Source organism: Netta rufina (genome assembly GCF_964035555.1).
Source record: "Netta rufina genome assembly, chromosome: 1".
Classification (NCBI taxonomy): domain Eukaryota; kingdom Metazoa; phylum Chordata; class Aves; order Anseriformes; family Anatidae; genus Netta; species Netta rufina.
Genome location: NC_140123.1, coordinates 167,662,740 through 167,734,828, shown reverse-complemented (window position 1 = coordinate 167,734,828; position 72,089 = coordinate 167,662,740).

Here is a 72,089-nt window from a genome sequence, read left to right as displayed (position 1 = left end):
TTATGGCCTATGATATTTTTGAAAAGCAGTTGTTTAGTCTGCTGAGCACTTAGCATTCTAGGTGTTGTGTTCATTGTGATTATCAAGAATTATCAAGAGAGACATGCTCAGAAATTACACCTCTATACTTGGGGTCCTGACAGTTTCTTTGGGAGTGTTTCTTTTTATCAAAAGCATGAATACTAGTACTAGAGTGGAAGAAAAGGCTACAGAGAAAACTGCCTTGCTTAGCAGAGTTAAAACAATGGTGAGTATCTTCCATAAGCCCTAGAAGTGTTATCAGATATGTAGATATAGTTTATTTGAAATTACAGCAAGCTCCTTTACCTAGGTGAGGTTACATCTAAGCTGGAACTGCTGAAATAAGCTACCCTGGGATAGATTTTGGATCTTTTTTCCTGCATGCCCCAAAAGAAATCAGTATGTTGATGCTGTTCCTTGGTGGTTGGAAGTAAATATGTCTTAAAATTATTTTAAGTAAACTTAAATCTGTGTTTCTCTGTTCATAATGACTTTTTTATTATTATTATTTTATTTTTTAGCCTTATTCAGATTTAAAAATTGTAGGTTTTTAAGTACATAATTTTCTTGAGAATGACAGAAAAAAAAAATTGTGTGGGGGTTAACTCTGATAACAAACCTTTTACCATGACATTGTAGTACAAGCTGACAAATGGGAAATGGGTATTTTATTTCATTTACTTATATAGAAAGGACTTTTTGTCAAAACATTCCCAGAAAGCTTTCCAAATGACATACTCAGTTACAAGTATTTGTATCCTTATGCATCTTGAATTCACATTGCTCCCTGTCTCTGTAATGGAGGTAAGAGAGGAGACAACCTTGTTCTCACTTGGGTTATTGTTTTGAACTGAAGTTCTCAACAAATTTTGCATCTCCTAGGGAAAGCTCTGTTTATTTTTTTTGCTATGCCCTGCATTAGGCATGAACTCTCACTTTCTCTAAAGAAAGTGTTGTGTAAGTAACTACATGTGTTATTTTAACAACTAATGTTGTTGCCAGGATCTGATCTGTTTTTGCAGAAGCAAATCTTTTTTAACGGCATGTGGACATTTCCACAAAGCTGGCTTGCAAAATTATTTTAATAAACTAATAATTGTCATTTTATTTTCCAAGATTAAGGACTTTCTCTCAATAAAATACAACTGAGTTTGTTGTGTTCCCTCAGTTCGTATTTTGTTTTAGTCACATCATTCTTTCACTTTCTGTTAATCAGAATAATTGCTCTTCTTTCAACCTGCAGTGGTCCCAGACATTATACTTGTATTGTCTTCTGCTGCCTGATTTTGTAGGTGTTTTGCTACTTTGCTTTTATAACTAGTACTTAACTGATTTATATTTTATACTTTACTTATAAAGTGTGACAGTCTGGCAATCTTTTAATTGAAATTGCATAGCAAAACAACTCAAAAACAATTTATACAGCCATACTATATAAAATAGGTATGACCTCTGAAGGTATATTAGAAAATAATGATGATATTAAATAAATTTTTGTATTGGATAGGTCTTTGTTAAGGTTTAAGACATGGAACAATCCCAGTTTTAATCAGCTTTTGTGTAGGACAAGCAGGAGGGTTTCCTATGGAGTTGGAGGAAATAGATAAAATTCATTATTATATATTAATTATACATATATTATTTAATTATAATATTATATAAAATTATAATTATCAGTATGCATTATTATTATTATTATTATTGTTATTGTTATTATTGTTATTATGTTGATTACTTTGTTATCTGCAATTGCTTTCCCCAGTAAATGAAGTTTCATGTAGTGCTTCTGTGATCTCTGTTTTATTGGAATACCATATATTTATCAGCATTATGAAAGATGAAAGCATTATGAGTTTGCACTTATTTATGCTTATACTCATAAACTTAGTCTGGGTTTGGGCATACATTCTTTTAGTGAGAGGAGTCATAGAAGAAATGGCAAGAAGGGGGACAGCTCCCTTCCCTGTCTGCAAAGAACTTCCTGAGGTCAGGCCTCCCCAGGGCCAGTGCAAAAAGCCTGCAGTTGTTCTCTAGACTAGGATCTTGTGTAAATGTTTCAGCCCATTTTCAATTTTCTTCTAGACATTAATTTCATACCAGCATGTCAACCCCCAAAAGCTCCCTTTTGCAACACAGCAAGGAACCCTTCGTGTGTCTTCCATGGAAATTAGATTATGAAGACTAGTAGACTGAATGGTGTGGTCTCCTTCCCATTTCAACCGTGCCATCTGCAAGGTTTACAGAATGCTTTGTAAATTATTCTTAAATATCTAGCTCTGGATTAAACCTTTATTATTATTATTATTATTAATTATTATTATTGTTATTATTGTTATTATTGTTGTTATTATTATTATTATTATTATTTCTATTTTTCCTCAATTTATATGACTTGACAGGATTTAATCATTTTCATGTTTTCAAAAGGTGTAGGTAATAAAGCTTCTGGAGTCATGGCTAGCTAAAATAATACATTGATAACTAATGATCAAGTACCTAAGATACAGTCTCTTTTGAAAAGAAAGAAACTTTGAGAGATGTTTATGTTTCAACCACCTACTGGTCTTTCACAATTCTTTTAATCATCCTGAATCTTTTTGTTTGTCTCTTGTTTGCTACATGCTATCTGTTCGCTAGGTGACATAGGGCTTTATTTAGTTGGTATAGTGTCTGTTTGCACCAGTACAGTCATCTCTGAAGGTGTTAAACCCATGGCAGGTCTGAGCCAGTAGCAGTAGGTATCAAGCTGCAACTGTTTTTTTCTCTCAACTTCTGAGAAGTGCATCCTGCTTAGTTCAAAATAATTGTTTTACTTATTTAACTAATACCCAGTTCAGTGACTGTATTCCCCTGTGTAAAATGTGCCCCCTTCCTTCTCACACCTTCAATTTCCTTCAGATGATGTTTCTTTAAATCAACTAGTCACTGGGATAGGTAGGAGACTGGTTTATTTTACTGAGAAAACTTTGCTTCTTTCTCACTCTGCATTTAGAAGTTACCTAGAAGTTCAGTCGCTGGTGGAAATTACTTAAGAAATTACACTGGTATCTTGTGACATGCAGTCCTGCGCAAATTAAAGGTACATCAGATTTCCACCAGAATGGTGGTGGAACAAGTCCCATGTGTGGTCACATTCTCTCCACCCTTTTTGGAGGCAGTCTTTTGACTCCAGGGATTGATGTCAGGCATTTCGACATTTCTTAACATGGTAATTTTTAAAAGATGGACAAATTGGTTAATGAATGTGTCCTAAGTGCCCAACAAAATGATATCCTTATAAAATGAAGAAGATGAAGAACAACAGAGGCATCTGCATCCTGTTCAGCAGCTTAAATATATATACATATATACATATGTATATATATTCCTCCTAGCATTTTTCTTTCAAACAAACAATGTTGTGCAACTCATTCCTCCTCACACAATCTGATTCAAGGAATCCACTTCTTGCAAACCTGATATGATTTCAATTCCACTGCCATGACCTGGCATGGAAGAGGAGAGGTGGGAGGAAAGTACCTGTGCAATATTCTTAGCAAAGTGGTGGAAAGATTGTACTGATACCCTAGGCATTTCTTAAAGTTGTTGTGCATTGAAGGAAGGCACATCACTGTACGGTAATAAAACAGTGAATCATTGGACAAAGTATTTAGAGTGGCTTCTAAGCCATTTTCACTTATTTCAGGGACTCCACTGATATCTGATATGCAAAACACTATGGAAAGCAGGAATGTATTAAACCATCCCTTCATCAAATCCATTCCTCTTCCATAGTGAAGATTGTAGGGAATGGTGTTAAAGGTAATATTTACTAAGTCATATTTGTATAGAAAGAATCTAAAAATCCATTAAGTATATCCAGTAAGTAAATACAGTATATGTATATATATATATATTTTTCCCTCTGCCATGTTGCCTTTAACAATCAACAGGCATGATAAAGTCTAGAATTTGAGGCACACAGCTAAATACAGGAAAGTTGCTCTTAAAGAAGAAAACAATTTTAAACATGTTCAAGAGTAAAGGTTATTGTTTTTTAAAAACCGAATTCCTAATTAGTGTCCTATTTTAAGTTTTTATGACAATTCTAAAAAAAATGTTTGTTTTTTTAAACTATGTACAAAAGAGGTTCTGCAAACAGACATTTTTGTTCTAATCTATGATTAACCTACTACTTCTGAGTAACTAAGTCATACACAATTCTTTAATTCTGTAGTATTTACATGCCTCTGACTTTCGTGGGAAAAAACAAACAAACAAAAAACACTATTTCTTGAGGCACGGTTATTTCAATTTTACAGTTAAGAAAGTCAAAAATTTAGAAAGAGGCAAATTCAAGATCTAAGAAGGAGTAATAGAGCATAAGCTACCTTATTTTCTACTGAGTACCTTTTCTGCAGTGTGAAACATCAAACTTTATTACCATTGACAGCAGTTATAGCTTAATTGAATTAAGGAAGAAGATTATTGATTAACAGAGGAGTCTTTTTTTAAAAAAAAAAATATTTATTTTTATTTATTTCAGATATGTTGGAATTCTTCTATGAAGGGAACACAGAGCAGAAACAATGAATAACTGTATTGAAGACACATCACCAGCTCTGTAAGTAACCTCTCTTAAATGAGGTTTTTAAGGCCAAACCACAATAGTAAATGTTGTTGGTAATGCTATGCAAACTACCTTAATTGGTAGGAGAACCTTTGACAAAGTGTTTTCAATACTGTTTTTTGTTGTTTTGTTTTTATGTATGTGTATGTGACATCTACAAAATGAGTTACTAAGATCATTATCAAAAACAAATCAGTACAAAGATAAGAAATTATCTCAAGGGGATTCTTGAGCATCTCAGGAAATGTCTTGTTTATATGCAGTAACTAACTAGAATATGGTACATAATCCAATAGGACTGTAAGGAAAACAATTAATCAGTCATTCCAATAAAATACTTTTTTACCATGTTAAGCACCTTCTAATTCTTTTCAAAGAGCATCTTGGAGTTTCCTCTGTTACTCCAGTTACTGTCCTATTCCAGCATTTTAGAAACCCAGATCATAAAGGTGCATAGTCGAGATTTCTGAAATAATTTCCAGTATAAACAGCTTCTAGGTATTAATTGTTCAGTAAGCATTGATTTTTTAGCAATTTCTATTACGTAAAAGTAGTGACCCCTTTAAAAATTACTGCACTTGGACTTGCACGAATGTAGATTAGATTGTTCTGATCTTATAACATCTACTGTTGCAGAATGTAGAATCCTTGGCATTTTAAAATAGTCATATACACAGCATAGTATATATTTGTATACTGTAGAGAGTGCAGCTGTTGTTAATGTGTTACAAAACTGTCCAGTCTCTGATGAATACTGAACTATTCTCCACCAGTCAGACTGCATGTTTACAATACTCAATACATCTGGCTGACTTTAATTGCATTAGCTTTGCTGCACCAGAGGTGGCATAACTTTCATGCGAGCTAATTAGATTTGCTCAATTTAAACAGACACATTAATGCAGCTCAGCAAGGCTCAATTAAATCTGTTTTCAAAGCAAAGACACAATGTGAAGCATTATGGGTAATGCTATGCAAATTGCCATATTGGCAGAGAAGTTGAGTGAGTTGTTTGCAATGCCTATTGGCACAAAGTAAGTTTCTCCAGTTAGATTGCAAAGTCTAAAACAGCAAGACATTTGTTCTACATCTTCTTTCTTGGGGCTCCTCAAAATGGTGCATCTGCCTTCCCAAGCAAAGGAAACTATTTGTGACTTTATTTAAATAACTTATGTCTTAGATTTCATGCTAACCTTTGTGCCCACTGATTTGTATTTTAAATGCTTTCCCTTGCTGAAGCAACAGCAGTACCTAATAATAATACATCTCCCTAATGGAATTTCAGAACTATTGTGTATTCCTGGTGTTTCAAAATTATTAGATATAACATCACTGTTACTCTCTGCCAATGCTCTCAAGTATAGATATCTCTCATTTTAAGTTTTCAGTTGTCTTATGACCCAAAATGCCTTGCAGGTTTTCTTCTGAGAAGTAAAACTTGCTGACCAAGACACTTGTGTTCTTGTTGTTGTTGTTAGTTTTTGTTGTTGTTGTTTTTTTTTTTTTTTCAGTGTGCAAGTTTTTTTTTTTAATATTTCCATACAACAGTGATACTACAGCACACAAATTCAAGTCTGTCTTTGTTATGGCCAGAAGAAATATCAGATTTATTTTTCTTCAGGAACAATGGAGTAGTCATACTGCAGGCACATCTACTGGGAATCAAAGGTAAGTATTTTGCAGCAAAGCAGTGATGCCATCATCCTAATACTGGAAACACTTTTCAGTTTGGCATACTTAAGATTATTTCAGCTCACAAAATACGGAAAAGTTCCCCATTTATGGGAACTCAAGCAAGTTATCTTTGCCTTCATTAATGATATATTTTCTTTTTCAAAATAATGCAAATTGATTGCAAAGTAAATAGTGTGAGATTGACCATGTATTTTGGAACTATTTTTTGTACAAAGCCCGATGTCTTCAGCTGCTCATATCTCCTCTACTTAGTTGGATACATCTGCATTTATACTTGCACGATCTACGTGCACTTATCCCAGTAGGAGAATGAGCTGATAAAGCCATTTGATGACATTGTTTCCAGCACAATGTTGTTGAAAGATATTGCAATTAATGGTATCATGGTAAAAGCAACTAATTTATTTTAGTGTAGTGGTGCTATTGTTTGGATATAAAAGACAAACCACAACTTCAAGCATTCTCAAAGTTATGTTATGGATTCCTTATGTGGTGTTCTGTGGTGACACTCCAGTGATTCCAGTCATTTGTGTCCTGTTGTGACTTTCATGGGGAGGCTGATTGACAAAAACAATCTCCAGAATAGGTTCTTCAGAATTTCCTAACAAATATGAAGACACTTAATATCTGTTAGTGAATATGGTATGATATTTAGGGGATGGTTGGACCAGATGATCTTGGAGGTCTTCTCCAGCCTCCATGATTCTATGATGTCTTTCACTACTTTCTGTTGGGGTTGGTGTCTCCTCCCCCCTCTTTTTTGACCCTGTATAGAGATCCCTATTTTTCAGGGGAAAAGATACTTGAATAATTAAGATTTAGCCTTGTGTGACTCCACAGGAAATTTAAAAGGAGAAGTATCCTCTACTGGCTCATGAAGATGAAATCAAACATTTGTGTAAATGAAGGATAGAATATAACATCTAAAATCAGAGCAACATAAAGGTAGCAGCCAATTATTGGATCTCATTGTCTCATATTTTAAACACACACATATATATCTTATACTAAGGTCTTTTCAGTGGAGTAGTAATCACAGTAAATTTAAAATACAGTGACACTAAGAGGTCCTTGAATGAGTGAAAACCAGCAACTGTATTGAGCAATATGAAGGAGTTATTGCTATATTGGTATCAGATGAACCAATATGAAGATCTTTATGATTAGCAAAATGTACAGCACAATTAAAACACATTGATTACAAATAGCAAAGAAAAATTTGTGTCTCTGCACTTCAGCAGATTGTGTGGTCCCACAACACACCCAGTTTGGCCTTGACTTTGTTGGTAGCTTTTACTTTTCATTCATATTCGCTGAGCTCATATATTTTGTTCTCAAACTGAAGGTTTTGCAGAAACAAATGATTTAAATAGAAATAGAATATTCTTCACAGGCTTCTGGTCAGAATTGCTAAAACTCATTCCCTTGACTGGATCGATTTTCAGAAAGTTGATTTCTTACTGAGCGTCTGCCACTGTGTTATGGCTGTGTCTTCTCAGACAGCTCTCTAACCATACATAGCCAGAAGTTTTGGGTTTACATGGCAAGGTTTTGATATTGAGGGGGTTGCAGGGTGAGAAGAGTCCAGCAGCTGCCTCATGTTAGATAAGGGTCAGTATCAGCAAGTTCCAAGAGGGACCCACTACTGGCCAGAGCCAAGCCAATAAGTGATGTTGTTTGCACCTCTGTGAGCACAGATTTAAGAGAGGGGAAAAAAATAATGCTGCAGAACAGGGAGAGCGAGGAGTGAGAAACAGCCCTGAAGATGCCAAAATCGTTACAGAAGGAGGGGGAGGAGGTGCTCCAGGAGCCACAGCAGAAGTTCCCCTGCAGCCTGTGGAGAGGCCCCTGGTGGAGTAGACTGTCCCCCTGCAGCCCATGGGTCCCACATGGAGCAGACCTCCATGCTGCAGCCTATGGAGAACCCCTAGAGAGCAGGTGGATGTGGCCTGGAGGAGGCTGCAGCCTGTGCAGGACCCCTGCTGGAGTAGATTCCAGGCTGGAGCTGTAGCCCTCGGAGAGGAGCCCACACAGGAGCAACTGATCTGGCAGGAGCTGCTGCCTGTAGGGGACTCATATTGGAGCAGTTTGCTCCTGAAGGATGGATCCTGTGGTACAGAGCCATCTTTGGAGTAGTTTTTGAAGAGCTGCTGCCTGTGGGCAGCCCCTGCAGGTTCAGTTCAGGAAGGATGGAATCCCATGGGAGGGGACCCCACGTGGAGCTGGGGCAGAGAGTGACCGAGAAGGAGTGGTGGAGACAAAGTGCTATCGACTGACCACAACCCCCATTCCCCTCTTCCCTTGTGCAACTTAGGGGGAGAAGGTGGAAGAGCATGTATGGGGGGAAGGTGTTTTTAGTTTGTTTTCTTTTTTTGTCACTGCTCTAGCTTGTTAGTAATGGGTACTAAATTTTATTATTCTCCCTATGCTGAGTCTGTTTTGCCCATGACGATAATTGTTGAGTGATATCCCTGTCCTTACCTCAACCCTTGAGCCCTTTTCATCATATTTTCTCCCCCTTTCCCTTTGGGGAGGGGGAGTGAGAGAGCGGTTGTGGTGGAGCTCAGCTGCTCAGCTGGATAAAACCACCACACCGGACTATAATATATTCAGAAATTTTGCTGTGACCCATCCACCTTCAGGCTTTTACCCTGGGTGATAAAGAAAGTTTTGAAAAAAGTAGAATGAATCCCTGTCAAAACTTTAAAAACTGTGATGCACTCATCTTGCTCTTGGCATTTCTTGTCGTTGTTGGTTTGTTGTTGGTGTTGTTTTTTAATTCCTATTATAAAACAATTTCAATTTATTGTAATTATAATAATTTGTGCATTTCAATTAAGTAATGAAAGTTGTTTGGATTTCCTTTCCCAGTCTGATGATTTATCTAGAGATTTAATCTTTTCTAAATTGCAATATAAATATGAAGGTAATCCAATTCTAGGCTAACACACCAGTTTAAAAAAAAATCTTTTGTCATTGTAGCTTATCTGTCACAGTTCTATATTTCCAGTGTGCAGGTTTCACATATAATGGCTACTGCTGCAGTGACAATTTCTGGATGATAGAATGCATTCTCTGGAAGCATAAAAGTTAGAAGTAAAACTTAATGGAAATAAAACTTAATAAATATGAAGGAGAAGAAGCTCAGGACTCAGATGTACCATTTCTGAATTTTGAGAGGCTTAAATTTATTTTTTTTTTATATATATAAATATATATATATATGTCTAAAATGTCATGTCACTAGGGAATAGTCTTTTACAAGACTTCAACACAGGTCACATGAAACCTAACTTTAAAAGGTGAGTTTTCTTATGCTTTTGACTGGGAGAATAGTTGAGGTAAAAATAAGTTTAATTACATTTTATCCTCTTAATTCTAAACTTGACAGTATATAAACTATACACCTTTTGAGAAAAACATGACCTTTAACTAAAGTAGTCCCAGCTGGCACCATTATAACTATAATGCTTATTTATTAATATGACTGATAATGCATAGAAATACAGTTGCAGTTATAGAAAAGTCAATTAGTGCAACACTCTAGAGGACACACTTTAAATGGATAAAATTCAATAATAATTACAATGACTTTCATCCAGAAGGATTCAAAATTAGATTATGAAGATAACATGGTGTCTCCATGATTAAAGGCTCAGTCTAACTCTGATGCCAGTATGAGTTTCACCCTTCATGCTCCAGGAAATATTTTCCACTTTAGCTTGAGTTTGTGTCTTCTCACTTTTAGAACTGTTCAAAAAAAACACAAGTACTTTCAGGTCAAAAAAGATTTAGAATTCATGCCTCTACCTTTTGAAAAATTGTTTTCACCTCATGCATTTGAAAGATTACCTAAAAGTTCTGTGTTGCACCTGATCCATAAATTCTGTCTTTTCTGTGATTCTATGAAATTAAAATGTCCATGAAATACTGCTTACCTAATCAAAGAATCAACTTAGTATGCTTTGCTTTCTCATTATTAGGAGAGAGATTTTTTTTAGAACATTCTTCATGTATTTTCTCTGTTGCTTCTCAAGTCCCCAGAATCTTCAGGTGTCTCTGTTTTTTCTTGATGTCTTTTCACTGGTGTCTATTTCAATTCCTGGCAAACATTCCTGTGTATCATAGAAATGAACCTTTTATGTTTTGATTTCTTTTCTTTTTTGGATCTTAGATTGCAACAAATTGATCTGCTCTCCTGATATCAACTTCTCTATTCATCTTATCACAAAGAAGTTAAAGAAATTACTTGGTACTTACACATGGAAAAAATGTGTAAGGAAAGTGTTTTTTTTTTTTTTTTCTTTTCAGTATATCAAAGGTATAACAAGATCCAATGACTGGATTCTGATCTTTGCCTTTGAAATAAGACATAATTTCCAAGCAGCAAGTGCAATTAAACATTGGAACAGACTTCCCAGGGGAGATGGCAATTCTGTTTTCAAATAAATGAATTATGTTTAAAGTTCTGGCATTGGTCCTTTTTCTGTGAGTATTTGCTGCTTGCAGTATGGAAGGTCAGACATGATGATCCCATCAGTTACTTCTGGTTTTCAAGTTTATTCAAATATAAATCCTAGAATTTGCCATGGCCCAAATGTGTTACATCATACCACAGTGTTTCAGAGTGTCACGTATAAAGTGTCTCAGAGATCAGCCCTTACAGTAACCAGACAGTTATTTATTCATCAAATATGAAATGCAGTGGAGCTTCTTTTCTTATTCTGTAGACCATCCTACATTTTTGTGCAATGCTTATTCAAATATAAAATTTAAACCTTTATTGTTTGGGACAACAGTATGTTAAAGTTAGGATTTAATGGAATTAAATTATTCAGAATGAACATAATTACTGTTAGGAGCTGTATCTTTGTGCAGTCATTTTAAAATATTTGCATTTTGATGTTATCCCACTATTATTCTTAGTGTGTTGTTTATAGCATAAAATTTAAGCTCTTTAATGCAAGTATAGCCTCATATTTCTACTCAGCTTTTAAATACACTTATTTTCTTTATTGAAGCTATGCTCTGGGTGCAGGTACATTCCGACACACAGAATCACAGAATTGTCTAGGTTGGAAGAGACCTCAAGATCATCGAGTCCAGCCTCTGACCTAACACTAACAAGTCCTCCACTAAACCATATCACTAAGTTCAACATCTAAACATCTTTTAAAGACCTCCAGGGATGGTGACTCCACCACTTCCCTGGGCAGCCTGTTCCAATGCCTCACAACCCTCTCAGTAAAGAAGTTCTTCCTAATATCCAACCTAAAACACCCCTGGTGACACTTTAGCCCGTTCCCCCTTGTCCTGTCACCAGGCACATGGGAGAGTAGACCAACACCCACCTCGCTACAGCCTCCTTTAATGTACTTATAAAGAGTGATAAGGTCGCCCCTGAGCCTCCTTTTCTCCAGGCTGAACAAACCCAGCTCCCTCAGCTGCTCCTCATAGGACTTTTTCTCTAGACCCCTCACCAGCTTTGTCGCCCTTCTCTGGACTCTTTCGAGCACCTCGATGTCCTTCTTGTAGCGAGGGGCCCAAAACTGAACACAGTACTCGAGGTGCGGCCTTACCAGAGCCACGTACAGGGGGACAATCACTTCCCTAGACCTGCTGGCCACATTGCTTCTTATGCAAGCCAGGATGCTGTTAGCCTTCTTGGCCACCTGAGCACACTGCTGGCTCATGTGTATGTGTGCAAACAAGTTCTAAGTTTGGAAGACCTTGAACCCAACTAACAAGAACACTTTTTCCAAGATTTCAACGAAAAATATAATACATCATAGTAGAATGAAGCATTCTCTAAGGATTCATTGTTGTGATGATTCACATTTGTTGCTTTCAGAGAAAACAGTTGTGCACATGCCAACATACAACGAATCTCAACTGTTAAATATACACTTGAGAATTCCTAAAGACAAAGCAAATAGTTCTAAGACAATCTACTGTGTATATGACTATGTAAAGAAAGTCTCATCTGCACAGACTCATTCCCTGATAAATGGATTAAAACAGTTATCTATTATGCTATTGGAGACATTTTTGTTTAATATTAATTGTGAGTTTGATATTCATAACATAGCAAATGTCTTCTGGCCTATATATGACCTAACTATTTTATAAAAACTATTTTAAATACAGCATAAATTGTAAAGTAATGTAGTTTCAGTAAATTGGATGCTGTGAAATTATTGTAATAAGCTATTGTATGACATCTTATAAAGCAAGTATAAAAGCAAGTCTCATCCTAGAAGTTTTACTGCTGTTTTTGAAAGCATGGTTACTGAAAATATTTAAACGATAAACAACCATGATTTTAAGGCCCAATGATAGAGACTTGACTTCCAAACTTCGGAAGACACTTTGCACCCATTTCAAGACTTTCCTTTTCTCATTCTTTTTTTTTTTTTTTTTTTCACTTTATCAGTGTTTTCAAATCTTGTTAAATTATGAGTCCTTGTAGTCTTCTCTTCCTAACTGTGGAAGGGAGCTGTTAGTCTGCTAGTCAATTCTCTGCACCTCTCTTTGCCAGGGAACATGTTCCTTTGCTTTGTAGCCTGCACTGACAAGGAGACATTACATCTTCAGGAGCAAATGAATGTGCTCCAAACAAAAGCTACAGAGACAGACTAGGGCATTATTTGAAGCCTTCACCTACAGTATTAAGAGATCACAGTCTCCAACTAATGAGACCCAGACCAAGAATGGAGACCATCCTTGCTGAGCTTCCAAGATCTCTGACTAGCAAATAGCTGTGGGACCACAGCATGACATGGCCAGCAGCTCATCCCTGCAGCTCCCGCTGACTTTATTGATGATGGTAGGCACAATATCAATATTCCAACATGACTGTTGATGTCTGGGGGAGGATGCTATAGCCTTATATCATGAAATCAATATTTTCCCAATTGGTTGTGGAAGTCATAATGCCCTTCAGCTGACAAGGATTCCCACTAAGGGCTACTGCACAGGCAGGGTGTACTCACTGCCCTAGTGCACTGCAGTGTTGGGCTTGATGCTGGCAGATGTTTGATTTGCTGTTAACACATGAGAAAAAATATGACATTTTAGTGAGAGTAATAAACTTCTCTTTGGGAGATGCTCCATTATCTCTGATGTAAGTGTCATCCCTGCCTGTTACTGTGCTTTCTCTGGAAAAAACATACACATGCACTCACATGCACACACACACATGCAAACATACACATTGGAGAAGACAGTGCCAAAGATTATTTACCAGCACAACCCATTCTTGTGTACAGTTTTATTGCAATACTGTATTTTAAATATATAAGTATGATTTTTTATTTTTTTTTTTTAATTCCCCTCCAGTTAGGTGGTTTAAGAGAGAATGGAACACAAACAGAAACTGCATTATTAATGATAACATATTCTAGTGAATGTGTCGTGTCTTCTAGTTCAAAATTCTACCATTCAGATACCCTAAAATTTAAAAACAAATACTTTCATGTTTTAGTTTCTTCTCTTTCTTCATAATGTCCAGTACACTTTCCTTACAACTAAGTTTCTGAAAACTTGTATTTAATTATTAAATGTAAGCTAAGAACTACTTCAGTTATTTCTGAAATCTCTATCTTTCAAGTATTCGCTGAAATTGGTCAATAAATTTTACAAATACAAAGACATGCACAGACTCAGGCACACACATTTTTTAGAAAGTCAGGCTAAAATGGTTCCCCAGCTATGGTGATTCACCACTATTTTGTAAAATTAGATCATACTTCTGCCTTTGAAAGAAACAATGAAAAGGTCGCATTAACTGAAATTTTCACTACCTATGCCTATCCAGAAACTGTTCTGGCTACCCAAATCTGGTATTTGAGCCATGGAATGTTTTAGGTCAAGGTTTGCAAATCCAGTCTCTAAGACCTATGCATTCAAAACTTTGCTCTAAAATATTTGTATTCAATTGTATTCAAATTTGCTCAAAATATAGTCTGCAATTTTGTCTTTAACAGTTTGCAATTCATAAAATGAGCAGATCTGTACCACCTTTTACCTCCTTAGAAGTATGTTATAAAGAAAAGTGTATTACATATGAGGGGAAACAAACAAAGACAATATCTACTTCTTACCCACAGTATCAAAACAGGACCAAATATCCACTTCATGAAAAAAATAGCTATTTTGAGGGAGGAAAAAAAAAAGATATAAGTCTAAGCAAGTGACATTCTAGATTTTTTTATGATAAAGAAAAGCTCAAAATCAACCAACAAAAAATGCTTCATTTTAGCAAGAACCACTGTGTTTTATAAAAAGTCTTTGAAATATGCTGGGTCCCAGGATCTGAAGACCACCAGCCTGCAATCCAAGCTGTTGCTGTTGGACAGCTAGCACTTGGAAGCTGGGAACTGGGAGACTTAGGATAAGGGCCTGAAGCTCTGTGGCTTTCTGCTCCACTGTTGAGAGCTTACAAGACAGAAGAGCCCAAATGTAGATTTTAAAGAGGAACGAAGTGTATTTCAGTATTTTTTTCTTAATGCTGCACATTGAGTTTCAGTCATAGAGTATCCCAAGTTGGAAGGGACTGACTAGGATCATTGAGTTCCACTCCTGGGTCCCCAAAGGACCACCCAAAAAATCAGACCACATGGTGTGTGTGATACATCTGTATATTTGGACATCTCCCATTTATACAGCAGAGTTTTAATTCTTTTATCTCAATTCCCAAACTCCTTTCCTTTGAGTCAAAGCTGATTGCCAGTCCCTGTGGCAAAGTGTGTGTGTTGCAATCTGGAGTTGTAGAGGGATGGAGTTACATCAGAGACAAAAGTGTGGAGTCTGACCTCTCCAGCAGCAGGTAGGCAATCAGTAGGATTTTATTGAAAAGCAGTCTTCTCTTCTGTTTTGTCAGAATAAACTCTGAAAATTTTAAATTTCTATAATTTAGGGTGCCTTTGTAGTTGTTGGATGGTTGGTTTTGTTCGTTTCAGTGAAAACAAGCTCCATCAGAGAATTCCAGTTGAATTTTGCCGCATTTTGGTATCTAAATCCAGAAGGAGTTGGATGTTATGGAGCTCTGACATATAAGTGTAAAAGGGAAAAAACTAAGAGATAACAAAACTGATAAAAAAACTACTAACCCTGCTGTTTTCTGTATGAAGATGTGAAATGCCACTGAGACATACGCACACTCTTGGAGGTGGTGGTTGTATTTCTATCAGGACTTCCTGCTGTATGGTGTGCCCAGTTCAGGATTTAAAATACACACTCTAATCCTGCTGGCACTTGAACTGTTGCAGTGCTGGGTGGAGCTCCCTGTTCATGAGGTTTTGGCTTTCAAAGTTGTGTCCCAGGAACAGGATCCTGTGAGCATCAGAAACAGGCTTTATATCTGCATCTTTCCATCCTAGGAACAGGCTAGACTCATTCTCGCCCATGAGGGGCCTCGTAAAATATCAGAGAATCACAGGATGGTTGAGGCTGGAAAGGACTTCCAGAGATCATCTAGTCCAATACCTCCCCCCTCAAGCAGGGTCATCTAGAGTAGATTACACAGGATCTGGGTGGGTTTTGAATATTGTCAAAGAAGGAGACTCACAACCTATCTGGGCATCCTGTTCCAGTGCTCTGTCACTCAAACTATAAAGAAGTTCTTTCTCATACGGTGATGAAAACTCCTGTGGTTCAATTCATACCCATTACCCCTTGTCCTATCACTGGCCACCACTGAGAAGAGTTTGGCCTCATCCTTTTTACATAGCCCTCTCAGGAATTTGTAGAGGTTGATAAGATCCCCTCTCAGTCTCCTCTTCTCTAGGCAAAACAGGCCCAGGTAACTTAGTCTTTCCTCATAAGACAGATTCTCCAATCTCTTAATCATCTTCATGGCTCTACACTGGACCCTCTCTAGAAGTTCTATGTCCCTCTTGTGCTGGGGAGCCCAGAACTGCACACAGAATACCAGGTGTGGCCTCACCAGAGCTGAGAAGACGGGGAGGATCATGTCTCTCGACCTGCTGTCCATATAGGACAGCAGGTCCTAGCTTCCTGATGCAGGCTAGGATCATATAGGCCTACCTGGCCACAGGGACACACTTCTGGTTCATGGTTAACTTGTTGTTCACCATGACCCCCAGGTCCCTCTCCCTGCAAAGCTGCTCTCCAGCAGGTCAGCCCCCAGTACTGGTGCCTGGGGTTATTCCTCCCAAGGTGAAGGACCCTGAACTTGCATTTGTTGAATATCATGAAGATGTTGAACATCATCTCCATCCAACTTTCCAGCCTGTCTAGGTCCCTCTGGATGGGTGCACAAGCCTCTGGTTTGTCAGCCGCTCCATCAAGATTTCTACCATCTGCAAACTTGCTGAGGGTGCACTCTGTCCCTTCATCCAGGTTATTGATAAATACATTGAATAGCACTGGACCCAGTACTCACCCCTGGAGGACACCATTAGCCACAGGCCTGCAACTAGACTCAGCACCACTGAGCACACCCCTCTGAGTTCTGCCATCAAGCCAGTTCTCAATCCACCCCACTGTCCACTCATGGATCCCACACTTCCAGAGCTTGCTCAGGAGGATGTTATGAGAGACAGTGTCAAAAGCCTCACTGAAGTCAAGGTAGACTACATCCACTGCTATCCCCTCATCCATCCAGCCAATCATCTCATTGCAGAAGGCTATCAGGTTGATTAAACGTGACTTACCCTTGACACAACTTCTCCCTAAATTACTTCTCTGCTTCTGAAGTATGAGTGGCATTTTCCACCTACGCTTTATAGCACCTTGTTCTCAGACTCAACCATACTCTTCTGCCCCTTTGCAATCTGTGAAATTACCAATAATTTCCCTGTTCACCAGTCAAAAGCCCTTCTTCTCTTGGTCTCTGGGTCTAAAGAGTCAACATACAGTCGTATTCTGTCAGCAATTACCAAACCTTTCTTTCTAATCATGAACATGCAGAATGACTTCGCTTTGAGCCTTTAATCTCTCTTAACACAGGTAATCTCAACTACAGAGTGAAGCATGCAAAGTTAGTTATATCAAAAGGAGGCCCAGATTTCAGTGACTTCTGGAGATGAGCCATCTGGAACAAGTGGCTGATGGAGGATCTGACTGATCCTTAATCCAAAGACCTCTGTTAAGTCCTGGCTTGAACCTTCTCCTAAATAACAGCATATAGCTGAGTAATGACTCTTTTCCACTGAAAAGTGGCACAAGGTAAGGACAGCCCCTTCATACACCCATCCATACAGCAATCAAAAATGTCACTACTGATGTAGGAGACAAAATCAGTCACTAAGGTGTTCTCTGTGGTGAATACCTTCGTATCTGGACTCGTTTCATGTTTAAAAAAGGAGTTAAGAATTCATTAGTAATTAAGAGACTTTCATTAGCCATGCCACACAGACACTGTTGAAGAAAAGGACATCTCCACTTCTTGGCAAACCTTGTTCATCACTACACTCTAAGCAGTACCCCGTTCAGTACTGTTTTCTAAGAAAATTTATTGAAGGTACTACCTGGGGAGAGGTGGGTGGAAGAACATCTTCATAGATATACATATGATTTTCATATTAAGAACGAAACATGTGAGTTTTATCAAGACTGAAGAGATTTGGGGTATTCACAGTTGATGGTGGGATAACTGTGAGTTCTTCACCAAAGTCCCTTCTTGAATCAAGGTTTAAGATGTTTTGACACCAAAGCAAACAGGAAGTGAGACCAGGCTTTCATTAACAGAGGAAAACCAACAACAACAAACTGTACATCAGCACACTCAAAGAGTAGCATAAAAATGACTCACCAGAGGAGGCAGTGTTTGTGTAGTGTTTGTGTATTACCAGGAAAGTTGCCTGTGTTATCATGTAAGTGAACAAAATAGATAAACAAAAAGGAGAAAACAAATTTAACTGTCTTAAATTGACGGTTCCTAACTTCTGAATGCTTGTATTTATTTATATTCTACAAAATCACATTTTCACTTGTGGGTTGATTTTTTGTTTTCTTTTTTGGTTGGTTGTATTATTATTTTTTAATTATTATTTATAAACAGCCAAATTCTGCCACATTTGCAGGAGTATCTAATAGCACAGCGGATTTGTATCACTGGGTTCCAAGAGATAATTCATTTTTTCAAAACATTGTGGAGTTGCATGTATTTACATAAAATTTTAGAAAAAGAGAAAATTATATTTACATTCAATCAAAGGCCTGGAAATTGATCAGGGAGGCAAACACTTTTTTTTTTTTTCTTATTCTGAGAATCTTATATTAAATTAGATTAACTTTTAAATTAAATAGTTAAAAGATTTAAAAAAGTGCATATTACATGCACACATTAATGTGAAATTGGTTTATTTTATTTTTCATGCAATCAGTATAAACATATAGCCCAGTGGTTATTTTATTAAAAGTACATTTAAAGTTATAAGTACAATACTAATCAACAACAACAAAAAAATCATTTATAAGTTAATTATAGCACAGCAATTATTTTGTGTAATTTTATTATTATTATTTGCAATACTGTGTTTGTATGAGGAAAAAAAAATAATAAAAGAAAACATTGCAAGAAGAAAAGCTGCCTGAGGTTTGACACTCAAATACTGTATGTAGGAGAATGGAAAATACATGGTCTGGAATAGATGGCAGTGTAGAATGGTACAGGTATCTCTGGCCTCCATTCTATAATCAATGTCTTGGCTTGAATAAATCTCTTGCACTGATCAGATCTCACTACAATGAGTGCTTTATATGTCCCACTATGGTGTATGCAAGTTGTTGAGCTTAATGGTCAACACAGTCACCATTCCTTATGCGATAAACCACTTTATTTTCATCTGTAACTTCTCTGAGAATTAATGCAAGCACAAAGGGTGTGTTCAACCTATATGAAATATAACACTATTAGAGGACCCAAACAAATTATATGAGCTCTGAAGCAGAAAAGCTGCCAGCTTTGTAAAATGACGGCTTCTATATTCTTGAATGAAATGAAATGATAAGGTTGTAGGTTTCACTCTAACAGGTTAAACCAAAAAATCCAGGGCTGCACAAAAAGGCCTCAATAAAATAGGAAGGTGACAAACATAGACTGTTAAAAGATTTCATGTGAGAAAATAGGTACCTGGCTTAATGCTGGACATTTCAGGACAAAAAACCTTTGGGAGGATAAAAAATCTAGGATAATTTCAATTGAATGCATTGAAGTTGAAGGCTGGATAAACATTAGTCTGTTTTTTGTTTGTTTGTTTGTTTGTTTTGTTTTGTTTTGTTTGTTTGCTTTGTTTTGTTTTGTTTTGTTGTTTTGTCTTGTTTTGTTTTAACTCTATCATTTAAAAGTAGGAATCTCTACCTCTCTTAAAAAAAAGAGGTACATGTATATCTACACCTCTCTTTAAATAAATAAAAAAAAATCAAAATAAATTATGCTGTGTGTTTACTTTATTCTTCCTATAAAAGACTTCTAAAAGTCCTAAAATATATTTATTTAAAACTATCTTATTTTTACTACCAGTCTGAGTAGGAGCCAAAATAGGTTTGCTTTCTTTCACTCTTGACTAGATATTTAGGTAACAAGCCTATTTCAGAGATTTTTCACATAGAGTTGTTAGAGAAAACAATTAGTTTGTCCAGATATTATTTATTGCATGAAAATGGGAGGAGAGTTTGCAGCAAAATCTATAAACTCTGTGAATGTGATTAATTTCTTTCTATTTTTTTCACATTATATTTTCATATCTTCTCTTTGGTTATTTATGATAGCCACTTGCTTGGTAATTTAAGCACTATGAAGATAAGGGAGGAGAGTATTAACATTATCCAGCTACTGACTCACAGTTTAATCAGTCTGTGTCAGTACTTAACCTGCTCAGTTCTTCGGCTTGTCTTCAGAGCACATAAATTAGGCTCATGCTATTGCTTGCTCCCTTAAGGTGCCTGTCTATGTGCAGACTACAAAGAGAGCCATGGGAGACCAGCTGCCGACTTAGTTGCCTGAATCTGCATGATGCAATTGAGCTCATCTTGAAGTCAAAGGAAAGACTGATTTCAATTTGTCCAACAATATGTTTGCTTACAAATGCTAACCTGCTCCACAGATGATATAAAAATTATTGACATAGATACAACAGCCACATAATTCTTCACAGAGGCAATCAGGAATTCTGGAGATTGAGGGTATGCATGTAACAAAAAGGCGGTAGCTACAATCTTGTTTACTAACTCTCAGAAACTATAAACTATAAAAATTATAGGAAAATAAGAACTGAAGGAGCTTCAAGAGCATCATTTAGACTTTCCTTCTGCCCCAGGGAAAAGTCAGATTGTGACAGACACCATTCCTATCAAGAACTATTCTTGACAAATGATTGCCTGACCTGTCCTAAAAACTGTTCAAAAGATGAAGACTCCACTATTTCCCCAGGCAAAATATTCCACTCCCTCATTATCCTTTCTACTCTTTCAAAACCTTTTTTACTCTGTAACCTGAATCCTTCCTGATGCAGTTAAAGCCTATTACTACTTGTCATACCCTCCATGATATGAAGAGAATAATAGATTATTCCTTTAAATTTTGCAATGGCCTTTTATTTGCTTGATCAATACCATCTATATTCATGTGATTTTTGTTCAGTGAAAGCAAATGCAAAATAGGTTGCTAAACACCATCAAACATCTCAGTATCAGACACCAACATCTTTCCAAATTATAGTTACCACAGACTAGCACCTCTGCTCTTTGTATTACCGATAGAGTGGAATGAACTCTCATAGTCTATGGTGTCTCTTGCTGTTCTCCTCTTTTTAAATTTTGCTGTGTCAATTTTCTGCCATCTCTTTTTTTCTACCCTTTTTATTATTGTGTAGTAAACTAACTTAGGTTCCATTTTCCATATGTCTAAAATATCATGTACTGAGGATTCAGACTAGATAAAAAACTTTGTTGATTTATACTTATCCAGTGTCAAAATGGGGTAAGAGAAAAATCTTACACTCTGTGTGAATGGACTTCATCCTGAAGGTTCTGGAGCCTTCAGTCTCTGAAGGCTCAGATCCACTTGACTGGCATTGAGGCATGGGGCTCCATCTGTACAGTCCCAAGAACCAGAAAGGATGATTAGCACATATCAAGACTCAAATCTGTTTTTATGTTGAATTATGACAGCAAGTGGGCTGGAGATTTTGAGCTCTGTTTTAGAGAAAAGCTCTGTTTTAACACTATTTTTTCCTCTTAGTACAGGTGATATCTGCCCATAATCAGACAGATTTCTTTATACTTTAACTGGCTAAAGTTGTGATTCAAATGGCATTTCACACTTTGCAGAAATTTGCACAATATATTTGTAAAGTCAGGACCTGACTTGGCTACTGTTAATTATTCAAAATTATTTCTAACATTTCTGCAGTGATTCTTAATTCTTTCAAATAGTTAAGGATTTTTAAATCCCTTTAAAACCCCATAGAGCAATATGCCCAACTAATCTGTTTTTTCACAAAATAAATGACATCTCAGTTTCTAGTATTCTTGTAGCTTGAGGATTTGATGAAAGTAAACAGACTGAAGTAAAATAGTACAGAAGAGAAAGGAGTTTAAGGTGTCATGGTCTCTTGCATGATTTAAAAGAACAAGGAATAAGACATTCATATAAGGTAAAAACAAAATAACTAAAAACCTGAAGCCGTAGACAAAGTTACCTAGGGTCATTGCAAAGGACTGCTGCAGTCATGGCTTGTCTCAGATCAACTTTTATTTAATTTCTATGGAGGGTGTTATTTTCAGGCCCTCCACTGTGACAAGCTAGATTACTGGAAGCTTCAGCTTGACTACCTCAGGTATTTCTATAAGCATCACTCCTCCGAAGGTGCAGAACAGTTATATGTAGCACCTTGCAGGAAAGGCTTCTGCAGCCACATTTGTCTTTTATCTTGATGAAGCAGGTAGCAAAATCGCATTTGTGAAAACTCTTCCACTCAGACTTTGATTAATAAATACCATTATTTTCAATTTATCAGCTTGAAATCAACCTTAGACATTAATAGGGAAGTGTCACTTGTTTTACATTTGGGGGCTATATGAATTGATTTCTGAATTATTACTATTTGTCAGCAGTGGGGGTGTATAGATACTTTAGAGAAACAGTCTTTCTAAGACTTAGTCTAAGATTTAGACTAAGATTTAGTCTTTCTAAGTTGATCGTATAGTGCTTGTAACCGGGATGCCTCTGTCAGAATTTATCTGAGCACGTTACTATTCAAAAACTGGCTATATTGAGTACTGACTCTAGCCTTGGACAGGAGCAGTGTTGGGCTTCTACCAGGCTGAGCTTTGTGAGAGTTTGTGTCTTCTTTTGCTCCAGCTGTGCAGGAAAAAGACATCCTTTAACTGTCACACCTTGAAATACACAGAACAAACATGATGATCAGATCTGTGTGACAAGTCCTTCCAGTTAACTGTGAATTTAAGCTCTGTACTGAGACCTTCAGATAAATATGATTTTATTGTAAATAAATAAGAGACTGCTGTCACTGAACAGTCTCAGCTACTTATCTTGCTAAAAGCCATCAGTTCCATGTTGAATTCATTTCAGGAAATAAGCTCTTTTCTTCTCGGCTTTTATTTTCCCATAGGGCCACCTTTTATTATAAGTTCTTATTACAAGAACTATAAGCTGGCAATGTGTCACATGTGAATGAAAACCGATGAGATCAGAATGAGAATGAACTGGGTGCCTCAATTAAAGTTTGATTTTAATAGCACTCTTCTGGTAACTTTTTCAAAAGTACTACGTTAGCATTATACAAACTGGCAGAGCCTATCAAAAAGCGGATTATTCATCTATCAGTATACATCACTGGGGCACAATAAAGACACATAAAATGGCAAAGATGATCAAATGCTTCTGGAATCTGTAGGTGTGCATGTTCAGAGAGGCTATCGAAATTCAGACTTATTATAAAATCAGCTCAACCAGTTAAAAAATGTTCTTGATCACTTATTTACACCTTTCATGAGAGAGCAGCTAGTGCTGTAACAAATAATGGACTTCTTATCGTCAGCTAAAGGATACATATTTCCATTCATAAGAAAAGATCCATGTCTTTATTCATTTCTTTTCCCATATTTTCCCCAAGTTTTATTAAATTCTCGGCTTTAAAAAAGACATTATTATCTGAACATATGAAAGCATAAGGTAAAGAGAATTGACTTTTAAATTCAAAAGCTGAGGAAGGGTTCATTTTATTTCTTTGGTACATACAGTCTGTGTAAGTTTAAGGCCAAGAATTTATAGGCAGATTTTCAAAATGGTGTAGGCATTTCCTTTACAAATGAAAGCCTAAAATTCTTTGTTGCTGTCTCCTATGTATGCATATATTAAATTTTAAAGTATGAATGTTTTCTTAGTGATATGGTTTAGTGGAGGACTTGTTAGTTGGACTAGAGGTTGGACTCGATGATCTTGAGGTCTCTTCCAACCTAGAAATTCTGTGATTCTGTGATATACTTCCACTTCTATCGTGATATTGAAATCATAATGGTTGGGAAGTGAGTTGAATTTACAGTATTAGAAGACATAAAAGCATACAAATGAAAGACAATAAGAGACTTGTGTCTATTTCACTGCAAATCATACTTTCTCTTTAAAACCAAGTATGCCACTAAAAATAGAAATGGGCTTCACAATTTCAGTTTAAAAAAATAGCAACTCCCCCATAACCAACAATACATCTAATCCCTAGATATCTCCTACCTTTGGCACTTCTAAACTTGTTCACAATCTTCATGTAAAACTTTATTGTTTCTCTTAGATAATTTGAAATATATATTAAAAAAACTAGAAGTAAATCAAGAACTCTGCCTTTAAACAACAGCTTTCAGACGTTTCAACTTCTAAAACAACCAGTGTCAAAATGTTAGTGATGTAGAATTTAAAATATTCAACGTAGAGAAAAGAGAAGAGAAAAGAGAAGAGAAGAGAAGAGAAGAGAAGAGAAGAGAAGAGAAGAGAAGAGAAGAGAAGAGAAGAGAAGAGAAGAGAAGAGAAGAGAAGAGAAGAGAAGAGAAGAGAAGAGAAGAGAAGAGAAGAGAAGAGAGAAGAGAGAAAAGAAAAGAAAAGAAAAGAAAAGAAAAGAAAAGAAAAGAAAAGAAAAGAAAAGAAAAGAAAAGAAAAGAAAAGAAAAGAAAAGAAAAGAAAAGAAAAGAAAAGAAAAGAAAAGAAAAGAAAGAAGGAAAAACTTACTTCAACCATCAGATAAAGTGATATTTCCTGACAACTCATTTAGAAATGTGTTGTTATCTACCCCACAGCTATTCACTCACTGAATTTTGTTTCTGATGATAAATCCAGTTAGAATTTTGTTTTTGTTATGTTTGTTCTGCATACATTAAAAATCTTTGTTTCTTACTAATTTAGAAAATGATGGAAATATTCAAATCAGAGTCCCAGCAGTTTGATTTGAAATAGATTTTTCATATGCAACATTTAACCTAAGTTTTTTGTTTGTCTTTAATAAAGTAATCTTAGAATTAAATGATTATAATTCAAATATCAGCACACATTTTTCATGTCAACCATTTGTCATTTGATAGACAGTATCAGTTTTCTTGATAACACTTAGTTTAAAAACTCAAATTTCACACAGAGAAGTTGTACATACTATGAAATAATTTAAGTGAAAATGCACTAACCAATCAGGTTCTGAACTCTCATTTTAAATGGTGACGGGAAACAGATTAACTACTAAATCAGCAAAACTTTCAAAAGAAAAGGGATTTGATAATATCCTGACCCTTCTCCTACATGTATATATCACAAATGTGTAAAATGTGTTGTATACACAAGTTGATTTTTTTTTTTCTGCATTCACACTGCCTTTAAAAAGTAATGTTTAAAGATGAACCTATTATTTTAAGGATTATCAATATCATGGTAAGTTAAAAAAAGCCAAGAGTAAGTTTTAGTCAGCTTTAGTTTAGTTAAAGTTTAGTTTAGATAGCTTTAGTCTAGTTAGCTTTAGTTTAATTACGTTCTGTGCTGTTTTTGCTGTATATACCATTTCCAATATTTCAAAGTTAGGTTTTGATAAGCATTTGTGGAATTGATATAAGAATTACCAAGATAGAATATGGCACAGCCCACCACAGCCTCTATCGAAAAGCTGTCAAACACCATCCTGCATTTTCCATATCCTGAAAACCCACTTAGACATGGACAGACCTTACCAATACCAAAGGCTATTTGTGTGGCACTATCATTAAAGGTAAACTCCTGTTTGAGCTTCACCAGCTGCTGTTTTCAAACATTCCTCAAACCCTTGCAGAATGGCTTAGTTCATTCATGTTCATTTGGCAGTTAAGAGAAAATAGACTGTTTTTTCTTATTGCACTACAGCTCAGCTTCAAATAAGCTCATAACTGTTCCTGGCATTACCTGTGAGCTTAGTGAGAGAGTATCCAGAAGATAATACACTTCATAAAACTACTGACTCTAGCTTGCTAAATTCAAAATCGCTTGTATTTAGAGAAAATGGTGTATTTTTTTCTCCAACAAATAATATTTGTAAGGTGTTAAAGTTCATTTTAAAGTACTGTTGATAGAGTTCACTGGAATTTGTGTTAATAGCTTTGTAATCCCTGGGTGAAAAAGCAGATAATTTGCTTTAGCAGATTATTTGTGTTTTTGTTGTTGTTTTCAAATAGGAAATGGTGGAAGGGATTTAGTTTACTGACAAAGCAGAAAAGTAATTTCATTAACTATGTTAATTTAGACTTCCCTAGGAAAAAAAAAAAAACAACAAACAAACAAACAAACAAACAAAAAAAAACAACACACAAACTATAGTTTATTACATCTTCATTTACAATTAATCTATTTTTGAAGTTCTAATTAAATGCCTGAGTGACAAAAACAGATTTATTTATTTATTTATTTATTTATTAAGAGGAAGAATATTTATTTTGTATGATGTGTGAAGCATATGTTTTATGCTTTCCAAATCTGAAGTTAGCAGATATTATCTCAGAATTACATTCCTTATACTGGGCTTGAAAGGTGGTTTCTATTACTTTCACTTGAGAGCATAATGATTTTAATATAAAGTCTTGCTTTTAGGGTTTTTGCATTTTCCTCTCCTGAGAGAGAGGAAAAGGAGTAGGAAAGACATCCTACTTGGTCATTTTAGCTTACTGTATTTCCCTCACAGTGCATCAAAAATCTGTAACTTCCTACTATTCAAATTTGAGTTTGGCCTTCTGAACTTTTATGGGCTTCCTGAAAATTACTAACCATAAGTGATCCATTAAGAGATAATCTCCCATTCCAGGTAACCATTCACCTGGACATGAGGCATGCAAAATTCTTGGCTCAATGTGAAAGGCATTGGAAAATTGACTCAGTATGTATGTTCTGTGATGGTACTGTTAATAATATCATTCTTGATTAAATATATGTGCTTCTTTAACTCCAATCTGCTGCTAAGGAACTCTTCTGGCAGAGGCATTAGATGTATAGAGCATTTTTACACACCATAATAAGATCTTTGGTCATTTCCACTCCAACACAGGGTGATTGCAAGGAGAAAGGATTATTCATACCTACAGTTCTTTTGTATTTAAGTTCTGAAGAGATTTCTATAAGAAAAGACAAAAAGCAAAAAAATAAAAATAAGGATTAGAGGGCAAATAGGCCTGATCTGAACTTAAGTCAGGCTAAAAGTTCAACAGCTTAATCTTGTGAACATGTCCTTAGGAATTTTGTCCTTATCAATTAGCAGTTGGAGTTAGACAAAATACTGACTCATAATTCTATAATAGAATATTTCCTACTCTTTAGAACTGCAGAAAATGTAAAATAAGAACATTCATTTAAAACCATCTTGACACCATATCCACCAAATAAAAAAATAAAAATAAAAAAGATATATCTATGGTAATAAGTGAATTTGGAGGAGAGTTCAAACAGTCATGACTTCGTTTCAGATGTATAATCCAGTGATCATGACTTCCTTTTATTGCCATTGATTCAAGAAATTTAAAGATTTCATTGGCATGTTAAAATTAATACATTATGCTGTTGTCATCAGCCTGCTGCTGAGCCTAAATGGAGTCACTTCACCTCTCAGAGTTTCCATGTTGCATTTTTCTTTGTTTTGATTGAAGATTGAGATCTTCTGAGCCTGCAGAGGCCAGTATATGCCCTCCTCATGTGTAGTAGTAGACCTACAATATCTGTCAGTTTCTCTGACACTATTGTGCTAAAATTATTAATAACAGGGATTGATTTTTTGATGTATCTTAAAGTTTCCTTGTAACAAGCAACAGCAATAATAACAACAACAACAACAAAAACTTTGGCCTTCTATCATTTTAAAATGCATTATTTGTTCTTGTAGCAAGGAATATACATGTAATGAAAATAAAATCTGTATAAGGCTTTTGAAAGCTATAACTGGCAAATGGAGGGAGGTGAGTCTTCTCTTTCTTGATGCAATGATACTTGAAAACCCATTTCTTTACACATCCTTTGTGTCTCCATGACCAGCTGTGTACTCATGGCTGCAAGAAAAGTCTTATTTGAGTACAGAGTATATTTCACCTGTGTCGAACTGTGTCCTTCTGTTCTTCAATTAAGTACAAATTCTTTGAGCATCTTGAAATTACTCCAGAATCTATGACAGCCAGTCTGTGGCATAGGGCAGAGTGGGCTTTCTTACTGCATTATCTAATGGACAGTTCTTCATCTTTGTACTGGGTCTGGCTGGAATGTTAACTTTCCCGGCAGCAGCCCATTCAGTGCCGTACTCTGTACTTGTAGCTGGAACAGCAGTGTTATCACACCAGTGTTGTGTCTACTGCTGAGCAGCAGTGGCACAGCATTGGGCCTTTCTCTAACCCTCCTAGGGGGTGGGCAAAAAGTGAGGAGAGAAACATCACTAGGGCAGCTGACCTAAACCAATCAAAGGGATATTCCATACCATGTGGTGTCACACTCAGCAATAAAAGGTGGAAACAGGAAGAAGAGGGGAGGGGTGGGCTCTCGTTGAGAAGACGTCGGTCCTCCTCTCGAACACCGGCTGCGTGCGTTGAGGCCTTGCTTCAAGGACGTGGTCAATCATCGCTCATTTGTGGGAAGTAGAGAGTAATTTCTTTCCTCTGCACTTCCATATCGCTTTCATTTATTTTGTTTGTTTGTTTTCCTCCCTTTTTCCCCTTTCCCTTTTATTTCCCCTTAGTTAAATTGTTTAGTTCATGGTAGTCTTTATTTAATTATTATAATTATTTCCCTTTAATTAAATTATCCTTATCTCAACCCGTGAGTTGTTCTTTGCTTTACTTCTCCCCCTCCTTATCTAAAGGAGGGGGAGTGAGAGAGCGGTTGTGGGGTTTAGCTGCCCAGCACGGTAAAACCACCACAGTCCTTTTTGGCGCCCAACGTGGGGCTCGAAGGGTTGAGATAACAATAGAATTGATTAAACGCATACAACTAACACACTTGCTTGCTAGTAACCATGTTCCTTGCCCTGTTAATAATAATGGCTTTGTTCATATGTCATGCAATTCGTGTCATATTCTCCTTTCTCCTATATATCCGATCCGACAAAGTGCTACAATCTGCGTTCACTTTTTTTAATTCGTTGTGCTGCCAAGCACTGACCTTGGTTTTACTCTGGAATTCAGGCTCTGCGCTGTTATCATTTGGGTCCCATGGAAACTATCTTTCAGAGAATATTCAGAACTACACTGCCTTCCTTTTCTCATCTGGACACCAGTTTATTAATAATATCAGGAATGGTACCTTTCCCTTCTTTCACAGTGGGCTAATTACAACAGTTTGGGAGTATTTTGAAGATCCATCTGTAACCCATGTATTGCTATTTCTAATTCTGAATAACAGGTTTCATTTTCTCTCTAAGATTAGTCGATTGTTTAGAAAACTTATTTGGGAATCTGTCCCGAAACAGTCTCGTGGTGAGTGGCACGGTGTGTGGGATGATGTTAGCAGATACCTGTCACGAGTGTCTCCTCCAATAGTTTTGAACTTCACCCCTGAGCAAGTGCTAAATCCTAAAAACTTGGTAGAATGTTTGAGAGTTGTATGTCCTGATCCTGATAATGCCGGAGAACAACAGCTTGCAGCATTGTGCTGGGTCCTGGTTTATTCCTATCAAACACTGTTTAACATCATCCAGCAACTTGAAGAGAGGGAGGAAGTCTCTGAATCTGATGACCAAGTAACACATGCTGTGGCTGACCCAGAGGACCAACCAACTATGGTATCAGTCGCCCCCATAGTCAAGTCAAAACAATGGAAACGGAGGTCAGCTCGTTTAGTAAGGGAAGAAGGCTCTCCTAAGAAGGAGGGAGAAGGGGAATTGGCAGGCACCTCTAAAGCAGAGCCATCACAAAAACAGCAGGAAGACGAGATGGAAATCATAAAGGAATCAGAAATCACTTGATCCTTATCCCTGAGTGAGATGCGAGAAATACGAAAGGATTATGGTCGACGCCCAGGTGAACACATCCTCACTTGGCTGCTCCGATGCTGGGATGCTGGGGCCAGTAGCCTACAATTAGAAGGCAATGAAGCCAAGCAGCTGGGATCCCTCTCTAGAGAAAGGGTAATCGACAAAGTAATCGGGAGAGGAGCACAGGCCCTCAGCCTCTGGAGACGACTCCTGGCAGCTATCAAAGAAAGATATCCCCATAAGGAAGATATTGTATATCACATAGGCAAGTGGACCACTGTGGATAAAGGTCTCCAACATCTGCAGGAATTAGCTGTGCGGGAGATGATTTATAGTGATTTGGACAATGCCCAGACACCTCAAGACCCCGATGAAGTCCAGTGCACAACATCCATGTGGCGTAAATTTGTGCGGAGTGCACCAGCAGCACATGCCAGTACCCTGGCAGCAATTCACTGGGATGAGGGGATGGGACCAACAATGTATGATGTCTCCTGCCAGCTTCAAAAATATGAAGACAATCTCTCTGCTCCACTACAGTCCTGTGTCTCAGCTGTGGAGAAATTGTCTAAAGGACTTGACAAGCTTGTGGAGAAAGTATATTCCCCCTCATCTAGACAGAGTGATACTTCAGCCACTAAGAATCAGCATTCGCCTGCTCAAGAGAGAGAGTACCCAAGACGTACACCACGTGGCACCTTGTGGTTTTATCTGCGTGACCATGGGGAAGATATGAGGAAATGGGATGGTGTACCTACTTCAACCCTAGCTGCTCGGGTACGTGAACTGAAAGGAAATACAGCAGCAAGAAGAGGGGCTCCTAAGAGAAATGCTGCTCCAGTTTCTATTGGGCAGTACCCCAGAGGCAGTAGAAGAGCTGATGTTATTCTTGACCACGATGAAGGGACCTCTACCTCTCATTTGCCAGAATTTGTGCATTTGCAAGAATTAAGTGGCAGACGCTCCAGCCAGGACTAGAGGGGCCCTGCCTCTGGCCAGGTAGAGGAGAGGGATAACCGGATTTATTGGACTGTGTGGATCCGATGGCCTGGAACATCAGAACCACAGGAATACAAAGCTTTAGTGGACACTGGCGCACAATGTACCATAATGCCATCAGGCTACCAAGGGACAGAACTCACTTGTATCTCTGGAGTGACAGGGGGATCCCAACAACTATCTGTACTGGAAGCTGAAGTGAGTCTAACTGGGAATGAGTGGCAAAAGCATCCCATTGTGACTGGCCCAGAGGCTCCGTGCATCCTTGGCATAGACTATCTCAAGAGAGGGTACTTCAAGGATCCAAAAGGATACCGGTGGGCTTTTGGCATAGCTGCTTTGAGCACAGAGAAGATTAGGCAGCTGTCTACCCTGCCTGGCCTTTCAGAAGACCCTTCTGTTGTAGGATTGCTGAAGGTTGAAGAACAACAGGTACCAATTGCTACCACAACGGTGCACCGACGGCAATATCGCACCAACCGAGACTCCCTGATTCCCATCCATGAGTTGGTTCACCGACTGGAGAGTCAGGGAGTAATCAGCAAGATTCGCTCACCCTTTAATAGTCCTATATGGCCAGTACGAAAGTCTAATGGCGAGTGGAGGCTAACAGTGGACTATCAAGGCCTGAATGAAGTCACGCCACCACTGAGTGCTGCAGTGCCAGACATGCTAGAACTTCAGTACGAACTAGAGTCAAAGGCAGCCAAGTGGTATGCCACAATTGATATTGCTAATGCATTTTTCTCCATCCCTTTAGCAGCAGCATGCAGGCCGCAGTTTGCTTTCACTTGGAGGGGCATCCAATACACCTGGAATCGGCTGCCCCAGGGGTGGAAACACAGCCCTACCATTTGCCATGGACTGATCCAGTCTGCACTGGAGCAAGGGGGAGCTCCTGAGCATCTTCAGTACATTGACGACATCCTCGTGTGGGGCAACACAGCAGAAGAAGTTTTTGAGAAAGGGAAGAAAATAATCCAAATTCTCCTGAAAGCTGGTTTTGCCATTAAAAAGAGCAAGGTCAAGGGGCCTACACAGGAAATCCAGTTCTTGGGGGTAAAATGGCAGGATGGACGTCGCCATATTCCAATGGATGTGATCAATAAAATAACAGCAATGTCTCCGCCAACTAGCAAAAAGGAAACGCAAGCTTTCCTAGGCCTCGTGGGATTCTGGAGAATGCATGTGCCAGGCTATAGTCAGCTTGTGAGTCCTCTATATCGAGTGACTCGAAAGAGAAACTATTTTGAGTGGGGCCCTGAACAACAACAGGCATTTGAACAAATCAAACAAGAAATAGCTCGTGCAGTAGCCCTTGGGCCTGTCCGTACTGGACCAGCTGTGCAAAATATACTGTACACTGCAGCTGGGGAGCATGGGCTCACCTGGAGCCTTTGGCAGAAAACCCCAGAAGAAACTCGAGGTCGACCTCTGGGCTTCTGGAGTCGGGGCTATCGAGGATCAGAAGCCAATTACACCCCAACTGAAAAGGAAATACTCACAGCATATGAGGGTGTTCGAGCTGCTTCAGAAGTTGTGGGTACAGAGGCACAGCTCCTCTTGGCACCGCGGCTACCTGTGTTACATTGGATGTTCAAAGAGAAAATTCCCACTACACACCATGCAACTGATGCTACATGGAGTAAGTGGATAGCGTTAATTACACAGCGGGCTCGAATGGGAAAACCCAATCGCCCAGGAATCCTGGAAGAGATTATGGACTGGCCGGAAGGCAGAGATTTCGGAGTGCCAACAGAAGAGGTAACCCGTGCTGAAGAGGCACCACCATACAATGAGTTGCCAGAAGACAGAAAGCAGTATGCGTTGTTTACTGACGGATCCTGCCGTGTGATAGGGAGCCATCGGAAATGGAAAGCTGCTGTGTGGAATCCCATACGACGAGTTGTGGAAGCCATGGAAGGGGAAGGTGAGTCGAGTCAGTATGCAGAAGTAAAAGCCATACAACTAGCCCTAGATATCGCCGAAAGAGAAAATTGGCCAGTATTGTATCTTTATACTGACTCATGGATGGTGGCAAATGCTCTGTGGGGGTGGCTGCAGCAATGGAAAGAGAGCAACTGGCAGCGCAGAGGTAAGCCTATCTGGGCTGCTACCCTGTGGCAAGATATTGCTGCCCGGGTAGAAAACCTGGATGTTAAAGTACGTCATGTAGATGCCCACATGCCCAAGAGTCGCACTACTGAAGAACATCAGAACAACAAAGAAGTGGATCGAGCTTTGAAAATTGAAGTGGCTCAGGTGGACCTAGACTGGGAACGTAAGGGTGAGCTGTTTGTAGCTCGATGGGCCCATGAAACATCAGGACATCTGGGGAGAGATGCCACTTACAGATGGGCTCGTGATCGAGGGGTGGACTTGACCATTGAGGCCATCACACAGGTTACCCATGAGTGTGAGACCTGTGCTGCAATCAAGAAAGCCATGAAGGTAAAATCTCCCTGGAACAGGGGGAGATGGTTAGGGTTTCAATATGGTGAGGCCTGGCAAATTGACTATATCGGACCACTCCCAAAAACTCGCCAAGGCAAACGGTACATACTCACCATGGTAGAAGCAACTACTGGGTGGCTGGAAACATACCCTGTAAACCATGCCACAGCCCGAAACACTATCTTGGGCCTGGAAAGACAAGTATTGTGGCGTCATGGTACACCAGAGAGAATTGAGTCTGACAATGGGAGTCATTTCCGAAACAATCTTGTTACCTCCTGGGCAAAGAGGCATGGTATTGAGTGGGTGTACCACATCCCTTACCACCCACAAGCCTCTGGGAAGGTTGAGAGGTACAATGGACTGTTAAAGACTATGTTACGAGCATTAGGTGCTGGGACGTGGAAACAATGGGACACAAATCTACCAGAAGCCACTTGGCTAGTTAACAATAGGGGGTCTGACAGCTGTGCTGGTCCTGCCGAAACAAAACCCCTACACACTGTGAAAGGAGCTAAGGTTCCCGTAGTGCATATAGGAAGGTGGATGGGGAAGGCAGTGTGGGTTGCTCCTGCCTCGGGAAAAGGCAAACCCACTCGTGGGATTGTCTTCGCCCAAGGACCAGGGTATACCTGGTGGGTCATGCAAAAGAATGGGGATATCAAGTGTGTGCCTCAAGGAGATTTGACATTGAGAGAAAACTAATCTATAATCTAAGTTATATGTTGTAGGAAGATGCTGTAGGATCAACGACAGGTCAACTTTGCAAGGAGCCGGGCAGTGCAACAAGGACTTGAGCTAAGCTGGTGCTGGTGTCCAGACATCCAACTCCGCCTGCCTTGAGTGGCCACTTTGGCAGATGAAGACCATATCATCAACAGTTCTTATGAACACTTTCCAAGAAAGACCTATGGAATGGAAAGATACATCTGCCTATTAATCCTGTCCTGTTAAATCCTTGTCCTGTTAAAGGACAAGGGATAATGATGAGAATGCTTGTATGCTAAAGTATGGGGATCTGAGTGTGACACAAATGTTATGGAATAACGGGTGGAGGTTGTACTGGGTCTGGCTGGAATGTTAACTTTCCCGGCAGCAGCCCATTCAGTGCCGTACTCTGTACTTGTAGCTGGAACAGCAGTGTTATCACACCAGTGTTGTGTCTACTGCTGAGCAGCAGTGGCACAGCATTGGGCCTTTCTCTAACCCTCCTAGGGGGTGGGCAAAAAGTGAGGAGAGAAACATCACTAGGGCAGCTGACCTAAACCAATCAAAGGGATATTCCATACCATGTGGTGTCACACTCAGCAATAAAAGGTGGAAACAGGAAGAAGAGGGGAGGGGTGGGCTCTCGTTGAGAAGACGTCGGTCCTCCTCTCGAACACCGGCTGCGTGCGTTGAGGCCTTGCTTCAAGGACGTGGTCAATCATCGCTCATTTGTGGGAAGTAGAGAGTAATTTCTTTCCTCTGCACTTCCATATCGCTTTCATTTATTTTGTTTGTTTGTTTTCCTCCCTTTTTCCCCTTTCCCTTTTATTTCCCCTTAGTTAAATTGTTTAGCTCATGGTAGTCTTTATTTAATTATTATAATTATTTCCCTTTAATTAAATTATCCTTATCTCAACCCGTGAGTTGTTCTTTGCTTTACTTCTCCCCCTCCTTATCTAAAGGAGGGGGAGTGAGAGAGCGGTTGTGGGGTTTAGCTGCCCAGCACGGTAAAACCACCACAATCTTCTGGTAACACTCCAAGACAATTTATAGATTTTAGGGAGCTGATGTAGGTTCTGAAGAACTTCCTGTCCCTATGCAAGACAGCAACGATTCACATGTTGTCCTGCTTCTTCCCATGGCCTCCAAGGATATCCAGTCTGTTCTGCCAATACAAACATGACTGGACCTCAGGTGCATGATTTTCTTCCTGGATTGTGCAGTCACTTGACAATATCACTGCATCTCTGTCCAGCATCATTTTCTGCAAAATCCTAGAAAATCTGAGATGCATTCTATTCAGAGAGATGTATTTGTTAATATCATTATTACTGAAATCAATATTACCGAGACAGAGCAATTTTGTGGAAGGATTGTTGTTTGTGTATAATGCTTGTTCTAAACCTAAAATGGGGTACAAGGGTATGTATTCATACTTATAGTCTAGCTTCTATTAAGCATGTGAGCAATTATACATTTTAAACATTTTAGTGTCACTTTTCAAGAGAACTATTGCTGTATTCATGTACTCTTGTAGGCTCCCCTGCTCAGAATGCATACCAATTTCAGTTTTGTAAGCCTATTCATATTTTAATTGATTTCATGAATTCCAATTTGCAAAAGAAAGTATTTTGACTCTGTCAGAATAGAAGTTTTATTTCAGTTCTTAAAGGGTTATCACAAAAATCCATTTTACAACTGCAAGTTGTAAAATGAGTAATTTTGACTGTCATTTACATTATAATAATTGTAGTTGCCACCTTTATGCAATGAATGATGAGGAAACCAAAACAAACAAACAAACAAACAAACAAACAAAAACCTTTAAGGCTACCTGGATTTAAAGGAAAAACCCTTATCAGAAATTAAACAGTAGGTAACTTCTTCCACTTGCTGAGGATTGATTCCTGTACTGAGGGTAAAGGCCTAATAAGTGATACATTGGTCCTGAAGATTTAGGATTAGTGTGTAAACACACTTTATTTATTTATTTATTTATTTTGGTCTTCTAAGTTGGTGTATTAATGTTATGTCGATATTTCCATTATCTTCACAGTTTTTCCTTAAGAATCCATTTGTTGATACAATGTCTTGCTCAGACAGAAGGAAGGAAAGATTAAGAAAGTGAAGTCAAGTTCATAATGATTGCTTACAGCTCCCCAGGAATACGGAAACTGTCAAACTGCTTTTTCCAGTTTTACAGATTACTTTGACTGCCCTTTTTGTTTATGTTGCACACAGACACCACGTTATTACAGCTTGTGGAAACAATCCAGTGCTCTTTTATGAGCTCTAACGTACATATTTTGTGTTCATTTTCTGTAGCACTTCATCAGCATTTTTTCTTGACCCAATGGAATAATTTTACACAAAAAGAACAATGTGCTACCTGTTAGCTACATGCTAGTTGGTCTACACATAGCTAGGGGAACTACTACTTGTTTTGGTTTTGAAACTGCTCTATGGAAATCAAATATTAGTGACAGACAACATTCCTTTAACTATTTTCAGATTTTGTGTAAACCTGCCAGACCTCCTGGAAAACAAAACAAAACAAAACAAAAAAATCCATTTCCTTTTTTATTTTGTAACATATTAATTTTTTTTTTTGGTCTTTTCAGACAATACAAAGTGTCATATAAAAATATAATTCATATAAGGTAAAATAGATAACTCTATATCATGTACCTATGAAAATAAGAAGCAACATAAAAATAAGTCCTCAGAAATATGAAACAGGTGAGATTGTTCACTGAAAAAGATGTAGCAGTGATTACCATCATAATTATATTCACAGTACAAGATGAATTTTAAAAGTAGAAAAATAGCAGAAGTGCATTCTAATGTAACAATTTATATATAAATGCTTTAAATAAAACAAATAATCATGCAATTAATACCTTAGGGAATACATGATCATAAATACTTTATTCAGATTACAGCAGAAATTGTCATGAACAGGCTACATATTTTTATTATCTCCCATGAAAAGAATGACAGAAATGTAGTCTATTTATTTGGTTCTTAAAGTTTTGGTTTCTTTTGGGAAAATTCTTATGGAATGTAATTGAAAATTAAATCAGGCATGTGTAATAATAGCATCCAGACATACTTGTAGCTTTCCATGGATAAGCGAAAACCACTAAATAATTATTGTTCTAAGATTCTTAAAAACTTAGCTGAAAATAGTTAATGTTTGAATGGAAATTTGACAATTCCCATTAAAGTTATGATCTTGGTAGATTGTTTCTCATGCTTAAAAAAATAAAAATGTTTACATTTCTTTGTATTCATTTCAGTGAATACATATTCTTTACATATACATCATACATAAATATTTGAATACATTTCAGATATTTATCAGAAACAAATAACCTTTTAATCACAGAAATGTAGACTCATTTTCAATATCTTGTAAGCTGTGGTTTCATAACCCATCACTTAACAGTTGTTTGGCAATAATATATGCATAACAGTCTTATAAACTTGGATGTTCTATAGAAAACATGACATAATTCTGAAGAAAATACAAACTTGTCAATCTATTCCAGTCACATCATCTGGAAATTTATCTGCAGGCATGTCTCAAATAAGGGTCTCCAGCGTTCAAGACGTTTAATTCTCTCACTGAAATTGTTCTAACCTGAGCAGTGATCTCTTCCCAAGTCTGACTTTAACAGACAATAAGTTGATGCAGGGAGAGACTAGGCATAATTAAACTCTGCATTTTTAACAGTTTTCCCCTTCATATCTTTACTTCCAAACCATTCTTTTTATTGTAGTGATTTTCCATTTCATTGCTGTCTGGCTGCAGTTTGAACATTATCTGAGATAAGAGTGAAAGGTTTTTCTTGTGATAGTTCCATGAAGCCAAACACTGACTCATTCCTTTTGTATATCAAAGTCTGAAATATATCAAAGAAAAACAGTCTGAGAAATATTTCACTCTCTCTTTTCTCTTCTTTTGGAGACACTGATGTACAACTCTTGGAAAAAAAAAAAAAAATAATAGCTCTTCTCTCCCATCCATGCAGAAGACACATTGGCCTTGTCATCTCACAGTAACTGAAAATAATAATGGTTCAAATCACTTTCAGATATACTTGTGACCAAATGTGGTCACAAAACAATGCGAAACAATGCTTGTACTGTGAATGTTGGAATGTTGGTGGAAAAATTGTCTTCATGGTTTCTGCTGTTCCCCCTTTTCTTTTTTTTTTTTTTTTTTTTTTTTCAGTTGTCTCTGTCTAAACCATATAATGGAGCCGTGACAAGACTATGTTTGTGACAATCATGTCAGAAAACTAGCACCTAGGGCAGATTTATTTTCTATTTTGCGATACTGAGGTTTATCTGCATATCTATAGATAACTGTACCTCTGTAAATAGTTGTATTTCAGATTGTTTCTCTAATTTTTATAAAATTATGCATGAGTTGAATCTTTATAAGGTCCCATGTTTCTTTTCTGAGTGACATCTACAAAACTCATATTTTATGAGTTTTATGCCTCTGATAATCACAGCCTCACTGAAGTGCTGATTATTCACACACATAGGGATTTTACAAAGGTATTAAGGTACATCCTCAGAAGTTGTGAGCAACAGACTACTGACCAAAACTTTGAGCAAAGCTACTGAGCAAAACTTTGTTTAGGATGGTCAGAGTATGATAGAGGTACACAGTCTTGTAGACTGTTAGGAGGAAAGGTCTCAAGACAACTGCTAGAAAACAGATTTTCAAGGTACTATTGGCAAAAATTGAGTCCTTTTTGACAACACCAGTGAAGTGACAAAGTCTGAAGAGACATGGGGCTGGAAGTGCCCCTTAGTCAGACTTAATACTACTGCCAGAATGTAAGGGTGCTGTTTCTCCTTTGAGTGGATGAAGATGCAGAAACTCGAGGTTCAAATCCTTCCAGGTATGTCTCACTTCAGAACATGATCTAATGGTGCCTTTCTAGCAGCAAAAGGAAGATAACAGTACTCAGTCTTTGACTTAAAACTGGAACTGGTGAACTGTCTCTTAAGTGGTGATTTGAAGAGCTTAGTTTATTCAGAATAGCAAAAGGAAGGCTGAAAGAGGAAGGCTGAAAGGAAGGATGACTGCTGTATTTTAGTAGTTTGCTGGGCTAAATGCCAGACTGAGAAATTAATGGCTTATATGAATATGTTTCACTGGTACAAGAGAACATGGGCATACACTGGAGTGAAACATTCAGGTCAGAAATTTTCTAGCCTTTATAGCAGGGAGCTTGTGGAACAATGTTCCTGTAGGAGAAGCAAATAAAAGATTTAATTAGCTTTTAGATGGAATTGCTTTGATTTATGAAAAAAGTATAGAACATATTTTTTCACCATGAAAAAGAAAAGGGATTTGCAAACCTTTCCATTTCTGTGCATATTGTCCAGCCAGAAAAGTGCAGAAAAGCACTCACTGAACACTCTAAGGAAGCTTTTTTTGTCACTCTCTGTGGTATAGCTGTTTTGGGGACAAACAAAAAGCTTCCATTTCTAGTGTTGTTAACCTGACATATTTTATAGATATTAAACCGTGCTTAAAATAAAGCAGCATATGCAGAGCTGAGATCAGCTGTTATTTCAATTTCTCATGAGATGAAGAGGTAACTGTAGTCTTGGAGACACAAATACCCGGGAAGCACAAGAAGCCATGGAGGTAAAGTTAAAAATAGCATGCCATTGAAGTGTGATGAAGTTGTAACACGTTTATGGCCGTTTATCCAATAGTCTACCTTTGCTTTATGAGCCTACATATGCCATTAAATTCACTATGAAAAGCAAGTTGGAAAAAAACACAGAAAAAACAAACAAACAAACAAACAAAAAACAACAAAAAAAAACCACCCATGTCAATAAATATGGGAAATTAAAATTGTTCTATGTGGGAACCAAAGGTTTTGGTTAATAGCAATATTCATCATTTTCTAATTCTGCTCTCTTCTTTTCCAAGGAACATATGGATGTGGTCTTCTTTGGATGAAACATTTGTTTCAGTAAAAAATTTCAAGAAAGCAGGTTAGCATTATGTACTGCAGAGACCATGCTTTTATACCTCAAAAATATCACTGAGGTAAAAATAAATCAGTCTAAATTCCCAGACCCAGATTCAGGAGAATCATTAAGTCAAAGCTTTTCTCTTAACTCAGACATACAAAATTAAATTTTGCCCAGACCAAGGCTAGCATATTTTTTTTTGCTGTTGTGACATACTAGTTTGTCTAATATGCATACAGAAGGACTGAGGAAAACAAGAAGGCACAGTCATGGTCCATAACAAGATGAATAGATGATAGGTTGTTTCTGGGTAGGAACAGAAGATGAATGGATAGGTGAGGGAAACAAACAAACAAACAAACAAAACAAACAAACAAAGAAAACCTGTAGTCTTCAGGTCAATTATTATGTTCTGTCACCCCAGTTTGTAACTGTCTAAGCATGAAAACTCCGGGACTATGGAGTTGCTGACAATTTTTCAGCTTGACTTAACTATTAGCTTAAATCACTGAAATAATTATTTTTAAGAAATTCTTCATACATTGTTTTTACTGTGAGGGATTTTAACAGACAGGTTTAGTTAAGCTTACCGAGCTTTTGTTTTCAAGATGAAAATGGCAGACTGCTAGCAAGGTTTTTCTGCATATCACAGACATTTTTCACTGGCTCTTGACAAATGAGAGTTGGACTGAAGGAGGTTTAAGAAAAAGAGAATTTTGAAGACATACTGCTAATTGATAATCCAATTTGCTCATTCTCAAGAGAGATTTTCATCAGCTAGTTACTTTTTTTTTTCTTTTTTCACAGAGCTTGTCATATTTTTAAGCCAAAAGATTCCCAAGAAAGATAACTCATTTATCTTATTTTATATTGCTTTATTGATTTTCTGCTGTGCCATATCAAATGACATGATTACAGTTTTGAAAAGTATCATACCTCTGTCTCTTGAAACAAAAACGAAAATAAAATTTTTGAATGTCTTCCAACAACAAGATAAAGTACGCTGGAGAAATTAGATCTGTTGTAAAAGATTTCTGACAGCAAGAAATTGTCAAAGTTACCAAGCTATTTAGCAAATTAGGGTAGAATTGGAGTGAGCATCCAGATGAAATTAGTGTGACATTCTGTATTATAACTGGGGTGTTGCAACTACTTTATGTCCTCAGATTTTTGACCCTTTGAATGATCACCTACTGTCATGAGAATACATTTAAGGCAATGTTGTGTCCTTGTGAGAGACCTACTCCAAAAGAGCAGAAAACTTACAGTTAGTGTTTTCACCTATTATTAATTTCTACATTACTACGAATTAAATGTTACAATTAACAAAGGTCTATGAGCTGATAGTCCACCATAGAAAAAATAAGATACAGTTAGTATCTTATTATACATATACTTATATACAGTTAGTATCATGCCTAGTGTATGACAGGACTTTGGCAACAGACCTTAACATTCTTATAAAATGAACACAGCTGGAAGTGGATATCATTAATTCATCACATGAATTAAGCAAAATTAATTAAGTGTGCTTTTTGATTATTTTTTTTTGAATGATGGTTATATAGGCAAGATAAATATTCATAGATAGACCATAATTTAAAATATGTAATATAATATTTGTCTCTGTATTACATTTCATTTCTGGTGGCAGTAAAAGAACTTTAGATACCTCCACAATAGAAAAAAAAAATAGACAAAAAGAAAAAAAAAAAAGAAAGAAAACTGCCCAGCATGACTGTTATTATTGTGCACCAGAAAATTATTTCAGATTAAAAAAAAAAAAAAAAGAAAAACAAAACAAAACAAACAAACAAAGAAGCAAACAAAACAAACAAACAACAACAAAAAAACAAACACTATGTTGGGGAGAATTAAAAGCCTGGTGTTCTCCTTATATAAATGACAGTTCCATCTTCCAGGGTGAAAGATGTAAATCCTTTTGCTGTTATTTTGAAACATTTAAAGCAGTCACATCTTCTCTTTACTGTGAGACAGGAGCCCAGATCAGGAGACAGCTGTGATATAACAGACTGCCTGGGCAGAGATAATTTAGTCATGTAGATTATGGATTTGTGTGATGTCATGATTCCCAGATGGAAAGAAAGCCATACAGAGCTTTTTGCTTATGGCATGCTATTGGTTGGCATTAGATTTAACAAAACCCTGCAATCTCCTTTTAAATTCAGTATATGCAGTTTCTTCATTGCCTGTTCTGAGGCATGGAAACTTTTTTTTTTTTTTTTTTTTTTTTTTTAATGCGGTATAGATACTCATTTAACATAAACGTAATGTTTTAGTTCATATAGTAAGCTATGTATTCCCACTAAATAACAACTAGACATCATATTTTGTCTTCCAGTATTTGCTAGGACTGTTAACTAATAATGAGGAATTAAAGTGCTATCTTTGTCCCCTTGCAAGATTGTGGTTTGTTACAACAGACACAGGGAGTGGAAGATAAATTTTAAAACATCTATCTGAACAGCAACAATAATTAAATAAATAATTTATTTGCAGTGGAAGAATCAATTCTGTAATGAACCCAAATTCTCTTGCGTTACTCATTGATCTTCTCAGGGTTTTTTTGTGCCAAAGATTAAAAAATAAAAAAGCTTTTGTTACAAATTTTCTTTTCTTTTTTTTCCTTTTTATTTATTTAATTATTTTTTATAATTAACATATAATATATACAATTAAATATATTATTTTTTACAATTATTTTTTATTATTTTTTATTAATAACTCCCGCACAGCGAGTTATTATCAGAAGCAGCCAGCATGGGTTTTTGAAGGGCAAATCCTGCCTGACTAACTTGATCTGCTTCTATGACAAGACAACATGCTTAGCAGATGAGGAAAAGGGTGTGGATTTTGTTTACCTGGATTTTAATAAAGCATTTTATATCATCTCCGTGGTATTCTCCTGGAAAAAAACTGTCTGCTCATGTCTTGGACAAGTGTAGAACTTGCTGGATGAAGAACTGGCTGGATGGTCAGGCTCAACAAGTCTTAAATGGAGTTCAATTCATTTGGTGGCCAGTCCCCAATGGCATCCCAGAGGGCTCAGTACTGGGGCCAGTTTTGTTTAATGTTTTTATCAATGATCTGGATGAGGGGATTGTGCACCCTCAGTAAGTCTGCAGTCAGTACCAAGTTATGCAGGACTTCTGATCTGCTTGAGGGTAGGAAGAATTGCAGACGGATCTAGATAGGCTGGATCAATGGGCCATGTCCAGTCATATGACATCCAACAAAGCTATGCACTGGTCCTACACTTGGGTCGTAACAATCCTGTGCAGCAGTATAGGCTTGGGGAAGGTAGGCCAGAAAGTTGCCTGACAGGAAAGAATGTGGGGATGCTCATTGACAGCTGGCTGAACATGAACCACCAGTGTCCAGGTGAACCACTTGTCCAGGTGGCCAAGAAGGCCAATGGCATTCTGACCTACATCAGAAATAGTGTGGCCAGCAGGACTAGCTAAGTGATTGTCCACTTGTATGTAGCACTAGTGAAACGGAACCTTAAATACTGTGTTCAGTTTTGGGCACCTCACTACAAGACAGATACAGAGTTTCTTGAGCTTGTGCAGAGAAGTCCAACAAAGTTGGTGAAGAGAATAGAAAACAAGAGTTATCAGAAACAACTGAGGGAACTGGGATTATTTAGTCTGGAGACGAGGAAGCTGAGGGGAGACTTCATTGCTCTCTGATAGAACATGAGGATATCATAGAATCATTAAGGTTGGAAAAGACCTCCAAAGTCATCTGGTCCAAACCCCCTATCACCAATATCACCCACTAAACCATGTCCCTAAGCACCATATCCAACCTTTCCTTAAACACCCCTAGGGAATGTGACTCCACCATCTCCCTGGGCAACCCATTCCAACATCTGACTACTCTTTCCAAGAAGAAATGTCTTCTAATTTCCAACCTGAACCTCCTCTGGTGCAACTTGAGGCCATTGCCGTTAGTCATATTGCTAGTTACCTATAAGACAAGTCTGACTGCCAGCTCCCCACAGCTTCCTTTCAGGTAGTTGTAGAGGGCAATAAAGTCTCTCCTGAGCCTACTGTTCTCCAGACTAAATAATCCTAGTGCTGGATGGTCAGCTTCTTCTCATAAAACTTGTGTTCCAGACCCTTCACCAGCTTTGTAGCCCTTCTCTGAACATGCTCCAAGACCACGATGTCTTTCTTGAAGTGAAGGGCCCAAAACTGAACACAGTACTTGAAGTGTGGCCTCACCAGAGCTGAGTACAGGAGGACAAACACCTCCCTGGTCCTGCTGGCTACACTATTCCTGATAAAAGTCAGGACACCATTGACCTTCTTGGCCACCTGGGCACGCTTGCTGGCTCATGTTCAAGTGAGCATCAACCAGCACCCTCAGATCCTTTTCCTCTGGACAGCTTTCAAGCCACTCTGCCCCAAGCCTGTAGCATTGCATGGGGTTGTTGTGATCAAAATGTAGGACCCAGCACTTAGCCCATTGGCCTCTGCCCATTGATCCAACATGTCTAGGTCCCTCTGCAGGGCCTTCCTACCCTCAGGCAGATTAACACTTTTCCCCAGTTTGGTGTCGTCTGCAGACTTACTGAGGATGTACTCACTTCCCTCATCCAAGTCATCAGTAAGGATATTATAGAGGGTGGGCCCCAACACTGACCCCTGGTGAACGCCACTGGTGACTGGTTGCCAGTTGGATTTCACTCCGTTCACCACCTCTCTTTGGACCTGGCAACCCAGCTAGTTTTTAACCCAGCAAAGTGTGTACCTGTCCAAGCCATGGGTTGCCAGCTTCTCCAGGAAAATACTGTGGGAGACCATGTCAAAGTCTTTACTGAAGTCTAAGTAGATTACATCAACAGCCTTTCCCTCATCCACCAGGCAGATTACTGGATCATAGAAGGAGATGAGGTCGGTCAAGCAGAACTTGCCTTTCATGAACCCATGCTGACTGGGCCTAATCCCCAGGTTGTCCCGCATATGCTGTGGGATTGCATTCAGGATGACCTACTCCATCACCTTTCCTGGCACAAAGGTCAGGCTGACAGGCTTGTAGTTCCCTGATTCCTCCTTATGACTCTTCTTATAGATGGGCATCACATTAGCAAGTCTTCAGTCATCTGGGACCTCTCTGGATGACCAGGACTGCTGACAGATCATGGAAGGAGGCCAGCAATCACACCCGCCAACTCCCCCAGCACCCTCGAGTGCATCCCATCAGGGCCCATAGATTTGTGAGTGTCTAGCTTGCCTAAATAACCTCTATCCCAATCCTCTTCAACCAGGGGAAAGTCTTCCTCTCTCCAGATTTTCTCTCTTGTTTCTGGGTTTGGTAGTGCATGGGGGCTAGCCTTAGCAGTGAAGACAGAAACAAAGAAGACATTCAGTAACTCTGCCTTCTCAGTATCTGCCATTACCAAGCACCCACCTCATTTAGCAGTGCACCCACATATTCCTTAATCTTCCTTTTTCTTCTGATGTATTTGAAGAAGCCCATCTTGTTATCTTTGATGTCTCTTGCTAAATTAATTCTAACCGGGCCTTGGCCTTCCTCACTGCATCCCTGCATTTTCTGACAGCATTCCTATATTCTACCCAAGTGCCTTCTTCCACATCATGTACACTTTCTTCTTCTAAAGAAATCATCTCGAGTTGCACAAGGCAAGGTTTAGATTGGACAGGAGGAAGACTTTCTTCATGGAGAGGGTAGTCAAGTGTTGGGATGGGCTGCCTGTGGAAGTGGTAGAGTTCTTGGAAATATTTAGGAAACAGGTGAATGTGGCAATAAAACACATGATTTAGTCATGAGACTCAGTATGCAAGGTTGACGGCTGGACTTGAACATCTTTTCCAACCTAGATGATTCTTTATGATTCTATGACTTAAAAGGAAGTGTTTGAAGCTAAGTACAATCTTACACTAGTGGTGCCTTCAACTTTTTTCTGCCCAGGATTTTTACAGTGATGATGCTGACTTAATTATAACTAAATTTATCTTGAGATGCCAAGTTTCAAACAACAGAATGCAAGATAGATATTAGGCAAAACTCCTTGCTTATTGACCTGTAAATATGTCTTTTAGAAAAAAAAAAAAAAAAAAAAAAAAAGGAAAATCAAGCTCAGAAAATACTTAGTTCTCAGGTTTTTATTCTCTCTTTTATATGTACAAAATACTGTAGTATATAAAATTGCAATTTTACTATCAAAATTTTTAAACAATTCTGTATTATTTGCTAAGTAGTTCCAAATGACTGGAAAATATAAAAAAATGCTGACAAGGTAAAAAAAGAGTGATCTAAGCAGCAGTAGGTCTACTAGGTTGACTTCACAACTTTGCAAAGTCTTAAAATACATTTTGAAACAAAGAACAGTCAAGGGCAGAGGTAATTGGGAAGTGGTAAATTGAGATAAATTGCAATATTGATCATCAAAGGTGAATTGTGTCAGACATCTTATGTCTTTTCTGTTAAAATTATTAATTTCTTAGATCATATTGTTTGAGTACACCCTTTTCATCTGTCAATATTTAAGTAATTCTTTTGCTAACACTCTCTATATGAAATTATTATTTAAGGTGAAAATTACAGGGACTCATAAAAGTACTAAGAACTGTATGAGAAACAGTATAAGATTGTCATGGGTTGTGTCAAAGGCCATATAAGGAAAAATATGCCTCAAAAGTCTGTTCTGGGACTGTTTCATACATAGTAACTTCAGGATATGAACAAATTATGTGTGCCTATCAATTTGTTGAGTTGGGAGTCCTTGACACTGCAAGGCAAGAACAGATCTTCATACAAGAGTGAAATGTTCTTTCCAACTCAAGGGCTAGAAAATTAATGGGATAAAGTGAAAAAAAAAAAAAAATCATAGGGCAAGCACTTCTATTCTGAATTAACTAGCTAGAAATAAAGAAGAAAAGCGACCTACTTGCCTTAACTGGTCATAGAACAGCTATGAACTATTCATATGATACAACTTTGAAAAATGAAATTCAAGGCTGAACTAGTTGAAATACCTTTAGGATCAGAGGTATGAGCACTGTATGATCAGGGATGAGCACTGTACATGATGTTGTTAGAACTCCATCTAGAGTGTCGTGCTACTATGTTCATGAGTAATTTTTAACAAATTCTAAGAGATGTTAGTAAAATGATCAAAACACTGAAATAGTTTTGTTCAGGGAAAAAAATAAATAAAAAAGTTTTTGTTTGTTTGTTTGTTTTTATTATTTTATTTTATTTTATTTTATTTTATTTTATTTTATTTTATTTTATTTTATTTTATTTTATTTTATTTTATTTTATTTTATTCAGTTCAGTTTGTCTTTAATAAGTTTAGTAAGTCATTTAATGATATTTGGGGTAAATATCAGGGAAACAAAACAATTAGTTTAGTTCAGTTAAATTTAGTTCATAAGCTCATCGAAAAGAGTGTGTACCTAAATGGTATACTTAACTACAGTTATTAGATTCAGGAAATTCATTTTCTTACTCAACACTAGGGGTTTTTATGTCTTGATATCTTCAAGGGGATCTGAAAGGACACTATTTTACTCTTTTCATGCAAATAACAGTTCCAAGTTTCAGAGCTGCTGATAGTCACCTGTGGGGAGGGATCAGCCAGGCCCACCATCCCCTGGAGCATCACTTTGCCATTCAGCTTCATTGGTTGTGCTTTGTTTTCCTGGGAAACACAGGAAAGAGGCTACAGCTAAGAGCAGAAAGTGAAAAGAGAAAAATGATTCTACTATGAGAGATCTCCTCAGCTATCTGATATTTAACATGTCATATGCTCATGGCTAGACCAAACAAAAAAAATATATATGTTAAAATGGAAGGAGATACATTTGAAAGGGAGAAATGAAATTCTTTCCTTGTATAGACACACTTTGTATTCAAGGATCATCTAGGTACTTTATTTAACAAATTCTATGCTATTGCAGGGACCTAGAGCACTGGGTAGTTGTTTAACATACCTTTCAACCCAAGTGATCCTTTCCTATATTACATAACAGATGCAGATTTTGGTCTTTTTCCAGGAGCTTGAATTTAGTGAACTGGGATCTTGGAAAGTATTTTGTGGCCAGTGATTTCTGTAACATTCTGTGGACCTTCTGAAGGTTAAGGACTCAAATATCCCTTTTTCATTTTGGGACATTTTAAATTCTTATTTAGAAATACCAACTTGCTTTTAGATTCATGAGCCTTAAAATTGCAGTCGTGAAATCCAGCTCCATTAATCTCTTGTAATCATTTATTCTTCTTTTTGGGAGTTTTCAAGAGTCTGGAGTGGGTCAGACTGTAAGTTAGTGAAAATTTGCAAGTAAATTGCAGTCCATTTGTTGGTTCAATTAGGTGTCTATAGTACCATCAAATATGTATATTTTCAATTGTGCAGTCAGATATGTAAAATCTTATGAGATTTCTTTTTTCTTCTGAAAAATCTCAGGCACCATGGAGCTGTTCAGCCCAAATAGCTCAGACACTTCCAGAAAGTCATTCTATCTTAAGACACTGTTGACTTTCTACTCTAATCACAAGGTAGATCCCAGACTTGAGGCTTAGGGTAGTTGACTTAGACATCGGTATCTCATTTTCAGTTACAGCAACTCAATCCTAGAAAAGCATTCTGTTAAAAATTAATGTCAGTAGAGAGGCCATCAGAGTATCAAGCCAGCTACTTTATGAAACAATGTTAGATAATTTATTATAGTAATTACATTTTTTATTTATATGTGTATATATATTTATACAGTATACTTACACTGTACCTAAAATGTAATGTAATAGCATATAATAATCATGCTACTTCTACTAACTGCTAATGTACCATATCATACTACATTGTACTCCTATAACAATGTGAATGGAATTTTTAATGACTAATAAAATTTAAAGCAATGGAGCAATCCATTTATTAAGCACTCAACACAGTAGTTGTACTGATTCAAAGATTCACCCCAAACTGTTTATCTAAAAATAGGATCTATAAATAAATAATTAAAACACAATTGTCTACAGATTCAAAATAGATTGACTATTCTCTTTTTAACTACTTCTTTTTGTTGTTGGTAGTGGTGGTGGGTTTTTTTTTTGCTTGTTTGGTTGGTTTTTGTGTGTGTGTATGTTCAGTTTTTGATTTTGAACACCAGTTGGCTCAAGTAACAATAAGGTAACAGTGAAGTGACTCTGAGATAGATTTTGAGGAGGAAAATGTGTACATTTTGTGGCAATAGAGGCTCCCTAGAGTTTGAAATGTGCATGCTCTTTTTGGTGGTTTAGATTTTAATGCAAGACAGAGAATAAATCTGTGAATGGTTTTACTGGTGCAAACATGTTCAAATTGAATGTCATAAACAGAAAACATTACTGTTTAGCCCAGAGGGTCACAAATCTGCTAAGTGACAAGTCAGTCTTTCAACTCATTAAAAATGAAAACAACTGCAATCAGTTTCTCAAAATCTTAAGAGAATCGATAGCAACGATTTCTTTGAACCTGATTTTATGGCAACAGCCTTAGACTTAAAGGTACATAAGTAGATGTCTCCTATTGATCAGAAAACCAGTAGGTGACTCTTGATTTAAATAAGCTGATTTGAATTTTAGTCTTTTCTTTGCATTTAAAATACTAAAAAGCAAACAAACAAAAATAAACCTTCTGGATAAAACAATGAATTATGTTTTAGAAATAAATATATTATACATTATCACACTATCTTAAAGACGGTCCATTTCAAATAAATATTGCCTTTCTGCATTAAAAAAAAAAAAAAAAAGAGGAAAAACAAGGAGAAAAACAACTACACTAATGTAAAACCCTTTCTCATTTTATTGATATATTTAAGTATTCATATATATATATATACATACACATACATTTACTATACATATATGTATATGTATAGTAAAACGCTCCCTACTGTTAATGCATTCCCCTTGGCATTTCCATTCTTCCAGGTTGATCTCTGCCTTCATTACCACAGACTTTTTGGGTTTATACTAATTCTGTTTTGCAAAGGGCTGAAGGATGTGCCGTCTGTCCAAGAAGCCTGTTCAGTATGGTAAGGAAATACTCTGTGGAGTCAATGAATTGACACAAAGGTCAATGAAGTCATCTGTGTGTGAAAGATGATGGACATCTGCAGCTGTGGTTGTATTTTAAATATGTTAATAAAATTATCAAGAAGGGTGATGAAGAATCTGTAAATCCATGTGTTTACACATTTCTGTTGTTTTCTCATAAATTGACATAGCTGAATGCTTTCGTTTTTATATGAGATGGAAGGATCAATATTTGGTCCTAGTTATGATTGAAAAGGAGGCTTTGTCTTGGAATATTAAATGTATTTTTATTAATATTAAATATATGTCATATATTAATCTAAATATTTTGCATTTTCTCTTTGCAAAATTCTCACTGACTTTAATTGTAGATCTCTCTGACTCCACTTGGCTGAATGTTCCTCACATACATGCTAGAAAGAAAACAACCAAAGAGCCCAGAAAACGATGAAACAACTGTGACTGTTATAGATTGTAGGGAGAGCAGTCTCAGAGCAATGATGTTACGGTTGGGTCCCATGATGGATTATGGAGGCAACTGTTAGAAAACATTTATTCAGGAAAAGAAAAAATCCTACTTCCTCTAATGTTATTACCATTTCCCTGAAGGAGGATTCACAAAGAAGTTATTATAACTTTTCTTCTTTCTTTCTTTCTTTCTTTCTTTCTTTCTTTCTTTCTTTCTTTCTTTCTTTCTTTCTTTCTTTCTTTCTTTCTTTCTTTCTTTCTTTCTTTCTTTCTTTCTTTCTTTCTTTCTTTCTCTCTTTCTTTCTCTCTTTCTTTCTCTCTTTCTTTCTCTCTTTCTTTCTCTCTTTCTCTCTTTCTCTCTTTCTCTCTTTCTCTCTTTCTCTTTCTCTCTTTCCTTCTCTCTTTCCTTCTCTCTTTCCTTCTCTCTTTCTCTCTTTCTCTCTTTCTTTCTCTCTTTCTTTCTCTTTCTTTCTCTCTTTCTTTCTCTTCCTTCCTTCCTTCCTTCCTTCCTTCCTTCCTTCCTTCCTTCCTTCCTTCCTTCCTTCCTTCCTTCCTTCCTTCCTTCCTTCCTTCCTTCCTTCCTTCCTTCTTTCTCTCTCTTTCTCTCTCTTTCTCTCTCTTTCTTCTCTTTCTTCTCTTTCTTCTCTTCCTTTCTCTTTTTCCTTTTTTTTAAATGTTTTTGCCTTAAAAACAACTTAAATACTTTATCTTACAGTAAGAGATTCAGCAAGAGATTCCTACTATTTCACATTCCCACATACAATAAAATAATAAATATTTATTCTCCTGAGCTCTCAAAAGCTTATTGATTTCTGTAGTCCTGAGGGGTCTCTTGCTCCGAAAATAAGCTCTTTGCTTCTCATTTCATCAGATTAAAAAAAAAATCTTTGTGAAGTTTGACAACCTAGTAGACTACTTCCTAGCCTACCCAGAGTATTCTTTAAGCTTAAGGATATCTTGTATTGCATTTAGACATTCTTTCTTCATACCACTACTGTATCTTAAATTTTCAGTGCCTTAAATAGCTGATTGATAGTAACAATAGTAATTACTTATATAATACACACTGTGACTTGACTTTTTTGTCATATGGGATATACATCGAAGATATTTCAAGTTTGTTTGTTTGTTTTGCTTTTATAGACATTATTGTGTACTTAACTTTCTCATTGGCCACAGTGTATGTTTGCTGTGAAGAGTACGTAGTAATGTGAGGTGGTTAGGAGGAGGTTGTTAGAACCAAAACCAACTCAGTAGTTTATGCTGCTTCTGTCCTTTTCTTCATGATGTTTCCTTTTCAGCCTTATCTGCTTTTGGAAAATAAATAAATAAATAAATAAAATAAAAGTTACATTATTCCTAAAAAGTTACATTATTCCTAGAAGTCTCAGTCAATAATTCTGCTCTTTCAAGACCTCTCTAATACAAAACAATCAACAGTGGTACTTGTTCTGTAAAAAATAACCATTATATATGAACTAGTAACAAACATGGAGAATATAAGTGCAAGTCTAATGTTGTATACCTGGACAAGCACCATTACACTAAAATGTATGTTACATAGTAAATATGCTAAAAATACAAGTCAAGAGAACAAAATTGTTACCATTTTGTAAATTATAACCTATTTATTCCTTTTCTTGAAATACTTAAACCAGAAACCTTTTATCCTTTTAATCATCCTGGAGTTGCTAACACTATTTTTCTCCCCACATGAGCAATTTCAGACAAAACTCTGTTATATATTGAATTGGAACAGGTTTGGAAGAGAGACTGGTATTACTGATGTGTCCCATTCTCACTTTTATTTCTTGCAAGAGAAGAGAAGAGGAGAGAATTAAGAAGACTCTAATTTATTGGAGTTTTGTTTTCTTTTCAGATTTGAAAACAAGATAGCTTTTTTTTTTTTTTTTCATAGCATTAGTGCTTTTCACTAAAGAAATTAAACGGGAAAAAAGATTTTTGCCTTCCAGACATTAACTCATGTCATGAGTATAATTACTTTTCTTAAATATGAGAAATGTTTGGATCTGTGTCTAGCTAAAACTGGCACATTTAAGAAAGAGTTCAGTGGAGCTATGATTTACAGGAGCAGACCATAAAGTCTTCAGACTTCAACACCTCTTTATTCCACTCACTGTCTTATGGAAGAGATGTCTTTTGAAATCCAGCATAATTCCTAGGAGTAATCTCCTTAGGAAAGCTTTGGCAATGCATTTCTGTATCTCTGGGATAAATGATACATCCTGGTTCTTTGTTACTAGATATGTAAAAACTGTAATTCACAGAACACAGAAGAGAGCATAATGTTTGATGAAAATAATTCATCTTTTCAAATTAAATTATTGCTACTTGCAATCATCAAGAATGAGCCAAATTAGTGACTGTGTTTTGGCACATTAGTCTGTCTTAAAATTTTGAGAGAACTTGAGATCTTCAAATTTGTGTGAAATTATCCATCTGGAAGTGTAACTGGTTCTGTAACCAGTCTAGACAGAAATGCAATACCTTTAAGAACAACTTGGAATATATCAGTCATTTGGACAGCAATTTGGAAAAGAACACGTTCTCCATGACACCTTTACTGTCACTTCCCTTCAATAATTATTACCATTTGTATTAAGAAACAGTTATAAGATTTAACTTAGATTTTTTTCTGATCATTTCAAAGAATACCACTGCCATTCATCCTGGCACTATCCAAAAGAAAATGATATTTTAACCAGCAGGAGTAAATGTTCCACTTGTGTGAAAGTTTTGTGCAATTATTTTCCAGAAAATACATTTTACTTCTTTACTGTACAGGTTTATCCGAGGTCATGTATGTGACACTATATGGCAAGATAAAGGTACTTGTACACATTTTCAGTAGTGTAATAATTATATGCAGACAAGCTGAAGATTGTAAATGTAACTGGGTGCAAATCTGCACACATCTGAGACAAAAATGTAGGACATTTATTGCACTGTTTGGATGGATTTTGGAGACATATGACAAAGACTACATCTATAGTACTGCAATAGATAGCCAATTTTTCTGCCAGTCTTGCAGCAGGAAAATAATAAAAACAAAAACACATGTACACACTCAGACACACACACAAAACAACTAACCAATCAAAAACAAAACAAAACAAAAACAAACAAAAACAAACAAACAAACAAAAAAAAACACTAAAAGCTTACATTTAGAAATGTTGCATAGAAGTCTGCTTTTTGCTGATCGTTGCTGTCATTGCTGAAGTTATTACTGCAGAAATAAAGTGCTTGGGTGATGAATCTCCACTTAAAAAAAATCTAATAGATTCCTATGTTATTTGTTTATTTGTTTTTGAAAACTGCATATTTTTTACATTTTTTTAAATGAATTACTTTTACTTATGTGCAGAATTATGATTACAATCTAACCTTTTTTATAAATTATATTGAAAATTTTGATAAACTTCAGGCCAAGAGAATAAACACAACTGTTCTTTCTACTAAGAAAATGTTCCTAGTCTCTATCATATGGTTCTCCTTTTGACTAGAAATCTAAGATTCTTCTATTTTGGGATGTAAAATGGGAGTAATAATGGTTCATACTTACATGGCATACTATACCATACATGCTTAATGCTTGGAAGATTGGAGGACAATCTTGTCTCTGCTGAAGTCAGTGTAAATAGGGTTGGATTTCAGTCTTGTGTGTTATAAATCAAACCACTTATTTACAGACTAGGGTTGTAAGAATAGTCCTCTATTGGAAATTACAGGGAATGTTTTGATTGATCTCACACATTTCCTAGCATTTCAATAATTTAATCTTCTGGTAGGAGTGCTCCTTTTAAGGTGTTGTTGTGGTGTGTGTGTATTTTAAGAAGAAAAAAAAAAATCAATATCTATGTCTAGAACTCAAACACCCACTAACTGCATATAAACAAAAGATACCTTTAGCAAGTGAGCAAATCAACCGGTCTGTATCCTCCTGCTCAGCCACTGAAATAATTTGAAACACAACTGGCTAGGTCTTCATTAGATAGTGTGTTTTGCTTATCTTTGACTTTGTGGCATACAAGAAAATAAAATATATTGATTAGAAGATAAAAATAGAGAACATCGATGACAATAAAATTAAACCAGAAAAAAGTAATTGCCCAACAGGAAACCAATCAGGAAAAACATTCATTCTCTGAATAGATGATCAGAACAAAATGTTTCAGATACATACCAAAAACATATGTTTGAACTCTTCATATTGCTGCTAGAAACAGATTTTTTTATTGTTTCTTAAAGTAAAATCTAAAATTACACAAAGAAAATAAAAAATCACTGGAATTAAGATTCTCCTGTCATATGTTAAGGCCAGAGCCAGGCCAGATGTTACCCCATGTTTGATACTGAGTCATGGGCTGATTTTTCTTAGGTACATTGAACATATTTTCTTTCATATTGAGAGATTAAAGGCTAGCACAAAAGTCAATGTGTTCTTATTATAACACCTGCTCCTCTAACTTTTCTGTGATATATGTTCAGTCTGAAGGAGGAGAAAATGACAAACTGATGTCAGCTGACAATATTCTTTATTTTCTTACCAGATCCTCAATACTCTTCCATTCCATCTTCTAAATGATTAGGTCAGACATGGAAATATCAGCAATATGTTCTGAAACACAAGTTCCTTATTTTAGAATCTATCTAGAAGATATAAGCTGCATTACTCTTTAGAAATTACAACAATTTGCCCCCAGCTACATGCACTCATTTATCCCATTTCAGGTCATAGAGATAAATGAGCACAGGGACAGAATTTGCCCTCAGTGCCCAAACGTTTTATGTTTCTACTTCCTTTTCCTTTTCCATTGCTCTGTATATTCTATGTTCATTTAATCTTTGCATCATTGCAGAGTACAAATGAGGCATAACACATTAGCATATCTGATCAGTGGTGTTAAATATATGCTCATGTATAAATGACTATGTAGGAAGAAATGTAAAGGAGAATCAGTCCTCTTGTCAGAGAAAGATGAGATTGTGTTCTTCTATAAGAACACAATGCTAACTCCAAGAAGATACAGCAAAAACACAAGTTTTTTTCCAGTTTCCTGTGGAATATCAGCCAACCTGATCATGGCATTATCCTCCCTGACACTTCTATGATATCAGATTTTTGGTTTTGTTTTTATTTATTGAAAAACAGACAACATATCTATGGTACTGGGAAAACAAAAGAGCTTTAAAGCACTCTGTGGAAACCAACAGAATTGATGCCATATCAGAAAATTCTCTAATTTCTCCATCTGTTCTAAAACAATGAGATTACCATGAGCTATAATTTCCTGGAGCAGAGTTTGCAATCTGTATGCAGACTCCTGGTACACCTATCAAAGTAGCCCATTTGAAAAGTCTAACCAGAAGCATTGTTGTTTTCAGTCTTGGTCTCTCTCCTACTATCCTGATAATGTATTACATTTTGTAGGGAGAATGAATAAAATAAGCATTAAGTGTACTGTAAAACACCAAATCCTCAATTTAAAGACTCTAAAATCAGGATGAATACTTTAAAAAACTGCTATAATGGTGCTATAATGGGGGGGGGGAGGGGGAGGTGCTGTATTAAATATATCTTATTCTTGAAGTCCCGCTTTGGCCTACAGTACGTATTTGGTTTTAGCATAGTTCACATTTCAGTAAAACATTTATTTGCTTCACATCAGGACACTCCAGTGGCAGAACAGACCTGGAGAAAAACAAAAAATCTAAATTCCTTGTTAGGCGGGATTGTACTTGGATTCCAAAATCAGAGAAGAGAGTTAAAGTTAATAGAATAACCTGTAAAATATTATTGTATACTTGTATATTCAATCTCTTCTGCTAGTTGAAAAAAAAAATATTCTTCTAAGAGTGGAAGTTTATTTTAGAGCCTTGCAGTGAATCACAGAGTTTAGCAGGCTCTGTAGCTGGCTAAGTTTTGAAACAGCAACAAGAGCTGTTAAATTAAGATAACTGTAAAATACAGGAATCTCATAATAACCAATGAAATTAGTAACCATTAAATTTACTTTGTTTTCCTTTTCTTTCTTATTCTATGTCTACTAGACCCCACTCTTTTTGTTTTGGTCTATCAGTGATGCAAACATTCTGAAGTGGAGCCAGTTCAGACACCAGATGTTTCATATCAAGACAATTCTGTACTCAGTGCTCAGAACAGAACAAATTCAGCTAGAGTTAGCAACACATGTATCCTTTTCATGATAACTTTATAGTATATTAGTATTTCTGCCCTCAACTTCCTTTTCTGTCCTTCTCTCATAAAAATGTCCTTCTCTCAATAAAAATATAAAATATACTCTGTGCTCACCCACATTGTTAGTCTTTTGCAGAATTCCAGGCTAAATTCACTGTCACCTTCAGGTGAAACCCCTAGGTTGCCTTTTTACTTTTGAAAGTGACAGGTGTTCTGTTTTGACAGGTGACAATTCACATAGGCTCCCTGTGATTACACCAAACATCAAAGCTTTATGAGGCAGAGAGACCCATGTAGTTGATGCTGAGGAAAAGACATATTTTTTAAGAGTGGTGTCTGCTACAAAGAGCACATTTAAAGTGGATAAATAATTAAAAATAATCAAGCTAGTTTTCTTTTAAATAACTACAGAGAGGTAGTGATTAAAAGACTAAAAAAAAAAAAAAATCAATAACTTTGACAAATTTCCCATCTAGACTTTTTTTTTCCCTTTTTTTTTTCCTTTTTTTTTTTTTTTTTCAAATCACAGTTATGAGAGTATCAAAGTTCCAAATGAAAATGTACGCTTTTCTGTAGGAATAGATTCATCTGGTTCCTAATAAAATATGGGAAGCCCTTAACAAAAGTAAAATGCTTATAAATTATAAAAGATAAAAATTAGAACCATGCCAATTGTCCTAATACCTCTTCTGAGAATATTTGATTTGTGATAATTTTTAGATAAATCTTGGAATCTACACTTGAAGCATTTATACAATTAAACTATTGGAATCTTTTTCTCAGAAAGTGATTGCCTATCAATGTCTTCTGCAAAAATGTGGCCTTAAATTACACTGCTTCCCAAAATCAGGCACTAAGTGGATCCCCTGGAAGACAGATAATACATTGTTGATAAGACAAGATAACAGGAACTTTACTGAAATAAAAAATAATGTCAGTAAGCAGAAACTCTTCTATTCTGCAGCCTCTTTTAATAATCCTTTATTCACCTTTCCCCTTCTCTGCAGTAGGTGAGCACTAACAGGAACACATAATCTGTCCTCTGAGCTCATCTGAATTATCTTCTAAAATTCACTTCTAAATTATCTTCTAAAATTATCTTCTAAACTTCAGGGCTTACCTGTATTTTGCATCACTGTCTGAATTGCTGAACTGAAAGTCTTTAAGGCAAGATAGCAACTATACAATTTTGCTCTGAATATGGCAGAGAGGAGCCATGTTAGCCCTGGAGCATTCCAGGGAATTACCTGTGATTCTGAAAAGCTTAAGTCTGGTTTTCCTTTTTGAGGTCAAGTAGGGAATAATTTCCACCAATGTATTTATCTGGAGAAGATTTTTTCTTCCATTTATTGCACTTTAACTGTGTCAACAGCCACAGTGGGGAAACAAATTTCTGTCCTTTTAGTACTTGCTAACTGGGCTTCACCAACCTTTAGCTTTCCTTCCTTTCCTCTTTTTCTTTTTCTTTTTCTTTTTCTTTTTCTTTTTCTTTTTCTTTTTCTTTTTCTTTTTCTTTTTCTTTTTCTTTTTCTTTTTCTTTTTCTTTTTCTTTTTCGTCTTTTCTTTTTCTTTTTCTTTTTCTTTTTCTTTTTCTTTTTCTTTTTCTTTTTCTTTTTCTTTTTCATCTTTTCTTTTTCATCTTTTCTTTTTCTTTTTCTTTTTCATCTTTTCTTTTTCTTTTTCTTTTTCTTTTTCTTTTTCTTTTTCTTTTTCTTTTTCTTTTTCTTTTTCTTTTTTTTTCTTTTTCTTTTTCTTTTTCTTTTTCCTTTTCTTTTTCTTTTTCTTTTTCTTTTTCTTTTTCTTTTTCTTTTTCTTTTTCTTTTTCTTTTTCTTTTTCTTTTCTTTTTCTTTTTCCTTTTCATCTTTTCTTTTTCTTCCTTTTCCTTTTCCTTTTCCTTTTCCTTTTCCTTTTCCTTTTCCTTTTCCTTTTCCTTTTCCTTTTCCTTTTCCTTTTCCTTTTCCTTTTCCTTTTCTTTTTTCTTCTTCTGGATTACTTTTCTTTTTGGATAATTGATAATTTTTCCACGTAAAAAGTGGGAGCACCAGTCAATTAACATATTATTTTGTTGAATATGCAGTAATGTCAAGCAGCAGAAACAACAACTCTTTTTCAGACTTTATATAACTTCTTTCTTAATTACTGTCTTCATTTTATGATTCCTCATAAAATCCATGCGACACATCCAGAAATAAAATGTACAAATCAGTGTGCTCCTGTCCTGGATATCCGGTCTCAACATTAGAGCCATAGAAGCATTAAAAAATCCTTTTGGTCCTTCAGTAGAAGTCTTATTGCTACTTCTTACACATAGGCATTGCAGTATAGGGAGCATAGGAAATTATTCCATTTTAAATTGTAGCAGAACGAAGCAGACCCATTCACCTCTACAGATTTTTAATTCCAGTGAATGAGATGAAAATTTTCACACACATTTCTAGGGCCAAACTCTGGAACCCATATCTGCATGCTGAAGTATACAGACATCTCAGGCTGTAAGAGTTCAGAAGCCAGTTTGCCCACTTCTTGAGTGAGCAGGCAGGACTCTGCATTGCCAGGCACCTGTTGCCAAAGGAAAGTCAGCATGGGTTTTAGCAAAATATCATCTCTCTTACAACAAGACAGACCCGTGCTTATAGACAGAAATGTCTGAAATTAATTGTTTTCTCCCTAAGAACGCAAAGAAGAGAGGGACAATTTGTTATTTTTACAGGGGTTACTTGACCTCTAGAGAAGGTAAACGATATAATTCTCATGCTGGTATTATGGTCAATGTAAGTGACTTAAAGTGTAACTTTAAGGGATTGTTTTGTCCCTTGCAGGGTGAGGAACATCAAGATTAGGCATATTTGCACCTAAACTTGGTCTTTAAACTCAGTAACTGGCATAACTGTGTGTTTATGAACCATTTGGCTGCAATAGCAACACAGTCATACCAAGGTTTCTCTGCAACCCTACTGAGTCCATTGGTGAGTCAGTGCAGGACTCTGCTCCTGGAGCATAGACTTCTCAGGGCAGCAGCAAAAACACAAGTCCTAAATTCCATCTAATTATTGTGGATACTATCACAATTAATAGTAGTCTCAGAATATTTGTTCATTTAATCCCTTAATTTAGTTATATAAGACTCAAAAGACTTTAGGACAGCTTTGTTCACACACTGAAGTGTTCTCCTCACTGAGGTTATCTGGCTCAGTGTTCTCAGCAATATTCACATATGTGATATTCACTAAATCTGGAAGAAAAACTAAGTTATACTAATCAGCTAATACTAGGATGTTTGTTATGGAAGGAGGTAAGGCTGATAACCTTTTATTATTACTTGCTAGTTGTGTCAGCACCTAATGCTTTTTATTTATTTTTTTTTTCTCCTGAAACTTTTTATTTATTTATTTATTTTACTTCTCAGATATATTTGCAAAGTAACATGGTAGCTGAAGGACCATTTCAACCTTGACCTGCATAAAGCAGGGATATTTATGTCTCTCTTGGAATGGGAAGATAAAAGACCCTATCTATATAGTGAGACTAAAGCTGGAATATTGCACTTAGAGTTCTGGGCACTTTATTTCATGAAAAATGTAGATAAAAAGGATATAGTTCAGAGCAGAGAAAAGGATAATAATCATGAAGATAGATGAATTTCTCTTTAATGAATGAATAAGAGACTCAATATTCAGCTGTAACAGACAATAAATAAGTAAATAGATAGTTAAATACTCCAAACCTTATATACTATCGTAGATTCAAATATGCATAACAAGGATAACATTCACAGTATTTTTCTATTTATTATACCAAAGTCAAAACAATTTATTATTTTGATTATGATAATGCCTTTTTCTTGTTTGGTTGGTTTGGCTTTTTGTTTTGTTTTCTGAAAAGTGGAAGTTATCATATAATTCAGGAATTACAGTGGGCATCAGATTAAACTCCAACAAGAATGAAAGGGTTTCTTGCCTCCATCCCTCCATGTCTGTTAACCTGCAAGGGACTATTGCAGTGATTCAGTATCTCATTCCCCAGATGATCTAGAAATTCTATCTGTGCAAGCTATAATACACATGTAGGCACAGCATTAATATTTCACTTAGTTAATTCAGTATCCCAGTGCTCAGTAACTTTTTAGAGGTGGTACATGGAAAAAATGACATCGTGCTGGCTTCTTAAATAAACACTCTGCTTCTGTCCTAACATGAAGTTTAAATCAACGTGGAAGTTCTCTTGAGTCAAGCCTAGCAATGTTTCACGTTTGTACACGATATCTGCAGGGAAAAAGAGAGGTAAAGGTTTAAATTTGCTTTCTTCTTTTGAAGGGACTATTCCTATCTTGGTACATTTGCAGCCATTGGGATAGGCTATGAACACATTCAGACTTCTTTGGTAGGACTGTTTCTTGGGAATTCAGCAAGGTGTGAATTTTAAGCAAAATGAACTCCACCTAAATATGTTTTTATTCTTTGTCACACGCATTTTCCCCTAATCCGTTTAAACTCATTTCTACTGTCTTGTGATATATGAGATAATTGGGGAAAAAATGCATTGGATGTCCACTAAGTCATTCCAGTAGGGACCATGTGTAAACAAACCCTTATTGTACAGGAAAGGACTGTCTATCTTAAAGCTTTGAGTTTGGATTTGAACTCATGGTTTTTTCCAATTCTTTATCTGAGAATCTGACAGGACTGGAAGCCATAACTGATGCAGGTGCCTCATCTGCAGGTTTATTCTCTGTGGGTTATTCATTGAATTTCATGAAACAGCACTGATTTTGCATCGTTTGAGGATTTGATTTTTGCCGGACTTGAGTAATCATAATGAGAAATGTGTTGGGGAAGTGACTCATAATCTAGTGGGAAAGAAGCTGGTCAGTGTACCTTTAAAGCAGAAGTGACACCACAGCTTCTGTGATGCAGAGAAGCATATAGAAGAGACTCAAATCAGACATTAAATCACTTACATCCAAAACTGAGTACTGAACACATGGTTCCAGTGGTGAAAGGGAAATTATGTGCCAAAGTCAATGTCTTGTGCTCTGTGCTGTAGCTAAATTGTGTCTTTAAATACAGATATCTGTATTTAAATCTGTGCTGTCAAAGCACTACCTGAAGGTTGGTAATTGAAACAAAACAAACAAACAAACAAAAAATGCAGACTACTGGTTGTAGGTTTGTTTGTTTCTTAAGGGCTGGATTGTAAAAAACATGCTGTGAAGAAAATAGAGCACTAAAACTGTAGATGTCCACTGGGGACACTATTACTTGGCAGTTGATATGTTGCTTGTCTCCTAGAAATAATTATGTATTCAGGCACCCTCAGTTAAACTGGCACATTAAGATTTCTGACTTAGTGTCATAACTGTAAAGCAGAAATCCTGCAAGCAGGTGGCAGATCTGCCTTTGGGACTCTGCCCAAATCAAAATCTCAACAAGTACAATTCAGAGACCAGATCCATTGCTGGTGCCACTTAGCAGAGCTCCTCTGGTCAAAGCTGCAGTAATTTCCATCTGTGGAAGACCTGGCCCCAGAAAACTAAATTCTCACCAGGTAGATTAAATATAATGCTGCAGCTATTCAAAGACAAAGGACAGGACATGGGCTGGTGTGCTTGAGTGTAAATGTGTGGTGTTCTCCATCTGGGGCCTTCTCAGATGCCACGTTCCTTGCAGTGGCTCATGGAGAAGTGCTAGCACAGAGTAGGACAGGTTCTCAGAGGCTTCTGAGGCAAGCTGATATGCTGTCTCATGATCATGGCATGTATATCTGGCATTTTGTCAGAGACTGAGTCAATCATATCAAAGAAACAGCAGGGAGACCATACAGAGATTAGGCCTTTTGATTGAAGGAGAGGGAAACAGCAAAGCTGTTCCATTACTTATTCATACCTTAGCTGCTGCAGTTAGAAGGGGGCAAGAGGCTTATGGATACATAGCTTTAAGTGGAAGAACTCTTTTTTTGTTGTCCCAAAACAAGAGGGAACAAAAGAAATACCCTGCAGAGTAGGATGTCTTTGGGCCCTGAGGGAAGTACTACCAAGTCCCAATATCAGCAGCCTGCTGCCTCCTCTTCTCCTGGCGTCTACATGGACATGAAAGGAGGCCTTCCTCTCAGAAGCTGCCATTGCAGGGTAGGATTGTGGGATTGGGAATCCAAGCTCAGAGATGAAAAAAAATATATTTAAGTCCAAGGTAATTTGTATCAGCCAGCCATTTTTTTGTTTTGTGTTGTCAGACAAGGAGAAGGATGTCCGAGTACTGAAGAGTACTGGACAGGAGTACTGAAGAACCAAGAAGGCAGGGGCAAGAGGTAGGAAATAACTAGTTCCACTGTAGAAAATCAGAGTAAGGCTGAAAATGTTGTATGCGTTTCTAATCACTCATATCAAGGAAAGAAATTCTTGAGAAGAAAAGAGTCAAGAAGGCCTGTGATAAGATAAAAGAAGAATAAAGAATCTGTCTCATAAAGGGCAACTGAAAGTCTTCTTTAGCCTGAAGGCTGAGAGGAGATATATTATTTTGTTATAAGTGCATCAGTGGAGAAAACATCAAGGAAGGAGAAGGGCTAAGAATCTGTAAATTGGCTGGGAATTTAAACCTAGCCAACAACGCAGTAAGGTGCCTGCCATGGGTATAACAGAGACAAAAAAAAAAACAAAACATGCCTTGTCAGAAATTAGGGCCAATAACTGTATGGTGTGATGCTTGTTATATCAGAGCTTCAGTCTTGAAAACACATGAGACTGTGTGGCTTCTAGCTTGTTCTTTCAGAAAGAATCACTGAGAAAAAGTGAAAGGAAACAGATGCATATTGTAGAAAACCACACAATTTTCTATAAGACACCAAATAGCATGAAAGTTCTTAAAAAATCACCAGATCTGAAAAAATCATTGCCCACCCAGCCCTACGTATGCTACATGTACCTCTGATAATAACCATAGAAGTTTTACCTATATGAAGAGCACAGAATAAGGTGTGTCCCATTCTATAATGTTTTTGTTTGTTTGTTTATTTTCACTTCAGTTGTTTAATTCTTTCTTTGCTTATTTAAATGGTTGCTGATCACAGGGCTGGTTATGCAAAAGATTAAGATATCAAGCCATCTGTGCCACAGTGCAGGTTTCTAAGTAGAACTGAAAACAAAGCACACCAGAGCTTAGAAATCACAAAATACTACTTCCCTGGTGTCTAAATTTGCAACAATAATTTGGATTGAGGAATTTTGCTCTGTTCTGAAGATGCTACATTCATTCTAAGGCTTGACAACTTGCAAAATATACCATCACAATGGACAGGAGACATTTGTTTTCTTATTAAATAATATAACGAGTATAACTGATGAAAGATGAAAAAGGACATTCAGTTGGGTTTCCGCTGTTTACCAGTGGCCTCAGGGCCTCAATTTTTAGATGGATCATTTTCTGCTAACACCTCTTTGAGCACTGAGGGTCAGGTGCAGTGTTGATGCAATTCAGAATAACTCTACTGAGACATGCTAGTTTACTGTGACTGAGCATATGTCCCACAGTATTTCAGCATTCAGGGCAGGCAGCTCTCACTCACAAGTTAACGAATTTCTGTACAAAATTTCCATTTGTGTCTGCTTATTGTACAAATCCTGCTAATGCCTCTCTATCAACCTGTGTATTTCTGACAAATGCTTGACTATGCTGGCAGAATAGCATGTAGCTGTTTCATGTCCTCAAAGTGGGTCAAATCCTCTGGTCTTTACTGCTTTCAATTCAATAAGGACTGTATCTCAGTAAATGGAATGATTCAAAATGTTTTGAATATATTTTTTTTCGCTCTCTCATTTCCTTCCATTCACTCACCATGATCATTACAGCAGGATCTCAGACTATGCATCACCACGTACGATGTACAAACATTTTAAAGTCCTCTCGTTTGCTGTGTGTGTTGTAAATTTAAAGACCACAATTTTCCTTATTTTAGTAAAGAATGAGATTTTATGTTTTATTCCTTCTTCCTTTTATATACTTCCTCAACGTCAGTCTTGGCATTTTCTTCATCACTTCAGGGTCCTTTCCTTCCACTAACAAATCTTCATGCAGATATGTATTCGTATTCAGGACATTAGAATTTCATTATTCCCAGGAAACGCTGAATCTCTTTTTCATTCTGTTGATGACCTGGATGCTACATTTCCATTGTCCCCTTCATTTTGCCTGTGTAAGAGTCCTGACATGTACCAGTGTATTTGCCAGCAATTTGGTTGCTCTCACTAAAAGTCTCTTCTTATCAATCCTTGAACTTCTAAACATTTTAAACATTGGAAAGAGAGTAAAGGCTGCAACTCTCTTTCTCATCCATACTACAAATTCCATGGAGAGACAGCTGTACATCTGCAGGACAAACATCAAAGATCTGCTTTCCCCTGATGAAAGGCTAACTTGTGACCATGCTGTTATTGGTGTCCCTTATCTCAGGTACTACAGTGGTAACCTATAATTATTTCCCTTTCTTTGCCTGCCATAGAAACACATATGCACTTTTGCAGAGATAGGATACAGTCATCTGGAAGAGGATGGTGGATATCATCACAAAAACCTGTCAGAATCAGGCTTGTCAGAATTATGGCATAGTAGAGGGGTGTAAAACTGATCTGATTTCACCAATAGTCTATTAGTGCCGTCCCTACAGAGTCTTTCTGCAGAGGGAATAATATGCTTCAGACATTAATATAGCTGAAGATATTAAGAGCTCAGCATTTGTCATTTAGAGTGTCACTTGACATTCTAAATACAGGAGGATATTGTGGTTATTGCAAGTAGTGGGGTGTTCGCTTCAGAATTTTAATAGTGCCTATTATAAAGGAGAGAAAGTATCGAGCCACTTTTTTCATGCATAAAACAAGTGGGGTGCCTGATAGTTTCCACATTAGACTCAGCTTTTAGGAAAAAGATCAAGTGAAAAATGCTCATGCTGAAATATACAGAAGTCCAAAATTTTCTACCTTATATTCAGCTGCTATAAGTTCTTCTAATGAGAATCTCTGAGGTGTGAGAAAATGCCAAGAGACTTCAATCTTACACTTAAAAAGATAGCTGAAAATGGCTCCCTCAGAAAATTTCTGAAATGAATCTTAACTTTCAAACAAGTCGGTTTTTACATTTTTCAGTGCAATGTTTGCAATAAATCAAACATTTTCATTTTAAAACTGTAATCAGCTAAATTGTGAAGGGAATTCATATATAAAAAAGCCAAAGTATAAAAAATTATCTGTCTCCTAGCTCTCCAGCTTAATATCTTCAATAAGTCAGAAGTCCTTGTGCTAATCCAGAAAAGCAGAAAAAGATATATTTCTGTTAGCATTTTGCACAGGAGACATATTTCCATGGGAGTACCTGTGAGGTGACTACTTTACTACCTCCTAGAGAGTTTCATGTCTCATTTAGCAAGGCCTTGGAAAAAAAATAGGATAAAGATATTTTCTGCTACTCCATTTATGTGTATAATGATTTGCATTGTCTTGGCACAATCTTTTTATTTACCCATATGTAAAATGCTTAAGGCACTCTGTCAAGCTTTCTGGTTTTGCTGAAGTGAGGTCTAAGCATGGGGAAAAGAAAATGCAGGTCAAAAGATATACATGAAGTAAACTGAAAGAGAATGATGGCAGGTTCTGTCTCATATCTACTATGACTCCCTGATATTTTTGCAGGTTTTCAGATGACATAACTGTGTTGTATCTCTACCAGTGGCCTGTTTCAGATCAACAGCAAATTATATCTTCTGTGAATATGCTTACTGCACATTTAGGATCCAACAACATTAAAGAAAGAAGCTTTACGTGTCTGTTGTGGACATTGGCAAAACTTTTCGGTAAAACTGATTGTGCTCTGTTCCCCAGCTGTTTACAGAGAACAGTAGCTATTGCAAACGGTATAGGTTGCAAATTATGTTGGTCAAATCTATATTGCTTAGTTAGTCAATAAACCTATATGATTATCAGATAGGAACATGTATCTATCTAAAATATCAATACATGTTATTAGAATAGGGCTGGCTGAACACTGAGGATTAGCAAACATTTTGAGTTTAGACCAGAGACTAGAAATAGATCTGTTTTGAAAACAGATCTCTGAAATTTACTCCCCAGAGTATTGAGAAAATTTTGATGGGGACCTGATAGCCTCCTTTCCTATTTTAAATGAAACTATTCCAGACACAGGAGAGATTCTGTTTTAACAGCTACGTAAAATATAGCAGTTTCATCCAGTGTTAAACCTTCAGCCTATTTGCATTGTGATATCTTCTCAGAAGTATATATTGAGAGCTGCAGAGTGCTTATAGAAATGACAACATTCAAGAAATCTTGAAGCGGATAATGTGCAGAGTAATCAAAATGACTGACCTGACATTAGATCCAAAACCAAGATCTCAACTACTCTTAACTGGCTCTATTCATCTTAAAGATATGTGTGTTCATTATCAAATACTTGAACTGTAAACTTCATGTTAGTACTAGGCTCCATTTAAATAATAGCCCCTACTTTAGAAGACTTCAAAGGTATATGCATGTTTAAAGAAAATTGTGTTTGTGTTGAAAGTCAGTTTAAACAGATCTCTGAGTTAAAGCCAAAGACAGAGAGATAGAGATGACTTTTTTTTTTGAAGGATATATGGGATTTCTATGAGACAATATTCTTTTTTCCCTCTCTTTTCTTTCTTTCTTTCTTTCTTGCTTTCTTGTTTTCTTGCTTTCTTTTTTCTCTTTCTCTTTCTCTTTCTCTTTCTCTTTCTCTTTCTCTTTCTCTTTCTCTTTCTCTTTCTCTTTCTCTTTCTCTTTCTCTTTCTCTTTCTTTCTCTTTCCTCTTTCTTTCTCTTTCTCTTTCTCTTTCTCTTTCTCTTTCTCTTTCTCTTTCTCTTTCTCTTTCTCTCTCTTTCTCTTTCTCTTTCTCTTTCTCTTTCTCTTTCTCTTTCTCTTTCTCTTTCTCTTTCTCTTTCTCTTTCTTTCTCTTTCTTTCCCTTTCCCTTTCCTTTCCCTTTCCCTTTCCCTTTCCCTTTCCCTTTCCCTTTCCCTTTCCCTTTCCCTTTCCCTTTCCCTTTCCCTTTCCCTTTCCCTTTCCCTTTCCCTTTCCTTTTCCCTTTCCCTTTCCCTTTCCCTTTTTTTCCTTTCTTCCTTCCATTCTTCCTTTCTTTTTTAATCTGCTGAATTGAACTATGGAAATGACTAGCTAAGAATACTACTGTTTTCCCAGTACCCCCAAAAATATATGGCTTGAATGACCTTGTCACTAGTTTGTAACATCCAGCTAGAAGCAAGAAAATTTACAAGTAAAATGCAAGTCTTTAAGAATAGGAGTGGAGCTCAGCTCAGTCCTTACTTCTCATAGGGTAAGAGGCTAAGAATAGGGAGGAATACATTTGGCTTTCTAGGATATTACAACTCTCTTGAATGATTGATGCTATTTTTTGGTCAAATAACAAATTGACTGAAAATACAATTATGTTAATTTATTGAAGCAAAGCAATTTCACTTACTTATTGGACCAAGGGCTGAAAGAATTACTTCGTACAATAGGAATACCTGTAACTATATCATCTAACTTGTAGGAGATTCCAAAATTAAATCTTTAAATCAGACCAAATAGAAACCTGAACTTCTGTTTCTGATGTTTAATATAGTGTACAAATGATTCTAGAGAGCAGCAAGCCGGATTTGCCTTAGCCATTTTCACAAAAAAAAAAAAAAAAAAAAAAAAGGATAAATCAGTAAATTTTATTTTATATTGCAGAGTACCTTATAATCCTTCTCTTTTTTTCACTAGTTGGTACCGTTTTTTACCTAAATTCACTTTTCATAGTAATTTGCAAGCAGCCCATTGTAATTGAACAATCTGGAGTTTTATTCATAATCACTTTATTCACATTTCCCCAAGTTCTTCCACATCCATATGCTCATTCTCCCTTGCCCATGGCCAGCTCACCTCTTCTGACAAAATGAAAAAAATACCAACAGAAAATTAATTAAGTTATTTGCTTTTACTGTTATTTACTTTAGATGTGGAAAGGTTCCAGATGTCATTAAGGAGAATGTGTAATTTCATAGAATTCTGCTTGGATACCTTCAAACAGACTTAAAGAAATGTACAAAGAGCTACCAGTTTAATAGCTGTAATAATTTCAAGTTTACCAAAACAAATACAGAGTTGTGATTTTCTAACCAATATATTTGTTCCATGATGAACAATTTAAAATGAACATCTGATTATAGGGCTATCCATGTTCATTGTTAATTGTGCAGTCCTTGAAATAGTACTACTATGATGAAATAAACTTCTTCCACTGGAGCTAAAAATGCTGCATCTGTGCATCTTTGATCCTCATTCAAAATGTGATGTTAGTACTATTTATATAGCTGCTGTAGAAGGACTGTAGCAAAGATGGATGAATTTTGTAGAAGAATATTCACAAAAATTAGTTCCTACAAAGAAAAATAAAAAATACTTTGACAGTATTAGGAACCTTTCTAATGTGAAATCAAGAAACAACTGTTTGAAAAAACATTGTGGGAAGCAAAGCTGTTGTATATACTCTCTGATGTAGGCTCCCCAACCCCCACCCCAACTGGTTGATGAGTAACTCATGTCACAACTTTAGAAAACGTACAAATTCATTTATTCTCAATGATTGTAAGTGACTGTATGTTTTAATTTGTATAATTACAACAGACTTAATCACAAACAGAAAATTACTTGAATGTTTAGAAGCTTTTTTGAATCTGGTCTGAGATTTTAATGCTATGCAAGGTTAAACCAGAGTTCTGGAAGATTATTCCTCCCTAGTTAAAAAGAGCTTTCCATCATTTATCAGCAGTCCTGGCTATCGGGGGAGGTCCCAGTTGACTGTCAGCTACCTAACGTGACGCCCATCTACAAGAAGGGCCAGAGGACTGACCCGGGAAACTACAGGCCTGTCAGTTTGACCTCAGTGCCAGGGAAGCTCATGGAGCAGATCCTCCTGAGAGTCATCACGCAGCACTTGCAGGGCAAGCAGGCGATCAGGCCCAGTCAGCATGGGTTTATGAAAGGCAGGTCCTGCTTGACGAACCTGATCTCCTTCTATGACAAAGTGACGCGCTGGGTGGATGAGGGAAAGGCTGTGGATGTGGTCTACCTTGACTTCAGCAAGGCTTTTGACACCGTCTCCCACAGCATTCTCCTCAAGAAACTGGCTGCTCTTGGCTTGGACTGGCGCACGCTTCGTTGGGTTAGAAACTGACTGGATAGCCGGGCCCAAAGAGTCGTGGTGAATGGAGTCAAGTCCAGCTGGAGGCCAGTCACTAGTGGTGTTCCCCAGGGCTCGGTGCTGGGGCCGGTCCTCTTTAATATCTTCATCAGTGATCTGGACAAGGGCATTGAGTGCACCCTCAGTTAGTTTGCAGATGACACCAAGTTAGGTGCGTGTGTCGATCTGCTTGAGGGTAGGAAGGCTCTGCAGGAGGATCTGGATAGGCTGCACCGATGGGCTGAGGTCAACTGCATGAAGTTCAACAAGGCCAAGTGCCGGGTCCTCCACCAGGGGTGCAATAACCCCAAGCAGAGCTACAGGCTGGGAGATGAGTGGTTGGAGAGCTGCCAGGCAGAGAAGGACCTGGGAGTGATGGTTGATAGTTGGCTGAATATGAGCCAGCAGTGTGCTCAGGTGGCCAAGGCCAACAGCATCCTGGGTTGTATCAGGAACAGTGTGACCAGCAGGGCTAGGGAGGTGATTGTCCCCCTGTACTCGGCTCTGGTGAGGCCACACCTTGAGTACTGTGTTCAGTTTTGGGCCCCTCGCTACAAGAAGGACATCGAGGCGCTTGATTGGGTCCAGAGAAGGGCAACAAAGCTGGTGAGGGGCCTGGAGAACAAGTCATACGAGGAGCAGCTGAGGGAGCTGGGCTTGTTCAGCCTGGAGAAAAGGAGGCTCAGGGGCAACCTTATCACTTCTTCAAAGTACATTAAAGGAGGCTGTAGCGAGGTGGGGGTTGGTCTGTTCTCCCACGTGCCTGGTGACAGGACGAGGGGGAATGGGCTTAAGTTGCGCCAGGGGAGTTTTAGGTTGGATGTTAGGAAGAACTTCTTTACTGAAAGGGTTGTTAGACATTGGAACAGGCTGCCCAGGGAAGTGGTGGAGTCACCATCCCTGGAAGTCTTTAAAAGACGTTTAGATGTAGAGCTTAGGGATATGGTTTAGTGTGGACTGTTAGTTAGTGGGGACTGTTAGTGTTAGGTCAGAGGTTGGACTCGATGATCTTGAGGTCTCTTCCAACCTAGAAATTCTGTGATTCTGTGATTCTGTGATAACCCAAGCCATTATCTGACACTTGGAGCAACAGTGCTATTGAGTTAATGTTCAGATAAATTTGACTAGTGTTTATTTTCAGACATTGCAAACAAAAGGCAGAGTTCTTGTACAATTAATACATCATTACAGAAAGCTTAAAAATTATGTGAAAAGCCACACAGAACTGAAGGTATAATACATCCCATTCTGATAGGAGGGGTACTGCACATGGATTAGAGCCTTGAAGAATAATGCAACATAATATACTATAGTATTACTAGAAGGCATTTTTCCAGTACTAGAATGCATTTTTCATGGTATCCTGAAAGAATAATAATTGACAATCAATAATCACATACTGTACTTTTTGGGAAAAAAAAAAAAAAAAAAAAAAGTGTGTTCAAATAAATAAAATGATACTTGAAATTGTCATCAAAAATCCTTGATGAAAACCTAATCCCTTAAATGACAGCAAAGAGATCTCAGCCTTGTATTATTAGTTTTTTGCCTGGCTGTCTACTACTGTAACCTCTTTTTCTGAACAGTTGCAGAGCAGTAACATACACCATTCACTTTGTAGATAGTGAATATGCATCAAATGATGCAAAGAAAATATATTGGAAAGAAAAGAAGTGATGAAAAAAATTGACTTCCATTAAGTTTTTTGAAAATGGCTAATGCATTATTCATGTTACTTTAATAACATGTTTTTGTTGTTGTTGTTTAATTCAGGAATCTAAAGAATGCCCACAACATGTGTATGAGCAAAAAACCTCACATTTCTAATTTAGGAATAGATACAAAATAGGGTCTTGCTTAATATATTTGACTTGTTTGTGTTTGAATGCAACTTCTTCCATAATGAAGGACTGAGCAGTTGAGGGAAACCTGTGATCTGTTTTTTGTTTTGTCACAGGAAATGGGAAATGCATGTAAGGCTAACTCTATGAAAGAACTTCACTATCTCCTATCTCTCCTGCCTCAGAGAACTAAGGTAGAATATCTCACACCTATGGCCTCCAGTACAGAGTTTAATGGAAGCTTAGCCAAGGCTTTGGGAATACATATTCCTCGTTGAAACAAGTTGAACACAGGCCAGCCACA